The following is a 64,842-nucleotide window of genomic DNA, read 5'->3' as shown; positions in this document are numbered from 1 at the left end:
TAGCACTTTCTGGACTCATCTTGAACTCTAGGGCTCAGAGGAGGTCATATTCCCCCTACCAAATGGTTTGACAAACTGAGAAAGATGGTCAGCAGAGAAAAAATGATGAAATAGATGTGAAAGTGAAGCAGAGATGGCTCCTTTGCATTTTCATACTTAATTTCCTCTTTTAGCAATCGGACTCCTAACCAACAAACCCCCTCACAGCCTTGTTAGAATTAAATACGAGGAGGTCTTTAAGGAGCCAAGCCAGGAATAAAACCAGTGCTCACTAAATGTAGAAGTTGTTATGCCCTTTGCTCACATCTGCGGTGGGCTTCTATTCAGATACAGGTTTTGTTGACATTTTTCTGGTGACAAAGCAAACAACTTTTTTGACTTTATAGACCTATAAGGCTTACGTGTCTATTTAGCTCACAGCACCAAATAGCTGCACGCCAAGGCAAATCCAGGGAAGACTAAGGCCTCATTACCAAGACTCCGAAGGCCCTGCTCAGCTCTAAGGAATCTAGAGGGTAAGCTAAGCATGTACTTTCAGCACCAGCAAAACAAAGAACCCAAAATAAAATCAGAAAGAGAACACCTAAAAGGAAATGAATTTAATTTCAACAATACTTTTCAGCTTAGGGCAGTTTTTAAAATTTTTTGGCCTTTTTGAAAAATTGAAATTGCATATAGAGTGATATTCTTTTCACTGTTTAGCATCTCTAAAAGTTTTTTGGCTCTGAACTATCACAGAAGTTAGACAGCAACCAATCTTACCTTTGGGATAGGTAGGATTGAGTTCAGGTAATTTGCCAAATTGCTTGATGAATAATCCATAAATGTAGCCCTTAACCCACCTAGGGGTATTCACAATGAATGAGGTCAATGGTTTGCCCAAAGGACCTCTGACAGGTGTATTTCAAGAATTGTGACAAATGGAGCGTAACAGGGCAGATCGCTTCCTGTAGCTGCAGAATTAGGGACCAGGGCCCCTGGTGAAACGTCGAGCACTGCACTCTCTAAAGGGAAGTCAGCCATCTCGCCGAGGCCATACTAAGAGACTATAAACTGGTCCTACCATTAGCAACCAGTCCAGTCATCCTCATCTTACATTACAATAGCGATCACACGGGACACAGTATTGATGACCAAAATTCATACATGCCTCCCCTCCATTCCCACTAACACTGGGGAGGGAAGATGGCCCATTCCTCCAAAACCCAAGGGGAGTGTGTGTTTCAGATGAGGAGTGGGGAATGAAGTTCACTCCCTGGCTGACTGGTTACTGTAGCCCTCCCTCAGCCCAGTGCTTCATGATGAGAGACACTCTGGAAGAGTTGAACACATGTATTGGGAATCTGGGTTCTCAGAAATGAAGGTGGACAGGATGAGGTGGAATGCCATGCCAGGAAAACGACACTGATCATCCAGGCAAAGGCTGCCATACCATACCACCTTTACTTAGGTCCTCAGCAGAAGAGAGAAGCAGACCCCACCCAAAGGAGACTGGAGTCACCTCCTTGCCACCAGCAGCACCCCTGTGGCTGTGTTACCACTCCTCCCTGCCCTCAATTCCAGAGGCGCCAGGGCCCAGAGCAAGGCGGGGTGAAGAAGAGCAGGCTGTGGCTTCCCCAGCTAGCAACACACTCCTACTTTGTAATCACTGTCAGGACCTATTCCTCATGCCCAGCACCTGCCTGGCCCAGAGAAGACATCTGATACTTGTGTTCAAAAAGGAAGGAGTGAATGAAAGTTCCCCTATTTCAGTTCACCCCCTTTCTTAGTCACTCACTGCTTTCCTGGTTTAGGAGTCTTATGTGTCGGTCAGAGGAGGGTGTTTCCTTGGCTCAGAGACTTAGGTAATAACGTGACATTACCCAAGGTACACATGGGGTGTGTGTCACATTTCTCAGGAAATGTCAGCTTCTGGGCAGGGCTTAGACTCCCGCAGTTTCTAGTCCCACCCCCAGCCTCTCATTCCAGCTCAGAGCGTGAAAGAGAATAAATTTCTGCTCTTCTGAGCCTTGTTGCGTTTTTATCCGAAGACCTCCAGCAGCAGCATGAAGTTGGGAGGCTTCCTCCTGCTTGTGACCCTAGTCACCCTCAGCTCAGTGGTGCAGGAGCTTCAGGCTGCGGTGAGACCGTTTAGAGTTTTTGGTGAGTCCATGCAGAAGGCAGCCCTATCCTTTTTGCAATGAAGGAGCCAGAATGTAAACCAATGGGGGCCAGTGGGTACAGGGGAAGGAGGGGAAGAAAAGAGAGAGGGGAAGGTATTCCAGGCAAGCAGTCACTGCAGGGGCCCACCTTGACTGCAGGGTCTCTGTGCTTCTGCTTTTACTTTCTCCTCTCCTTTCCTCTGATCATCCCTCCATCTGGACTCTCCAAAAGTGAAGCCTTTTGCCCTCTCATTGGTCTCCGGCCATTTCCCCAGCCTCTCTCTCTCCACCGGTTTGTTTGTCTCTTGCTACAAATAAGTTGGATTGCTTACAGAAAATATTTTCTTAAATACGTGAAACATGATTCATATTTCCCTTTTACTGCCAACATTCTCAAAGGAGTAATCTTCATTCTCTGCCTTTTCTTCCCCATAACTCATCCCTTAATCCCCTGAAGGCTGACTGTAGTCTCTATTGCTGCCTCTACCACTCTCCCAGATTTTCTCCTTCTTCCCCCTTTTTTTTTTAATTTTTTTTTTTAAATTTACTTATTTGGGCTTCCCAGGTGGCGCTAGAGGTAAAGAACCTGCCTGCCAATGCAGAAAACGTAAGAGACTCAGGTTCGATCCCTGGGTTGGGAAGATCCCCTGGAGGAGGGCACAGCAACCCACTCCAGTATTCTTCCCTGGAGAATCCCACAGACAGAGGAGCCTGGTGGGCTACATACGGTCACAAAGAGTCAGACATGACTGACATGACTTAGCACACACGTTTACTTATTTACTTGGCTGTGCCAGGTCTTAGCTGCCGCACACAAGATCTTCCATCTTCGTTGCAACACGCAGCATCTTTAGTTGCACCATGTTAGATCTAGTTCCCTGACCAGGGATTGGACCCAGGCTCCCTGCAACGGGATTATACTGTCTTGGCCACTGGACCACAAGGGAAGTCCCTCTCCCAGATCTTCTTAACAAACCTCACAACTGTCTTGAGGAACCAGTTAAAGGTTAAAAGTCTTTAAGCTCTGCAGCATCTTTTTGCTTGCCAGTCCGTCCGTCAATTCTCCAGCTTTTTTCTCTCTTAGATTATCTTCACTGTATCTTCCTCTCCCTAAGTGTCATTGGAAACTCTTGCCCCTCTCTTCTTTGTTCTCCTTCCCTTACATTGGTTGCCAAATACCAGTCCTTCTTTGCAACTGGTTCTTACACGTGTTCCTTCCTTTCCAACCCTCATTGTCACACTGCCTTTTCAGCCCTGATTACTCCACGCCCGGCCCAGTAAGGTGGCTTCCTGACAGCTCTCCTTGCCCCTCTCTTTCTTCTGAAGGTTGCCTGCTTGGTGAATCCCGGTCCATGCTATACTCTCACACCATCACATCTCTCTCTTGACCTACCAAATGAAATCTCAGTCCTAGGTCCCTCTGTAACTTTGTCCTCTGCCTGCTGTGGGCTTGTCTAGAAGCTCAGACAGTAAAGAATCTGCCTACAATTCAGGAGACCTGGGTTCGATCCCTGGGTTGGGAAGATCCCCTGAAGAAGGAAATGACAACCCACTCCAGTATTCTTGCCTGGAGAATCCCATGAACAGAGGAGCCTGGCAGGCTGCAGTCCATGGGGTTGCAAAGAGTCAGACATCACTGAATGGTGGGGAAGGGAGGTGCTGCAAACCTGTCTGCCTTGACTTCCAACTATTCCCTAGTACTTATCCAGCCTTCCGTTTGCTACTCTTCCTGTATTCCTGGTATTTCAGGGTGAAGAGTGAGGAGATGAGGCACCTAGGGTGCACAATTGAAGGAGGTGCTCACTCTCAGAGTTGTTCAAAGGCCTCCTTAAATGCTGTGTCCTGGGTGCCTCATGCACTTTTCTCTAGTCCCGCCCTGTTGCATTCTCCTCTTGTGAAGTTTTCCTAGTAATTCTTTTCTCTTCTCCACCCTCCCTCTCAATTCTGCCTTTAAAAGATTCCCATACTTCAAGACTTACCCTTCCTGATTCATTGGAAGTGATGTCCTCTCTTTTGCAAGCCCCTTTAGTCCTTTGGATAAACCTCTCTCAGGACATGTGCCAAATACTGCTTTGCTTTTAGTACTTTAAACATAAACTTTATCGCCACTGTGAGGCTCTAAGCTGTTGGAAAGTAATAACCTAATCTTACATCTCCATGGGCTTCGCAGCTGGCTTAGTGGTAAATCTGCCTGCCAACACAGGAGACTCATATTCAATCCCTGGGTTGGGAAGATCCCCTGGAGAAGGAAATGGCAACCCACACCCGTATTCCTGCCTGGGAAATCCCCATGGACAGAGGAGCCTAGCAGGCTATAGTCTGTGAGGTTGCAAAGAGTTAGACATGACTTAGCGACTAAACAGACCAATTCAATCCACATATCCATACTTCCTGTATAACTTAACCTCTGTGCTTTGTACATAGTAAGAAATCAACAGGTATTAATGAGTGACCAAACTGCTATGAGTGGAGACAAGAATTCTCACATTCTCTCACCATAAATCAAAACAGCTAATAAAAGCATGGAGGGACTGTATTGATCTTCTCTGAGGTCAGCAAGTACATAGTAGACATCCCACCCCGCTCCCGTATTACATCATCAGACATTGCTAATCAGTTATAGCACTCTTTCTCTTTGAGCCTTGACAAGGCAATCCAGCCTTCTCCACACAGCATCAGAACAGTCACCTCCATTGACTGGAGCTGACACTGGAGAGTGAACTTCATCCAGCCCTCCTGGATCTAAGGACTTCATTTTACCTTTGAGAAAACAAAGGCCCAGAGAGGTTCAGAGAGAGAATCAGGTAGAGAATCTCCTGATCACAGCTGAGTCACCCACCCAAGCACAGCACATATTCATCCACAGCTCTGCACACATTTTGTTAGAAACGCTTGCAGGGTCTTAACCAGCTCCCTGGACCTATTTCATTGGTCCTCAAAGACTAACCTTGAGGCTCTGGGAGTGTGGGGAGCCTCCACTTGGGTCAGGAGTGACTCCTTGAAATCTGGAGATGGACTTTTCATGCCAGGGTCAGTTTCACCCTCTGGGATGGCAGAGGGAGGTTGGTCTAGGGGCCAGAGAGTCTGGGCTGGATCCGACTTCTGTACTGACTAGTGGGAAAGTCACCTCAGTGCACCCCAGCTGCCATGCCTGTAAAAAGGGGCCAGTCAGATTCATTGCCCAGAGTGACTACAGGGCACCCTTGATGACATTCAGCTAAGTGTAAGTCTTCCCATCTCTGCCCCTTTCCTTGCAGAGAGAAGAGAGGGCACTGAAGTGGGCTTCTCTGCACTTCCCCTCCACAGATGCAATTATCCTCCTTTTCAAAAAAATTTCTGAGTGTAGTTGATTTACAATGTTGTGTTAATTTCAAGTGTACAACAAAGTGAATTAATTATGCACGTACATATATTCACTCTGTTTTTTTAGATTCTTTTCCCATATAGGCCATTACAGAGTATTGAGTAGAGTTCCCCGTGCTATAGGGCAGGTTCTTATTATCTGTTTTGTACACAGCAGTGTGTATATGTGAATCCCAATCTCCCAATTTGTCCCTTCCCCCCTTATCCTCTGGTAACCATAAGTTTGTTTTCTACATCCACGACTATACTTCTGTTTTGTAAATGAGTTCATTGGTGCCCTTGTTTTTTAGGTTCCACATATAAGCGATGTCATATGGTATTTGTCTTGCTGTGTCTGACTTACTTCATTCAGTATGACAATCTCAGTCCATCCATGTTGCTGCAAATGGCGTTTTTATTCTGTTTTATTGCTGAGTAGTATTCCATTGTATATGCGTGCCATAGCTTTTTTACCCATTCCTCTGTTGATGGACAATGAGATGGCTTCCATGTCCTGGCTATGGTAAACAGTGTGGCAATGAACACTGGGGTGCATGTATCTTTTTGAATCACGGTTTTCTCTGGGTTGGAGAAGGAAATGGCCACCCACCCACTCCAGTGCCCTTGCCTGGAAAATCCCATGGACAGAGGAGCCTGGTAGGCTACAGGCCATGAAGTCACAAAGAGTCAGACACAACTGACAGACTTCACTTTTTTTCACTTTTCCTCTGGGTATATGCCAGGAGTAATTAATTATTCTGTTCTTTAAAGTAGATCTTGCTTTGTTGAGATTGTGTGAATGCCTTGCTTTTCACTGAAATACATAAGATGTTAATGAGTACTATTCTGTGATTAATCATTTATAAATTGTATTATGTATTGAACTTGAAGATGGAATTGGCTCCTTAATCATGGGCTGGCCTCCCTAACACCTGTGTCTAGAGCATGGCACTTTTCAGCTGGTCTGTTCTAATGCAGGCACCTGTGTTGACCTCTGCAATGGCGACTGGGACTGTGGTCCAGAAGAGCGCTGTGTCAGCAATGGCTGTGGCCACGTCTGTGTTTCAAACTAAGGTAAAAACGTCAGGTCCTTCCCTGCTTCCTCATTCCATGTTGGAGCCAGGCAGGCAGTACTCTTGGCCCTAGCGGAACTTCCCAGAAGTAGATGAGACAGAAGCCTATCGCTTATGACTTCTCCCTCTTCACTCACCCTTCCCAAGGAAAAAAAGCACCTATCCCAAGATGGTGGTTTCCAAATAATTTTATTTAAAATAATTTCATTACCTGATATATCCTAGAGAAAAATCAGACTATTCATTTAAGAGGAAAAAAAAAAGATAAAAATCACCCTCCCGCAAATGATGTTTGCTTAACACTTCAGTGCATATTTCAAACACACGACACACGTGTATAATATCTAAGTGAAAACAACATAATCATGTACCTATTTTGATTTCTTGATTACTTCACTTAGAGATAGCTAGTGAGAGAATTCCCTGACAGTCCAGTGGTTAAGATTCCATGGTTCCAATGCAGAGGACACAGGTTCGATCCCTGGTTGGGGAATTAAGATCCCACATGTGGTACATACAGCCATTTTAAAAAAAGAAGAAATAGCTAGTAAACAACTTTTAATATCAACACTGATGTTTCTATTCCATCATCTCTAATGCCCTTCATGTATGCTCATATACTTAGCAAGCTCCATAAGACACATTAAACACATTTCTTATTTTTAATATCATTAAAATGGCTGTAGTGAATACTGATTGGTGTACACACTGTTATTAATTTATTTGGAATAAATTCTAAGGTGTACAATTGATGACCAAGGAGTATGCTAATTTTAAGCCTTGGATGACATTGCCATAGTAAATGATAAGAGCCCCTTTCCTATAAAAATATTTCCCAGGCTTCACGTGATAAATCCTTTACTGTCAGTAGCTATTGACTGAAAACAATGCAAAATAAAAAAGCTACCAGGATTCAGTTTTGATTACAAATTGTGTTAAACACAACAGAATCAACACATACATTTAAGATACTCTGCTTGTGTTCAGAATGTATTGTTTGTCTTATCCACCCACAATGCCTAGGGCATTTATGGCCTTGTTGGTTCCTGGCAGGTTCTTATCGCGTCCCAGAACTGGAAAATCTTGTCTCTCAATTGTATTCTGTGGATCCAGGTCCCCAAATAGCAGTTCTCACGCATAATTGTTTTGTACATTTCACAAGATGAAGACTTACCCCAAGGGCCCCCTTTCTCTAGTAACTGTTCATTCCTTCCTAGAGTTCCTATTTCCAAAGATGTGATTATCCGAAGGTCCTTGCCCAGCAAGACAGATGAAGACAGGGACCTATGGATGGAGTGGACAAACGATGCGGATGGGAAGAGAAAATACTTGTTTCTTTTAATAAATCATCATCATTAAAAGCACCCACAGTACCTGATTTGTTTGGTGAGGGATGATAAAGAAGATGATGAGGCAATGGGGAATAGATGACATTTGTTGAGCACTTGCTATTCAACAAGGACTGTTAAACACCCCACAAGTATCATCTAATTTATCCTACAACCTTGTGACTATGCTTATTATCACTACCACTTTACATATAAGGACATTGAAGTCTGAAGAAATTAATTTGCTCAAAGTCATCAAACAGACAAGTGTCAGGGCTTTAAGTATATTTCCACATCAAACTTTAAGTCCTATACATTATGGCATAGTAGTTAGGATATCCAACTTGGAATTTCAAACCTAGGCCCACCATGCAACTGTGTGACCTTTAGCATATGTCCTAACCTTTCTGTACTTCAGTTTCCTCCACTATATAACAGTTTATACTTTATAGAGCTGCAAGGATAAAAGCAGTGAGTTTACATAAAGTGCACTGAATAGTGCCTGACACATGGGACACATCCAATAAATGTTAACTAAATGATCATTATTATTATCAAATTGATGAGCTGATGACTCTTAGTCCTAATTTTTTAAGACTCTAGAACAGAACCCAAGGCTAATTCTCCTTCCTGGTCTCTCTTGCTGCTGCTGCTGCTAAGTTGCTTCAGTCGTGTCCGACACTGTGCGACCCGAGACAGCAGCCCACCAGGCTCCCCCGTCCCTGGGATTCTCCAGGCAAGAACACTGGAGTGGGTGGCCATTTCCTTCTCCAATGCATGAGAGTGAAAAGTGAAAGTGAAGTTGCTCAGTTGTGTCTGACTCCTAGCGACCCCACGGATTGCAGCCTACCAGGCTCCTCTGTCCATGGGATTTGCCAGGCAAGAGTACTGGAGTGGGTTGCCATTGCCTTCTCCGCCTGGCCTCTCCTAGTTTATCTCAATATTAAAAACCAGCCCCCTCACCTCCTGTTTTCCCCATTACAAAATGTGGGAGGTTAAAATCGACTTAAAATATCTTATCTATGTTTTTCACAGTCACAGTGTTAAAATTCAACTGGTCCTGGGACATTCCTGGCTATCCAGTGGCTAAGACTCTGTGCTCCTGATGCAGGGGGCCTGGGTTCAGTCCTGGTAAGGGAATGAGATCCCTCACATCACAACAAAGACAGAAGATCCCATGTGTTACAACTAACCCAGCACAGCCACGTCAACAAATAAAGTTAATATGAAAAAAAAAAAAAAAGATTCAACTGGCCCAGGCTGTTTGTAGTCTGATGTTGACTTATTTACTGCCTTCATAGCCCCTGACAAACCATTTAAATTTTCTTTCAAACCACTTAAACTTTCTGTAGCTGTAAAAGGGAGAAATAATAATATCCACCTCATTTGAATCCTAAGGTGTATAGGACTTTACAGCATACAGAACATTTGATTTTCACATTAACCAAGAAATGGCAAATAGAGGCTCTGAATAAAATAGTGAATCCATTCATTCTGTCAACAGATATTTCGGGTTGCCTGTTACATCCCAGGTGCTACTCGAGCAATGAGGATACAGTAGTGAACCAGGCAGATGGTATCTGCGCTTTCATAAAGCTTACATTCTAGAGGAAGAAACAGGTAATAAACAAGTAAATAAAGAAGATAATTACACATTATGGTCAATGTTCTGAAGGAAGTAAGGATGTGAATTAGAAATGGGGAAAGGGGGTAAAATAAAGCCTACTTCCATTAGAATGATCCAGACCCTAATGAGGTGATAAAAATGAAATTTTAACAGGGTTCCAAAACGTGAAACAAGTGAAGGACTTCCTTGGTAGTTCAGTGGCTAAAACTTCACCTTCCAATGCAGGGTGCAGATTCCATCCCTGGTTGGGGAGCTATGATCCTACATGCCTCTGAGTCAAAAAATAAATAAATAAACAGAAGCAATATTGTAACAAATTCAATAAAGACTTTAAAAAATGGTCCACATCTGGATTTCCCTGGTGGTCCAGTTGTAAAGAATCTGCCTGCCAATACAGGGAACATGAGTTCACTCCCCAGTTGGGGGAGATTCCACATGCCTCAGAGCAAGTAAGCCCATGTGCCACAATTACTGAGCCTGCACTCTAAAGCCTGTGCTCTGCAATAAGAGAAGCCACTGCAATGAGAAGCCTGTGTACCATGAAAAAGCGTAGCGCCTGCTCACCACAACTAGAGAGAGCCTGAATGCAGCAGTGAAGACTCAGTGCAGCCAAAACTAAAAAGAAATACTTTTTTAAATGCTTTAAAAAAAAAAAAAGCTCTGCATAAAAAAAATCTTTAAATAAAAAGAAAAAGCTAAATTCCAGAATAAGGCTCCAGATCACTTTATGCAGAATTTATAAAAGGAAATGTCTGTGAACTTAGCACCCATTAAAGGCTCACAGTCACTGCAGGTTTATAAAAATATTGAGGGTGAGGACAGGTGAGGATGTGTGAGATTTTCTAGGGAGGGCTTTTATCAACCTGTGAGCACGATAGTTTGGAGGTTACTGTGTAAATACAAGCCAATTCCAGGGGGTTTCAAAGCCCTCCCTGAGAGTTTGATATGTTTCCTTCAGTTTGTAATCACCATGGAGTAGGAATGTTCATTTCCTTTGAGAAACCACACTGCCATCCACAAGGATATGTTCCATCAGAAATCAACAGACTGGTATGGTTTACAGTATTTGAGTTGTTCAGTCTTGAATAACACGAATTGTAGGTCATCCCCATGTCAACCTAACATGAGCCACATCAAACCTTGGTTCTTTCCATGGTTTCTTTCACTCCACCTTCACTATGGTGAAGACCAGGCCTCATCTCCTTCTAGCCCAGTGTGTTGGACATCTTTTATGCACTGCTTCAAATATTCTTGGCCCTTCAGTCTTATCCCAATTCTTGCTATGTGCTGTGCTTCGTCACTCAGTCATGCCTGACTCTTTGTGACTACATGGACTGTAGCCTGCCAGACTCCTCTGTCCATGGGGATCCTCCAGGAAAGAACACCAGAGTGGGTTGCCATGCCCTTCTCCAGGGGATCTTCCCAACCCAGGGATCACAATCAGCTTATCTGCTGCATCTACTTGTTCAGTTCAGTTGCTCAGTCGAGTCCAACTCTTTGCAACCCCATGAATCCCAGCATGCCAGGCCTCCCTGTCCATCACCAACTCCCGGAGTTCACTCAGATTCACATCGATCAAGTCAGTGATGCCATCCAGCCATCTCATCCTCTGTCATCCCCTTCTCCTCCTGCCCCCAATCCCTCCCAGCATCAGACTCTTTTACAATGAGTCAACTCTTTGCATGAGGTGGCCAAAGTATTGGAGTTTCAGCTTCAGCATCATTCCCTCCAAAGAAATCCCAGGGCTGATCTCCTTTAGAATGGACTGGTTGGATCTCCTTGCAGTCCAAGGGACTCTCGAGTCCTCTCCAACACCACAGTTCAAAAGCATCAATTCTTTGGCGCTCAGCTTTCCTCACAGTCCCACTCTCACATCCATACACAAGCTAAATTGTCAGACTTCTGACCCTACTGGCTCACACTTCTCACTTTTGCCTCAGGACTTCTTTGTCTATGCAAAGGCACACTCCTGCAGGAACTGCCACACACAGATGTATGCTCAACCCAGAAGCTCTGCAGAATTCATGTTTAGTGGGGAAACACTTGACCATAGAGGCCAAAGGCTGGCAAACATAAGCTCTCCACTTCCATTCCTCAGGACAGGGTTTCTGAGAGCATTCCATAAAGCTTTCCATAATATCCCAAAGATTCAGCAATCATTCACCCCTTGCAATAATCAGCTTCATAGCACATATATGTATAGATTCTCCTTTCGTTTTCATTCCTGAGTAAATCACTCACATATCAACCTCACTTGAGGCTCTGCTTTAGAATTCAAACTAAAACATCAGTGACTAGTTCTCGGCTCCTGATCTCTGAGCAGATGTTTGAATATCATATATAATATGTATGTATGATACGTATTATCACACACATACATAAGTATACGCACACCCCAAGAATAAACAGTAATAGACAAGCATAATGAAATCCAAATTCAAATGTAAAATAAGTATTTCTTCCCAAATAAACCCAGTCTTCAGATAACTAGCTTTTTAAAAATATATATTTATTCCTTTGGCTGTGCCAGGTCTTAGTTATAGCACTTGGGATCTTCAGTCTTCTTAGGGAGATGTAGGATTTTCTTCAGTTGTGGCATGTGGAAACTTTAGTTTCAACATGTGAGTATCTAGTTCCCTGACCAGGAATTGAACCCAGGCTCCAAGCATTAGGAGTATGGAGTCTTAGCCACTGGGCCACCAAGAAGTCCCACAACTACCCCTTCTAAAACACAGCCCCTATTTTCATTGCTAAACATACGTGTTTTATTAAAACATGCATATTTAGCCGACTTCGAGGGTTTCTCTAAGAGTCATGGGTGAGAATTTGTTTTATATTTGCATAACTCAAATCCCTCGAGTTGGTTTTCCCAGTCCGCCCAAATACAAATTTCAAGCCTCCACTTGTCCGGTGACTGAAAACTGTTAACCGCTTTTAAATGTTTATTTATTTTGTTCGCCTCTTTTTAAATGGCTATTTTCTTTTTCTTCCTTTCAAAGTTTCAGGAAATCTTGGGGCGTCCAATCTCAACCAGGTCACCCTTAGGCAAATTACATTTTACATGGTTCCGTTTGAACTCCCAGATTACTTTTGTGTGGTGAGGCTGCTTTAAGATCTACAGGATTCACGGTCAGCTGCAAAGAAGACTGGGGAACACAGTCTTAATTCAGAGTGCTTTTGTGTCTGGAGAAAAAAATTAGGGGCTCCAATACGATGTAAGAAGAGAAGAATGTCGAACTAGTAGTTTCCGCCACTCCTATCCACAGCGGCCCCTCTGCAATCCTAAGCCAAATCTGAAATGCTTAGTACTAACCGGGAATGTCAGCCCCACCCAATAACAAACCTTCCGGCGGGGCAGGGACACAAATAACAGTCCTCGCTTTTTAGCCAGGGTTCAAGAGGCGAGCGCCGAAACAGTCTCCCAGAGAATTTCCGATACGCTTTCACAAGGTACTAGCCCAAGGAAGGAGCCGGTAGTCTCAGAAACCCTCCCACCTCAGGTTCCGATCCGAAACAGGCATTTCCGGAACTGGCGCGTGAAGGCGGGGGGCTGCCCCGGAAGTGTTTGTCTGTTGGCCTACGTAGGAAATATGGCGGCGGCGCAAGTCGTGGGTTCCCTGCCAGGCGGGCCGCCGCCAGAGACGCCGGGGGAGCCACCCTTCGAGCAGGGGCGTGGGTTTCGCTGTTTGTCGGCCAGGCTCTGCGCCCTTCGCCCGGATGACAGCAGTTCCGGCCGCACGGAGATCCACTTGCTCTTCGACCAGCTCATCTCCGAGACCTACAGCGAGGGCAGCGGCGTGGCCCCTGAGGTAGGCCGGCTGGCCTGGGCCCCGCCTTTCAGGGAGCTCTGCCTGTGGCCTTTCCCCACCCTTGCTTCACGGTGCTTAGTCGCAGGCTTGTTTGCCCCCTTCGACCGTGGTACAGTCTCTAGCCTCCTCTTTCTGGATGACACTGCGGTGCCTGGTAAAGTCGCTTCTTTAAAATTCCAGCTTGCTGATTTGTGCTCTGATAACATCGCAGGTGTCATCTCTGGTGCCGCTTTCCCGTGCCTCCGCTCCCCGCGCCTCCGCTCCCCGCATCCGGAACTCTGTGTGTATAAAGTTCCCTACTACCACGGTCCTCACTTCAGCATGCACAGTTCCAGCGATTTGGGAACCTTGGATGTTACAGGGTCTATTTTATTGATAAACATACGGACGCTTACAAGGGTCCACTCAAAAGGCAGAACTAGAATGAGAACTAAGTCTCAGTTCTGGCCATTTTCTTTTCCTCCATGCTAGTTCCACCCTCTCTGCCTGTTTAGAAGTACTTTTCATATATATTATTCCCCTGCATCAGGCCTTGGATACGACTTACTTACTAAATTCTGTAAACCCAGTCATAAGCTGTCTTCTGGCGCTCACAGGCCTCTCAAACTTGACAGTTCTCAAAAATTGGTTCATTATCTCCATACACCCACTCCATCCCCAATCTGTCGCATGCCCTAACGCATACAAACATATAGAGTGCACCCAGTCACGTAAGACACAGGTGCAGACACTGGTTCTTCACCCTTCCTTCCAAATCCTTCCAACCTGGATTCTGCAGACTCTATCTAGGAAATATTTCTCAGTTCCATCCCCTCCTCTCTATTTACATTGCCAATGCCTTAGGCAAGATGACTCTCCTGGACTGTTAACCAGTCTCCTCTTATTGTTTGCAGCCCTTCTGCAAATCTTTGCTCTCCTGTGGGAGTGGTCTTTTCTTTAGTGGGAAAGCTATCTCAGTAAAACTCTGACCAGGGAAGATCTTCAGTGCATATTGGTAACTGGCCAAAGCAAAGTTACAGTATGAGACCAGTATAGGGTGGGGAAGGCTTGAAAATAAATATACATTTATAGATGCAAAAAGTTCAAAACAATGTATGGGAGAGTTTACAATGCAGTAATAGTTTGTGTCACCAGGGAGCGGAGTGGAATTGAGGGAGGAGTGGGAGACTTTTGCTTTGTTTGTATAATTTGTGCCTTTCCAGTCTTCTGTCACTCTTGCTTTTGTGCCTTGTGTGCAGTCATTTGAAACTTGCTGTTCCTCAGGCAGGTACCTGTTTGTTCCAGACCTGCCCATTCTATTCCCTTTGCTCAATTGTCTTTATGGCCTTGACTGGCAGTTGTACTCATCCTTCAGATCATTCTAGGTTCTTTTTAAAAATTGTCTCTACAGGACTTCCCTAGTTACTGTTTCCCCGTAGAATTTGCAGTTAATTCTTTCAGCACCCAATTCACTTTAATTATTTGTGAGCAGTATTTCTGTCTCTCTCTTTGAGGTTCAGGAATATGTTCACGTTTGAAGCCTAGAGACCTGGCACAAAGCAGGTGCTCAGAGCCTTTTAGTTCAGTAAACATCAAGAGATGAATGAATGGTGTGATTTCCAGATAGTTTCCTCTTTAAAAAAAAAAAAAAGATTTTCTAACCGTTAAATTCATGCAAGTGTCATTTCTGGTTTTCCCAGTGGCGTTGCAAATTTGGTTTGCTTACCTTTAGTATTTTTAATTTGGATGTGTGCTATTATATTCTGGAATCCTTTCTTAGGTTATTTATTTGTACTGTCTCTACATATGTAGAGACTCTGTGGAGTCCTTGACTGTATAAAAATCACTGATTCTTTTCCTTCTTTTTGAGTACCTGCTGTTTTTATGCTGTCATCCCACTCTCTGCCTCAAATTTCATCTTAACTCATTTTGACTGTGAATGTTCACTTTTAGTTCTCATTTGGCTGTTGGGGGCGGGTCTTCCTTTGACTAAATAGACTGTAGCACCTTTTCATTGTCTTTTGTTTGTTTGTTTTTTGTAGGATGTCAGTACTCTTCTTGTCCAAGCATGCCGACTCGTGCCTCTTAATCAGAATCATCTTGTCAGCAAACTGTCTCAGCTTATCCACCATTTACTTAACACGTTACAGGTAATCATGTAGGTAACTTTAGAATTCAGATCATGAATTTTGAGAATAACTAATTATCTTTGAGATACTAATCTGTGGTAGGAATGATAGGCTGGTCTTTTCAAAAGCTGTGCAAATATGAGAAACAATTGCCTTACTAAGAATTATATCAAAACAAATATAACTGACCAAAAAAAAAAAATTTCTGCCAGTTTGTCCATCAGAGGGATTCCTGTCTGTCTGTTTCAGGAAACGAATATCATTCAAGCCCCCAGACCTTACAATTTTTCAGGAAAAATGTATTAATATTTGACTAAAGGTATGTTTAAGAATAAATTGAAATATCCCCAGCCTCTTTCCTATCAATATTTTTTTCCCCTCTCCCACAGCTACCATTTTTGTCATCTAACCTAAGAAGTTGCTTAGCGGGGGTGGGGCCCTAGATGAAAAGATCCCTGGTATCTTTTTTAGGAACAGGTCAAAAATTGAGGCTGTTACTGTAAACTACTACATGAGTATCTGAATGTAGTTAGCACAAAACTTATCAACTAACATTATGTAATCTGAGGTGCTTCTGGTTGCAAGAAACAGAAGAGACAACCCAGAATAGCTAAATAATTTTTTTTTTAATTATCTTACATCACACGTCCCAAGGAATGCAGCTTTAAGGTCACTTAATAATTAAGACTGAAATTGAAAAAAGTAGGGAAAACCACTAGACCATTCAGGTATGACCTAAATCAAATCCCTTATGATTATACAGTGGAATTGAGAAATAGATTTAAGGGACTAGATCTGATAGATAGAGTGCCTGATGAACTATGGACGGAGGTTCCTGACATTGTACAGGAGACAGGGATCAAGACCATCCCCATGGAAAAGAAATGCAAAAAAGCAAAATGGCTGTCTCAGGAGGCCCTACAAATAGCTGTGAAAAGAAGAGAAGTGAAAAGCAAAGGAGAAAAGGAAAGATATAAGCATCTGAATGCAGAGTTCCAAAGAATAGCAAGAAGAGATAAGAAAGCCTTCCTCAGTGATCAGTGCAAAGAAATAGAGGAAAACTACAGAATGGGAAAGACTAGGGATCTCTTCAAGAAAATTAGAGACACCAAGGGAACATTTCATGCAAAGATGGGCTCGATAAAGGACAGAAATGGTATGGACCTAACAGAAGCAGAAGATATTAAGAAGAGGTGGCAAGAATACACAGAAGAACTATACAAAAAAGATCTTCACGACCCAGATAATCATGATGGTGTGATCACTCACCTAGAGCCAGACATCCTGGAATGTGAAGTCAAGTGGGCCTTAGAAAGCATCACTACGAACAAAGCTAGTGGAGGTGGTGGAATTCCAGTTGAGCTATTTCAAATCCTGAAAGATGATGCTGTGAAAGTGCTGCACTCAATATGCCAGCAAATGTGGAAAACTCAGCAGTGGCCACAGGACTGGAAAAGGTCAGTTTTCATTCCAATCCCAAAGAAAGGCAATGCCAAAGAATGCTCAAACTACCACACAGTTGCACTCATCTCACACTCTAGTAAAGTAATGCTCAAAATTCTCCAAGGCAGGCTTCAGCAATACGTGAACCGTGAACTCCCAGATGTTCAGTCTGGTTTTAGAAAAGGCAGAGGAACCAGAGATCAAATTGCCAACATCTGCTGGATCATGGAAAAAGCAAGAGAGTTCCGGAAAAACATCTATTTCTGCTTTATTGACTATGCCAAAGCCTTTGACTCTGTGGATCACAATAAACTGTGGAAAATTCTGAAAGAGATGGGAATACCAGATCACTTGACCGGCCTCTTGAGAAACCTGTATGCAGGTCAGGAAACAACAGTTAGAACTGGACATGGAACAACAGACTGGTTCCAAATAGGAAAAGTGGTACATCAAGGCTGTATATTGTCACCCTACTTATTTAACTTCTATGCAGAGTACATCATGAGAAACGCTGGGCTGGAAGAAGCACAAGCTAGAATCAAGATTGCCAGGAGAAATATCAGTAACCTCAGATATGCAGATGACACCACCCTTATGGCAAAAAGTGAAGAGGAACTAAAAAGCCTCCTGATGAAAATGAAAGTGGAGAGTAAAAAAGTTGGCTTAAAGCTCAACATTCAGAAACTAAAGATCATGGCATCTGGTCCCATCACTTCATGGGAAATAGATGGGGAAACAGTGGAAACAGAGTCAGACTTTATTTTGGGGGGCTCCAAAATCACTGCAGATGGTGACTGCAGCCATGAAATTAAAAGACGCTTACTCCTTGGAAGAAAAGTTATGACCAACCTAGATAGCATATTTAAAAGCAGAGACATTACTTTGCCAAGAAAGGTCCGTCTAGTCAAGGCTATGGTTTTTCCTGTGGTCATGTATGGATGTGAGAGTTGGACTGTGAAGAAAGCTGAGCACCAAAAATTGATGCTTTTGAACTGTGGTGTTGGAGAAGACTCTTGAGAGTCCCTTGGACTGCAAGGAGATCCAACCAGTCCATTCTGAAGGAGATCAGCCCTGGGATTTCTTTGGAGGGAATGATGGTAAAGCTGAAACTCCAGTACTTTGGCCACCTCATGGGAAGAGCTGACTCATTCGGAAAGACCCTGATGCTGGGAGGGATTGGGGGCAGGAGGAGAAGGGGACGACAGAGGATGAGATAGCTGGATGGCATCACTGACTCAATGGGCGTGAGTCTGAGTGAACTGCGGGAGTTGGTGATGGACAGGGAGGCCTGGCTTGCTGCGATCCATGGGGTCGCAAAGAGTCAGACACAACTGAGCGACTGAACTGAATTGAATAATAAGAAGCTTTCTGGCATCTTTCCATTCTGCCATGCTAGATGGGTTGTCCTGAGCTAACATCTCTCACAGTCATAAGATGCCTAAAATCCAGGAATCCCATGGAAAATAAGTAAACAACACCCAGCAGAAGCAAAATAACTATTTATTTTCTGTCTTTTTTATTTAAGAATGAGGACACTTACCCATCCCACACTCTCCAGATTTTTCCTGATACCAGGCTAGAGAGACCTAGGTGGTATTAGGACCCCTCTGTAGCAATCTAATCAGGGAATGGAATTACCGTGAATGGCTTAAACCAGGGATTTCAACCTTGACTGCTCATTAGTATCACCTGGAGGACTTCTGCTCCCTAAATTATTAACAGTATGCAGCTCAACCCTTCTATCAGGGTTTCTCATCTTCAGCACTGTTGATGTTTTGGATTGGATAAATCTGTTATGAGGGATTGTCCTATGCATTGGAAGATGTTTAGTGGTATCCTGGCCTCTACTCACCAGATGCCAGTAGCATCCCTCCAGCTGTGACAGTCAAAAGTGTCTACAGACATTGCCAGGTGTTCCCTGAGGGACAAAATCGCCACTGATGGAAAACCACTGTCTTAGCAGAATTGGGATTTACCTTCAGGTCTCATGTGGGAAAGGTGGACATCCAAATAAGATCAGTCCTCTGCCAGCGAGGAAAGAGGAGGTGGAATTCTGCAGGTGGCCAACTGTGTCTGCTACGTGCGACTTCCTAAATGAAATAAGATGGTTTAAGAATTTAGAATTTTTCAGACTAATGTGGTGGCATCTGAATGTTGGCTATCCTTAGCTATGTGTGCTAATAAGCCGCTTCAGTCGTGTCCGACTCTATGGACTGTGACCCTATGGATTATAGCCTGCCAGGCTTCTCTGTCTGTGGGATTCTCCAGACAAGAATTCTGGAGCGGCTTGCCATTTCCTTCTCCAGGGGATCTTCCCAACCCAGGGATCAGACCTGTATCTCTTGCATTGGCAGTTGGTTTCTTTACCACTAGCACCACCTGTTCTTGCCTGGAGAATCCCAGGGACAGGGGAACCTGGTAGGCTGCCATCTGTGGGGTCGCAGAGAGTCGGGCATGACTGAAGCGACTTAGCAGCAGCAGCAACACCATCTGGGAAGCCTACATTCTTAGCTATATCATCTTTTTAACACTAACAGTTAGAAAAGTTCCTGATCACGCATGGCACCCACAGCCCTGAACAGGTTTCTGGCATTTGAAGACAGTTTATTTCAGTTGTCCGTGAATTGATACTTGTATTAGTGTACTTTATCCAGTAAAATCATAAACTCCCTAAGGACAGGAATATGCCATTTCTTCCTGTTATATTCCCCATGTCATAGCAGAAACATAATAGCTATTTAGCAGGCATATTTGTCACAGTGTGTTTGTCAAGCATTTACCAGGTATAAAGAAACATAGTTAAAACCAATACAACATTGTAAAAATTTTTTAAAAATTAAACCAAATTAAAAAAAATTTCTTTTCAGTGGATCGGGACTTAACATCTGTGTAATTACAACTGCCACTGTCTGGTTCAAGAAAAAGTTGCAAGGACTTTGCCAGGTTCTATTTGGAGTGGAAGGAATAAAGGGGAATAAGGGAGCAGGCACTAGGGCAAGGAGAAGTTTCTCTCGATCAGACTTTCAAGGTCGCTAAAGCTGATCTTTTTCACAAAAAAGAAAATATGGACACAGGCATGCTCTCTCACACACAGCTTGATTCAGGTGAGCATTCATGTCTGAAAAGGAATGTTTTTTTAAAAGTTAGATCATACATATTTTTTCTCTCAATAGGTGATTGTTGACGAGCAGAACCTGGATTTTCTGTTGGCATATACTATTTCTGCTATTCAGCAGTGCAGTTCCTGGACACACATGCAGATTCTCCAAGCTCTGGCAGCCCTGGTTTACTGCAATGGCTCAAAGTGTCAAAAGGTAAACTGTGTTCTGTCTTTCCTTTGAAAGGTTGGGAGCATAGGCTCTAAACCCACAGGCATGTGTTCAGACTTCTCTCCTGCCATTACTTAAATGTGTAACCTTGAGTCAGTCACTCAAAGTAATGTGTAACCTTACTCAGTCACTCTGAGCCTTGTTTCCTCATGTATAAAATAGTTCCTCTGAGGGTGAAGTCTCACTTGTAAAGTGCTTTGGACTTGGTACATATCAATCGTTATTATCATTACCTTTCATCTATTCAGCCAAGCCAAGACGAGAGAGCTTCAGCAGCAGGCCTGGCTGAGAGTACCGATCCTTACTGATGTTACTTGTCATATTTTTATATGCCTATCTGAAGGGTTTACCTAGCAACTAGTCTTTTGGTACTTAAATTTCCTTTAGTTGAAAAAGAAAAAAGAAATCTGTTTAAAAAATAATATTTTTTTAGCAGCTTTCCTTCGACCAACATTGGCTGTGATTTTGTTTTAGTACCTTCCAGATTTGCTTGGCAAGAGTGGACTCTTGATGAAGTTGAGCGACTTGGCTCAGTCAGACCCTGAAGTTAGGAGAGCTGCAGTGCATTGTATGGCAAACTTATGTCTCAGGTATGTGGATTCAATCAGATTTCCCAAGCTGTGATAAGATAGGGCCTTTCGTGGGCCCTTTGTAGGTGGTTCAATCTGTCTGAAGCCAGAGCCAACTCAGAAAAATAATCTATGTTGCATTTCTCATACCCTTTGCTAATAAAATCATCTTATGTTGTTTATTTTTAATTTTAACATTGCTTGTAAAGAAAGCTCATAAAGAAGTAAAGGAAAAAATAGACTAGGGCCTTATTTCTAAAATATGGTGAAAGTGATAATATGTGCAGTGTGTTGAGGTTTTGTTTTTCTGTTGGTATAAATTGTAACCATATTAAGTCTTTTAGAAGGATATATTCATACACATTTAAGCTTTGGTGAGATGTATCTGTCATGGCAAATTTATTCAGAGAAAACAGAAGCAATACCAGCTGCCCAGTTCTGGATTCATGCAATAGAAAGTGAGCAACCCAAGCTTGAACTGACTTGTAATATCTTGTCTCCACATTGCCGTATTGGCCAGTGGCTCAGGAGGCAGGTCCAGCGGTGTGATTCTACCTGGACATCTGTATTATTTCCCTCTAAGAACCAAAAAGCAGAATAAAAAAGATTTCTTTTTCTGCGTACTTGTTGCCCTACCAGCTTCTGTAACGTTTCCCTATGGCAACCATTCTTCTTCCTGTTCCTTCCAGCCTTGTGCCTGTCCACAGCAGTAGTTAACCAAAGCTCATAATCTTCTGTGATACAGTTTGATTCAGGATATATCCCAATTCTGTTAGTCAGTGGTACTGTTACTGTTACTCTTTTACAAGCCCTATTTCAAAGGCAACTGTGTTTTGAGTTGGTTTCTCTGTGTGTGTTTTAGTGTGCCCGGACAGCCGTACTTGGAGGAGCGCTACCAAAATATCTGCTTCCAAGTTTTCTTGACCACTTTACAGTCTCCAAAATCATCTGACATGGATGACATCACGTACTGCATGGTGGGTGAGACTACCTCTAATCTTATGATGGTTACCGATGTGTCTAAAAGCAGCAGTGGAATGAAAGCTGCTATTAAGAGTTTAATTTGGTTGCTGTATTAGTTTTGTCTAAAGATCCATGCTTAAGGGGAATGTTTATAACCTAAAAAGACTGAAATCATCTTTCAGATTTAAATCACAAGAAATTGTTTTTGTTTGTTTTGTTTTGCCATTGTTTTTTGTTTTGCAAGTCTAAGTTCTTAAAACTACTTTTCCACTCCTGACTTTAAAAGCTGTACAGTATCAGACTAGTGACTATCTTTTAGATGGAAGGGAAAGGGATGGATTTCAACAAAATCTGCAGTATTTATTTTTAAAAAAATCTGATGCAAAGATGATAGTTTATTAATGTGATTTAAATTCAGTAACACTTTTCAAAAATTATAGATCAAAGATGGTGAAAATTTCTTATATAAAGTCTACTTAGATAAAACTACTGGGAGCAATTTGTTTTCCATGACCCCAGGTTTTTTTTTCTATATTGCTAAAAAATGGGCATATTTTAAATTTTTAAATGGGATCATATTTAGTGTGCGGTTTTACAACTCTCCTTTTTAAAGTTAATACATCTTGAACATCTTTTTAGTACCTGTTGATGTACCTCATGCTTTACAGCTGCTATGGCTGGGAGACCTTGGCAAGATCTTGAGCCTATGTGTTCTTCATCTCTGGAATGGGAGAAAGGTTATAACTACCTTGTAGAGGTCTTATGAGGTGTATATGATCTAAAAGCATTTAAAATGCTTGGGAAAGTGCTTGCTGCTATTGTTAAGTTTCATATGTAGCAGAGAATTAGCTTCTTAAATAATCATTGTCCTAACTGATGGAAATGAAAGTTTTTTTCAGCATTTTTAGTACTTTAAACAAGGCTACAGTTCATATCCTCTCCCTGTAGAGAGTTTTCCTTAAGTACAGAATCCTATAAATGAGATTACTGGCCAAAAAGTTAATCCTGATCAGAATTGCCCTCCAGAATCCTGTTCCCACATGCATTCCTTTGCTTTTAAAAGCTGCTGTAATTAAAAAAAAAAAAAAAAAAGATAGCTCCTGTGGTTACCACATGATGAAAGAGATTTCCTGTTTCTGATCTCTGCCGCCACATTTTTATTCCTATCATATTCTTCCCATTAAACATCTTTTTTTTGTTTTTCTTGCTCACCGTTAGTATATGCTGGCTTAGGAACATGTACAAAAAGACTACTCGTACTCAATAAAAGCACTCTGTTCTTCTAGAAAATAATTGGTAGTCGATCATCAGCTCTGTTTGCTGGATCCTCATCTTTGCTTTTCTCTCCCTGTCCCACATCTAAAGTTTGTGGGGTTTTTTTTAGTCACCTAAAGGCCTTTTCTTTTCCATCCTACAAAATGCTAGAAAGTTGATCCCTGAACAGACAAATTTCATTTACTTTTTAACTTTTTCTCTTCTCCCCCTAGTTGTTGCAAAATGCCTTAAAAGGTATACAGTCTCTCCTAAATGGTGGGAAGATGAAACTGACCCAGACTGATGAACTGGGAGCTCTCCTAGCTGTGCTGAAGGTAAAGCATTGCCTCTTTAAACCCCAGGTCCTCACTGTGGTTAGTGTCTTTCCTGTTTACACCTCAGGCATAAGGACTGCCTTACCTCTTTACTCCGAGGCTAGCTTTAGAATATCATATTTTAAGAGAGAAGAATAAAATGTTCATTTTCAAACATATTTAAAACTAAGAACTGAAAAGAGTAAATCTTGCTTTAGTAGAGTTATCAAAATTCTAAAATTTTATCAGGACTAGTTAATGAGGTATGATCTGAGGTTATTTTAGATTATCTTGAATCTGTTTGGACTTGGAAGAAGAACCAGATATTCTCCGTGCCTTTAGCTCCCATGTAGTAGGCAGGCCAGTCAAGATGTGTATCATTAGGGGGACTTCCCTGGCAGTAGAGCGGTTAAGACCCCACATTTCCAATGGAGGGGCCCAAATCCCATTCCTGGCTGGGAAGCTTAGGATTCTGCATGCGATGAGGTGCTGCCCAAAAAAACGACATGTATATTAGGCTGTCATCCTTGGGCTTCTGAGCCTGCCAGTCAGTGGGAAAGTCAGGTCAGCCTCTCTGAGGATCCAGCTGTCTTCGTTTCAGCTGGGAAATAGTAAGAACTTTGTGGTGGTCTTAGACCAAAGCCACGTATGATAACTTAGCTTTATCATGACTGAAATTTTGATTTTTTTCCTGTGCCATCTTCCCTGCTTCCAAATACATAGAGAGCTAGATTTGGATATGGGTACGAGAGATGAGTTTTAAAAAAAATCACAGATAAAATAATTAGGTAAAGCTTATTGGATAAATTTTTTAAATTAATAAGCAAAAGTAATAAGTAAATAAAGTTAAACCTAGCCAAACCAGATCTCTGTGGACTAGATGAGATTAAACTCCTCTTTAAGCTCTAAACCTTCAGGGTATCTATTTTCTATCCCATTTTAGATTTCTTTGTAAAGCTTTTAACCGTCAGTCTGTTCATCTGTGTGGTTCAGAATATGGTGAATAACCTTATTTCATGACTCACTGTGTGTGTGTGTCTCCTTGATCTTTGTTAGAAATCCATGTTCCATGGACTCCCTGGACTGAACATCGAGATGCCCACTGTGTTGTACCCCACTCCGCTTCCTCAGTACGATGGACGGCCGCCCATCCAGCCACAGCAGTCAGAGTCCAGCGCTTCTCGCCCAGCTGTGGTACACTTAACGTCTGTTTAGGTTTAAGCTATGGACTGTGTTCAATTGCTTGCTCTATGTGTTTTCTATGATTTGCATCACTGCTGTGCCAAGGCTCACCTTGAATTTTATTTCAGCTTAGGATTTTTAGCAAAGTAAGTTTAAATTCATCAGGTGGCTAAAAATACCAGTTAGAGCATCTTAATACTTCTAAGTGGTTCAGGCAGTATAACAGCTATAAAAATGGGCATTCACTTGATACCCATCATCGTCACCCCTCAAATGCTCCAGACCACAGCTCAGCAGACGTTTTCTCTAAAAAAGGCTGGCTGCAAAATATTATAGGCCCCTGTTGCCACTGTCAGATTTCTCGGTCTTTCCAGACAGCTGCCATTTCCCTCATGTTTCTGTTGGAGAACCGTACAGATACACGGCCTAGGTGTTGCACGTGAAAGTATATTACCTGAGAAATGCTTATATTTAGACATTATTTCACTCACTGACTTACTCAACATTTACTGAGCACCTGTTCCATCCCAGACATTGTGCTAAGCATTAGGAACATTGACTCTGGTTTTAGGAATTTGAGGGAGAAGGTGAAGGTGGATAAATAAACAACCATATTGCGGTCTTATGATTTCTTTGATCAGAATATCCACAGGGTATTCTAGGGGCACATTCAGGGCAACCAACAGACGAGTAAGGAGTGCTTTTTTAAAAGATACAGTGGCTCACCTGAGCCTCAGGAACAAGTACAGAGAAGGAAGGCGAGTGTTTTTTCCCAAGAGAGCAATGGGTAACCACCATGGGGAGTGTGGATGCATGCAGCCTATTTATTAACCAGTGGGCTAGAGTGTCAGGTGTGCAGAGGGGAAGGTGGGGCAGATATGTAGCGGAGGCCAAATCGTAAGGGTCTTCAACTGTGTGCTAAGGAGGTTGGGTTTTTATCTTAGAGGTGGTGGAAATGAGGAATCTTATGTAGAGAAGTGATATGATCAGATTTGCATCTAGAAAGTAAAAGGATAAGAAGTCTGGAGCTACAGTAATAATCCAAGGTAGAAGTGATGAGGTTAGGGACCTTGGGCATGCAGAGGAGGGCACAGATTCCAAAGATCTTGGAATGTCTGAGAGAAGGAAGTAGAAGAAAGAAAGAAATTGGAGTTTACATTGTATTTACACAGTCCCAGTAGACTAAAACATGGATTGTATGTAATGGAGTCACGTTTCTCCTAGGCATCTAGAGTGGTACTAGCTATGTATCCTGTTTGGGAGAACTGAGAAGACAATCACCAAGGTCATTTTCTGTAGACCTCAATCTCTTGCAGAACCTCTGTTGAGAAGCCTGAATGCTTTCACAGCCGTGCAAGGCAGGTGGCATTAGCCCGTACTTAAACAGATGAGGACGGGTAAGCTCAGCGAGGCTAGATGCTTTCCCCGGCTCACAGCAATAGTATTTAAGCCCAGGTGACACGTTTTGCTCTGTATTTCATACCTTGTTTCTTATAGTCTAGTAAGCACTTAGCGTCATACCTGACGCAAAGAGTGTTGAGTAAGTGCCCCTTTTTTCTCTTCTCCTCTTCTTTGTCCATACTACATGTTGGGGACATACTAAGTAATTATCAAATGAGAAGTTACCAGTAGCTATCATGTATATGTTTTCGTTTGCTCCTAAAATCAGAATAAAAAGAAAAAATCAAAAGTAAAAGCGAAGAAAATCCATCAAGGAGAGAAGGAGGAGGAGGAGTCCAGTGGTGAAAGAGAAGTGGCCCCAGTCACTGGCGCAGGCAGACTGAACCTGCACAGAGGGGACACTCAGTGCCCCTCCCCCCCGGGCGCTCAGAGTTTGCCGTTAGCTGCAAGTGGAGCTGCAGGAAAAGACCGAGTCTCTTCACCCTTCAGCTCTTCCAGTTGGAAGAGGGTCAGCAGTAGTGAGTCAGACTATTCTGATGCTGAAGGAGGCATGCAGAGTAAAGTGAGGTAGTAGTATTTTGTTATATTTTTATGCTTTATATTCTAAGTTGAGTGTATAAGCTTATAACCTTACTTTAACGTCTGTCGCATGTGATGTAACTTGAAGATTCTCATTTATGTGGGATTTTGCATTACTCTGCAGTATGCATTGTTCTCTCCTCTGCCTTTGTCCATGTGGTTCCTCTGCCTGGGTTTATTCTTTCTTTTACTAGTTTTGCCTCTTGCCTTATTAACCACTACTTATCTTCTATGTGAGCTCGACAGTCACGCTCTGAGAAACCTTTTCTGACTCCCTGTTCCAGTCACTCCCTTATGTGACTCATCTCTGTTTACTGTGCTATAGTCTCTTTAACTCTCTGTCTTTGCCATAATAAGCTTGTCAAGGGCAGGAGCTTTGTTTATGTCTGCCAGCCTCAGCACAGTGCCTGGCACATACTTAGGTATTCTCAGTACCTGTCTGTTAGATGAATGGGTACTCTGGAGTATCTCATATTGTATACTTATTTCCTGATATCAAAATGTTGCCCTCCTATTCGCTAGCTAGTAGGTTTTTTTTTTTAATTATCCACCGTATTAACTTATTATGTAAACAGATTGCTTTAACATGTTTTGACCACATTTTGAAATAATTTAAAAAATATGTTGGCATCTTTCAGGCTTATGTGGAATGCTGAATTTCTCACTGTGTCATTGAGTTGCCTGTGAAAAATAGCGTTTCATGCTCATGTTTTTAAAAGCAATTAAAAGACTTTTTTCTTCCTTCTTTTGGGTGTTAAAGGTCTTACCAAGCCAAAGTTCGCCAAGGAGCATTAGCCTGTTTTCTTTCTACTATAAAATCAATAGAAAAAAAAGTTCTATATGGCTACTGGTCGGCCTTTGTTCCTGATACACCAGAGCTTGGAAGCCCACAGTCTGTGTCCCTGATGACTCTTACGCTAAAAGATCCTTCTCCAAAGGTAAGAGCATTTAAATTCTAAGGACGATTTCACAAGTCTTTGTTGTTCCCTCTGCCCCATCCGATCATATCAGAGCAAAGCTCTTACTAATACTGACCCAAGTCCTGACTTGAGAACCACTGGTTGGGCAGGGGGATAGGAGGATAGGGCTTACGTGGCTGTCAGGTTGAGGGAGACCACGCTGCAGTCTCCTGCCCCAGGGCTGGCTTGAAGCGTGAGCACACTGAGTTGCTGCTTCAGTGTCCTCTCTGAACTGCACTGAAGCAGCTGTGTATCCGTTTCTTTTATGAAAGTGTTGCCATGGTGTTTACAATAGAAAAAAATTCAAAATGGCTTAAATACTCACTGGAATATCGTGATATATAGTGGTTATGAAAGATATGTAAGGCTGGGGATTGTGGATGATGTTTTATGAAAGTATTGGATAGAGAATTTTATGATCCCAAGTGGTTTTTTTCTTCCAACTTTTCCGTATATTTCAAATCATAGTAATAAATAGTAATACATAGTTTAATGAGAAAAACTTTTTTTAAAAAAAGAAGAAAAAATAACTTGGCAGCCATGGATAACTACAGCAAGGTAGCTGTGGCTGATCAGATATTTCCCTCTTCTTGGATATGTTAACTCTTCTCCTGAAGTTAGCTTTTTACCCAAATAAGGAAAGTAGTCTGCTGTTTAGATTCCCCTTACGATAATGAACATTAAAAAGTCATGCTGAATGGTATCTCATGTCCTCCAGGTAACCAACCTACTTTCTCAGAGTAGATAGTTTTAATGAGGTCAATAGAAGCTATTTCTTTTCTGTTTTTAGAATTTCTCCCTTGAAAGCAAGGAAGAGGGCTAGCAATCCATAATACATTGGAACTCCCTTTGATCATCTCCTAATTACTATATAAGAAAACTTCTAAATGACCCTTCAACATTTTTTATAGGATGAAGAAAAACTAACCTCAGTTATGAGCACAAAAAATGTTTTATAGGGTAATTTCAAGTACTCTATATACTAAATAGTTAAACTGCTAAAAATGTTTCTGACTGACTGAATCATTAACAAATGAGAACCTGGGCGGAAAATGGAAAATGATGGTGGCAAATAAATCACTAATGAGGCCATTCTAGTAATTAGAAGGAAAATTGCTTTAAAAATTGAAAAAATATATATGTATTTATATTTTTGAAGACCCTCCAGCTGAAGGGAACTGCAGTAAATAGCTGAGAATATGGAGAAGTAGGTTGACATAATTTTCATGATATTTATATCCTTTTTATTTTCGAAATGTTTAATGATAGTAAGAAGTGTTTTATTGGTGAGAGAGGCTTTTTGGAGACTGCTAGAAAGTTATGTGTGAAAATTAAAAGTACTAGTTCTTGTCTTTGGAATGGAATAGCATTCAGGATTGATCAGAGCTAGGTTTAAAGGTGCAGCCATGTGTCAAAGCTGAGTGGTCATTTTCTCGGCTGCTTGTTGAGTGTGGAGTTGGCGAGCATAGACTGCAGTTTCCCCTAGCCAGGGTGAAGCATGACAGGACAGCAGTGTCGTGCCTTCTCCTGAGGTGCGCTCTGATGATGGTGTGGAGCTCATGGCAGCTCTGGTATAAACCTGTGGTGGATTCAGTTGGAAGCACAGTCGTCACTGACGTACTGAGAAATTTTTTATGTATAATTTTCTTTATTTACTTCGGCTGTGCTGGGTCTTCTTTGCTTTGTGGGCTCTTCTCTGCTGCGGCGAGCGGGGGCTCTTCTCTAGTTGCGGTGCGCAGCTGGCGTCTCTTGCTGCGGAGCATGGGCTCTGGGGTGCAGGCTCGACAGTGTGGTGCACAGGCTTAGTTGCTCTGCACAGGCCTGTGGGGCCGTACGGGGCCAGGATGTGGACCAGACTGTGTCTCCTGCATTGGCAGGTGAGTTCTTTACCACTGAGCCACCAGGGAAACCCTCATTGACATTCTTCTGTTTTCATCTGTGATGGTTAAGCTTTTTCCCACTTAGGAAGCAAAGTTAATTGAGCTGAAAACTTTTTATTTTGAGTATTAGTTTCTTTTTACAGGCTGGCTTTTAATTTTGTTTGGTTGGCGAGCTCTTGAAATTGTAGATTTTACATTTTACAGAAATGGCAGTTTCTTTAGCACAACATCTACCTTTTTCAGTTAAGACCAGCCAGTCGTCTAATCAGCGGGTTGGCAGACTATGGCCAGTGGGCTGAATCTGGCACAATACCAGATTTTATATAATCTATGAGTTAAGTGGTTTTTAATGCTTTAATTTTTTTTTAATAAAAAAAATATTTTGTGACATGCAAAAATTATATGAAATTTAGATTTCATTATCTAAAAGAAAAATTTTATTTGAAAACGGCAACATTTATTTATTTATACAGTGTCTGTGCTGCCATAGCAGAGTTGAGTGGTTGCAACAAAGACTCTGTGGTGTGCAAAATCTAGAATATAAAATTTGTACTACTTGCCCTTTACAGAAAAGTTTTGGTAGCCCCTTATCTAAGTTCTTGGATCAGCTGACTTGTGCTTGAGATCTCCCTCCCCCTCTCTCTCTCTCCCCCCTACACACACACACACCACTGTCCTCATACATTGTCAACTTCCTAGCTTTCTTAAGTGATCTATGCTTAATTCGAAAGACTCATACTGCTGTACTATAAATTTGTTCTCACAAAAACTTTGGTTTTTTTTGTTAATGATTCTACTCTATAAAAGGCATGTAGAAATGATTTGTTTCGACTTAACTCCTGAACAACAGCAGCAATTTGGAGATAACATAGTTGAAGATTTTCTGGAAAACCTTTTTCACACCAAACTCCAATGTGTTTCTTACTGAGTAAATATTTAGATTAGATCCTAAAGTTATAATGTTGATTCCTTGCTTTTAAAAGTCTTTTCAGTTGGCATTTTGGGGTGAGCTGGCCAAAGAGGGTACAGTACTGTTTCATTAGTAGTCCTGCATTTATCGCCTGCATTCTATTTTGGTTAAATTTGGCTTTCTTTCCATTTATTTTTTCCTTTCTGATTTTTAATACCGCAGAATTGTCAGCGTACCAATTAAAAGTAATTAACCTTATAAAGAAAATCTTGATGCAAAGGCACTATTCCTGACAGATAACAGCAGTCCACTGACAGAGGTGCACGTATTTTCCTTTCCATCCATAAGGTTATATTTAATAGTATTTCTTTGAGTATCAAAGGTTTTTATTGCAGCTAGTGTTATTTTCTGTACCTAAGAATATTTTTAAAAGTTGGTCACTAATGGTGTCTGCCAAGCTGAGTATGCATGGAGTTCCAAATATCCTATTTAATTAACACTGAGCACTCATGGATGCTTTAGGGTAAAATGTAAGGCAGAACGTCCTCAGGAACTTTGGTGTGAAACAGATTGTAGATGGGTCTATCTTTTTCCACCCCACAGGCTGTTGACTTGTCTCTTGTCCGTTGGCTTTATCCTTGACTAAACTAGGCTTCTCGTCCTTAAGTTACTTTCATGCTCGTGATTTTAGGTTTTTATACTCTGGCATAGCTTAGACTTATTCCCTATAGTAAGAAAACCTAACAGCAATGTGATTTAAAGTTCTTTTTTTTTTTTTTAAAGTGAGGGTAGGGAATGACGGTACAGGTGCCTTAGTCCACAGCTACTTTTAGGACCTGATAGAAATTGCATTGCCTTTATTCGTCTAATTAAAATGATCTAAGTACTTTGAAAATGAAAAGTATATATAGGAAGAAGGGGATTTGACTCCTGATTTTTAACTCACTGAAGTGAATCCTTCTGAAATTTCAGACACGTGCTTGTGCCCTGCAAGTTTTATCTGCCATCTTGGAAGGCTCAAAGCAGTTTCTTTCCGTTGCTGAAGATATCAGTGACCACAAAAGGGCTTTCACTCCCTTTTCCGTAATGATCGCTTCCAGCATTAAAGAGTTGCACAGATGTCTTTTGTTAGCTTTGGTGGCGGAATCATCCTCACAGACCCTCACTCAGATAATTAAGGTAAATGTGCCAAGATATCAGTGAATTGGCAGAGGCAGTTTCTCTATTTCAGTTTTGTGTAATGTTTATATTGCCCACAAATGAATTGACTTAAGAATATAAGTAACTTTATTAAAGATAACCTGATTGGAAGTCTGTTCTTCCTACTTGTCTGATCACAGCTATATGTGATCTTTGTATATGTGATCTCTTTGTATGTCCAAATAAATGATTTACTATGACAGTTCCTTTTAAGTTGTACCAAGTGCCCTTTTCCCTTTAAAAAAAGGAAAAGAAAAAAAAAGACTGATTTTCAAATGAATGTAAAGACTTTTGTTTTTTAATTAAATGCTTTAAATTTTGTCTCTGTGCTGTGGCTTAACCAGGCCCATTAATGAGCTACTCTTTGTGTTTTGTAGTGTCTTGCAAACTTGGTATCAAATTCACCTTATAACCGTCTGAAACTCAGCCTGCTGACCAAAGTCTGGAACCAGATAAAACCTTATATCCGCCACAAAGGTTGGTGGTAGTTTGAAATTGATTGCTTCTTTATATCAATAAAATCTAGATTACTAGTTTAAAATATTCAGAACATTTTTAATACACTAAGATAATTCTGTTTATTATCCTCAAACTTTGAGGGGAACCAGCTATCACCAGAACCCTACTTTTGATCCCTGAAGGCCCCGTAGGCACCACTGGAAAGAAATAACTTGGAGAATCAGCTGTACAGTTCAGTGCCTTTTCAGTGCATCAGCGCAGTGACTGGAGTGTCCCTTTAGAGTTAAGGCCGAGCAGATCCCAGGGGCTCTGCGCTAGTGGGGCTTCCCTGGTGGCTCAGCTGATGAAGAATCCGCCCACAACACGGGAGACCTGGGCTCGATCCCTGGGTTGGGAAGATCCCACGGAGAAGGGAAAGGCACCCCATTCCAGTATTCTGGCCTGGACAATCCCATGGACTGTATAGTCCGTGGGGGTCGCAAAGAGTTGGACACAACTGAGCAACTTTGAGTTCACTTCTTCATTTCTGCTCTGGTATATAATAATTCATAGTCTTTAGATATAAGTAGAAAATGGATAGACAGATAGACATCTTCCTCTTTTTGGAAAGAAGTGGAATATAAAACCTAGTTTTGCTATCAGGGTGATGTTGGCCTGATAGAGTGAATGTGGAAGCATTTCTTCCTCTTCAGTTTTTTAGAATAGTTTGAGGAGGATTAGTATTAAGTCTTCTTTAGATGTTTGGTAGATTTACCTCACCCTTGAAACCATCTGGTCCTGGGCTTTTGTTTTGGGTGGAATTTTTTGATCAGTGATTTGATTTCATTACTAGTAATTGGTCATTGAATGTTTTTAGAAATTTATCCGTTTCTTCTTGGTTGTCCAATTTGTTGGCATATAACTGTTAATAGTGATCTCTTATAATCCTTTGTGGTGTTGGTTGTATCTTTTCTTTCATTTCTAATTTGACTGATTTTGGTTTAGTTCAGTCGCTCAGTCATGTCTGACTCTGCAATTTGGGCCCTTTTATTCAGTCTTTTTATTGATTTGGGCTCTCTATTTTTCTTGATGAGTCTGGCTAAAGGTTTTTCAATTTTGTTTATCTTTTTGGGAACCAGTTTTTGGTTTCATTGATCTTTTCTATTGTTTTGTGTGTGTGTGTCATTTTATTTATTTCTACTCTGATCTTTATTTTCCCTTTGAGTTTGTTTTTCTTTTTTTAGTTCCTTTAGGTATAAGGTTAAACGGTTTGTTTGAGATTTTTCTTACTTTCTGAGGTAGGCCTGTATTGCTGTGGATTTCTCTTTTAGAACAGCCTTTGCTTTACGCAGTAGGTTTTGAAACACTGTGTTTCATTTTCACTTGTCTCAAGGTTTTCCTTTTTGACTTTTTTCAGTGACCTATTGGTTGGTTGGTGGCATGTTGTCTAGACTCCACTTGTTTGTGTTTTCTCTAGTAGTTGATTTCTTGTCTCAAAGGGTTTTAGTCTGAAAAGATGCTTGATATGATTTCAGTCTTATTAACTTTATTGAGGCCTGTCTTATTTTGCCTAATCCTCTGTTTGTTTGTATGTATCAGGTAGATCAGCTGCATCTCCTGTTCTTGGTAGAGTGGCTAAGTGTAGAAGGTGAACTCAGAGGCCCGGTAGTATGGTTCCCCCAGGTCACCAGAGCCCAGGGCTCCAGGAGTGTCCCCTGTGTGAGTGGCGACCGCCCTTCCGTCATTCCTGGGCCGCACTTTCTGCAGGTGTGTTAGTGTATGGGGTTGGCTCCCAGCGCAGCTGGCTGTAAGTGGGAACTGAATTGGATGAGCATGTGATGGGTGGGATCCACAGATGCATGCTAGTAAATCAGATGGCGAGAGTCAGAACAGGTACCTGCCGGTGCCTAGCTAACTAAGTAGAGAGAGAGACGAAAAAAAAAAATTTTTTTTGAAAGTGGCACTCGATAGCTTCTCAGAAACCCTCAGGCGCATGCTTCATTATTAGTCAGTGAATCTCCCTCTTTGATCAGCTTCTTTTCAAACTGCTGTCTGTGTGCCATAACCTGGAGCCAGTGAGTTTTTGTGCATAGCCTTTTGGAGTGGATTCACAATTCTCTACAGCCCTCCGACTCTCCCTCAGGTGTAACCCCCACTGGTTTATGGGGGAATCATCTTCCTGGTGCAGGTCCCCTGGGCTGGGGAGCCCAACATTGGGTTCAGAACCCTCACTCCTCAGGAGGACGTCTAAGGCTGTGAAATCCCTCCTGCCTATGGTTTATAGCACTCAAGGGGTGTAGGTCCCTCCCAGACCATGTCTCTGCCCCTCCTACTTGTCTCAATATGGCTTAAAAAAAAAGTTTAGTTGTGGAAAATTTTTTCTGCTGGTCATCAGGTTGTTCTCCGATATGGTAGCTCTACATGACTGCAATTTTCCTCTCTATGAGAAGAGAGCCTAGCGTCTTCCTACTGTGCCATCTTGTCCTGTCCCTTCACTTTAGCCTTTTGGACTCTACAGTGGCCTACCGCTCTTTTTCTTTCTTTCATGATTGATTTTGGAAGGGTCTAAGCCAGTTGTCTTTTTTTTTTTTTTTTGGCTGCACTGGGTCTTCTTTGTGGTGTGCGGGGGCATCTCCCTAGTTGCTCGGGTCACATGGGATCTTAGTTCCCCAACCAGGGGTCTAACCCGTGTCCTACATTGGAAGGTGGATTCTTAGCCACTGGAACACCAGGAAGTCCTACCAGTTGTCTTTATAGTATGTCTCACCCTCAATTTGTAGGATATTTTCCTTATGATGTTGTTTAACTTATACATGTGTTTCCTGTAAACTGGTAGTTCTGTCTGGAGGTTTAATTAGATTCAGGTTAAACAAGAAAGTCATAATTCTTAATTGCCTGCAGGGATAATTATGATCTCTATGGTCACCGTTCCCATGGTGACAGGTTCTTACTGTTCCCTTTGACAGACGTTAATGTTCGTGTGTCAAGTCTCACACTGTTGGGAGCCATAGTGTCCACTCACGCACCTTTACCTGAAGTCCAGCTACTTCTACAACAGCCCTGTTCATCTGGACTCAGCAGCAGCAGCTCAGCCACTCCTCACCTCAGTCCTCCTGAATGGTGGAAGAAGGCCCCTTCAGGACCCTTTGTAGAAGAAGGAGCTGTTAGCTCACCAAAGTTGTCTTCAGAGCCCTGCTGGCTCATTCGACTTTGCATTTCCATTGTTGTTCTGCCCAGGGAGGATTCCTGTTCAGGTAGCGATGCTGGTTCTCCAGGAGGAAGCATCTATGAGCCGTTCCCCATGCGGTTGGAGGCCTTGCAGGTAGGAGGTTTCATTTCCTCTTCTCTGAAGTGGAAGTAATCATTCATTCTTCACGGGGCTTACCTGGTGGCTCAGCAGTAAAGAATCTGCCTGCAATGCAGGAGTCACAGGAGACACAGGTTTGATCCCTGGGTTGGCAAGATTACCTGCAGGAAGGCATGGCAACCCACTCTAGTATTCTCACCTGGAGAATCCTTGGACAGAGTAGCCGGTCACAAAGAGTCAGACACAACTGAAGTGACCTAGCGTGCACGCACGCACGCACGCACACACGCACACACACACACACACCCACATTCTTTCTTCACAGGGTGATTACTTCATGAGGAGTAAGTCTGAAAATAATGTAAAACCAAGCCATGTGTCATTGGTATTAGTGGGAATTGTGCATGAATTCACGTTTTAGGTGTGAATGCTTTGTTGCTTTGTTTTAGGGGGGTAGGTGGAGGGGCTTGGTTGTAAAATGTCTGATTCATCCAGTTTTGTTGCAAGCCGTTTTAGTCATCTCAGTTATTATATGGCCAATAGGTGTTATAGATTATATAATAATTCTGAAAGAAATTATAGTTAATCTTTGATATCTGCATCTGAAAATTAAAATAAATGTTTACTTTACTTCTCTTTGGTCATATATCTGCTTCAGTTCAGTCCAGTCACTCAGCTGTGTCCGACTCTTTGCGACCCCATAAATTGCAGCACGCCAGGCCTCCCTGTCCATCACAGACTCCTAGAGTTCACTCAAACTCACGTCCATTGAGTCAAGTGATGCCATTCAGCCATCTCATCCTCTGTCTTCCCCTTCTCCTCCTGCCTCCATTCCGTCCCAGCATCAGAGTCTTTTCCAATGAGTCAGCTGTCGCATGAGGTAGCCAGAGTACTGGAGTTTTAGCTTTAGCATCATTCCTTCCAAAGAACACCCAGGACTGATCTCTCTTAGAATGGACTGGTTGGATCTCCTTGCAGTCCAAGGGACTCTCAAGAGTCTTCTCCAACACCACAGTTCAAAAGCATCAATTCTTCGGCGCTCAGCTTTCTTCACAGTCCAACTCTCACATCCATACATGACTACTGGAAAACTATAGCCTTGACTAGATAGACCTTTGTTGGCAAACCTGTGTCTTAGGTCCTACCTGAATACAGAAAAAACAAATACTTTAATCTAGGGTGGTTCTCTTCCTTTGAAGGAATAAATATTTTGTTATATCTGCTTAGAGACCTCTTTAACCTCTTAGGGCTTGCCTTGGTGGTTCAGTTAGTAAAGAATCTGCCTGCAGTGCAGGAGACCCAGGTTCGATCTCTGGGTCAGGAAGATCCCCTGGAAAAGGGAATGGCAACCACTCCAGTATTCTTGCCTGGAGAATTCCATGGACAGGGGAGTCTGGTGGGCTACAGTCCACGGGGTCACAGAGTTGGACACAGCTGAGCAACTAATGCACAACACTTTAACCTCTTAAACTTTTTCAGTCATAGTTTCTTCAGCTAGAATATTTAGTTAATACCGCCTTTGAAAAATTGTTCCCGGGCTTAAGTGAGACAATAATGATAATCTTAAACACATTTTGTAGATTATAAAGCACCATAAAATTATATGATAGCACTTAGTTGAGTTCAGTCATAAAATAAAGATTATGGTTGTTTTTCGTTTTATTCAGCTTCAGGGTTAAGCCCCTTGTTGAGTGTGAGTGATTTCTGAAATACTGGAACACTTCTGGATCTTGCGGTCCTGCATTCCGTTCTCAGGGCTAATCCCGTTTCCTTTGCAGGTGTTGGCTCATCTGGCAAGGGGCTACTTTTCGATGACGCAGGTCTACTTAATGGAGCTTGGAGAGGTGATTTGCAAGTGCTTGGGGGAGGCAGATCCGTCTGTCCAGCTTCATGGGGCAAAGGTAATTTTCGTGAAAAGCCATGTGCTTGTTTCTTTTCCTGCTCTTAGGTTCTTTCCTCTGCCGCATGTCCATGGTTCTGAGTTTCTTTAGGACGTTTCAGGTAGGGAAGTGATACGTTCTTCTATTTTAAGCCCTACATATAAACCAAAAAAATTAATTTGGTAATAAATTAATGAGATATACCTGGTGATTTTGCTCCTGTTGAGAATGGCTCTGAGATAGGAGTTGCTAAAGAAAGAAAGAAAAGCAACTGGAAATTATTTTTCCCCTTGAGTTGAAGCAATCTGTAAATTGAAGTTGCTTTTTACCTCCATGGTTCTAATATTCATCTCTGATAATCTGTTTCTTTTATCTTGGCAGCTTCTGGAAGAACTGGGTACCAGCTTAATACACCAGTATAAACCAGATTCTTCCGTAGCACCTGATCAGAGAGTTCCAGTCCCCTTGGTAAGTAAATGTGTGTTCATGGTTTTCTCTTTTCTTAGTGCTTCAGTCAGTTTTATTTTGAGGTTCAGCGATGGTTTCTTTCAATATCAGAAAGTATCAGAGAGTTTGGTTTCTTTCAGTATCGAAAATTATGGTTTATAATTTAGGATGAGTAGGTTTTATTTGCATTTCATTTTATTTGCAGTTCAATATGTGGTAATGTGTAACATAGAGCCAGCAATGGAAGAACCAGTTTTGTTACACAAAACCTAATTCTATTACTCAGTATGCCCAAGAGACAGACTAGAATGCTGGGAAGAGCCCAGGATTTGGAATACAAAGTCATGAGATTAAACCACTTAATGAATATTATGAAAAATATTATAATTTCCTTGTTATAAAGAGGAATAAAAATCCTTGACTCATGGGACTTTTGGAAGATTAAATGAGGTGTGAACACTAGCAAATAGATGTTCAATGAATCTTAATTTCCTTAACCCCTTCACTGCCAGCCCCCTCTCCCCATTATTTCCATTAGATTTTGTGATCTTAGATTCTCTGTGTTGCCCCCACGCTGTGCCAGTTATTCTCTGGAGGAGGAACATGTGAGCCCACCAAAGAAACCTACGTAGTGCCAAAAGCAAAGTCAGCTCAACATGAGTGAGGTTTTCTCCCTCTGCACTCTTCAGCCTGCCCGTTCCTTTTCTCTTCACAGTTTCTGTCATCCTTGCAGGGAATTAAGAATGTCTAGCCCTAGTCCTTCCCTAGACAGTCACTAAAACTGAAGTGTCACCATTTGCAGGGAGTTGTGTTGAGCTTCACCATCAGACAGACCTGGGTTTAATCCAGACTTGTTCTCTTGCTCCATGTGATTTTGGGCAAGACTCTTAACTGCTCGCACTTTAGTATTATTTCATACGTCAAAAAAGGAATATACTTTCTGTATTACTGATATACTGTTGACTGATAAATTATACTGATAAACACTTAGCAGCTTAAAGCCATATCCTACATTTATTCTCTCACATAGTTTCTGTGGGCCAGGAATTGGGAGCGGCTTACCTGATGGTTCTGGCTGAGGTCTCATGAGACTACAGCCAGGATACTGGCAGGGGCTGCAGTCAGCCAAATTTGACGAAGGTGGGTGGCGCCTCTTCTGCGGTGTCTCACTCAACCACATACCTTGCAGGTCAGCGCTGCCTGCTGGCAGATCTCATTTGCTCCCTCCACTTGAGGACCTCCCCAGAGAGCTGCTGGAGTCTTCTCTGTACAAGGCAGCTGGCCACCCTTGCTCAGTTGCTAAGTCGTGTCTCACTTTTTGTGACCCTAAGGACTGTAGCCCTCCAGGCTCCTCTGTCCATGGGATTTCCCAGGCAAGAATACTGGAGTGGGTTGCCATTTCCTACTCCAGGGTATCTTCCTGACCCAGGGGTTGAACCCACGTTTCCTGCATCTCCCACAGTGGGTTCTTTACCACCGAGCCACAGGGAACGTCCTGGCCACCATTACAGCAGTTTAATTAAGAGAGAGCAAGATAGAGCTATAGGATTTTTATGAATCAGCCCAAGTCAGTGTGGAAGGGGATGGCCTCCTAAACATTAGGAGGTGGGGATCCCTGGAGGCCGGCTTGAAGGCTGGCAACCACACCTGGCTGTCATCTTCTGGTTTGGGGCAAGAGGGCCCAGACTGGGGGTCTTGGTGATAGGGTTGTGGAGGTGAGAGAACTGGCACATGGGTGCATGGCAAAATTTATCACTAAGTCCATGGGGAGGAAATGGAGACACCAGAACCCCAGACAGATTTGCATCTGGGGCGTGATTCTTCAGGGTTTTTAAAAACATGAGAAGGAAACTGTTCAAGCACTTGCACATGCCTCCCTTGAGGGGCACTGAGGTGAGAGAATTCTTCACATGCCCAAAACAGAGCTTATTGTTCGGTTGGAGACTCTCCACTGTGTGCCCGGCGCTGTGCTAGAGACTTTACACACGATCTTACATTTTATTATCACACAAACTGCCAAGTAGATGTCTTTGCCCTGCTTTACTGACGAGGAACCAAAACTTGGGTTCAGCGACCACCCGAGGCTGCAGAGACTGGAAGCAGCAGCTGGAGGCCTCAGCCCCAGTCTGCCTTTCTGGATCCAGCATACAGCCTCTGGGCCACCCTGGAACTCCGACCCTGTGCCCACCGAGGGGCAGGTTGAAAGAGCGCCTGGCTGGGGGTCAGTTGGTCTGATTCTAGTCCAGCCCTGCTGCCCACCAGCAGGTTACCTCTTTGTGCCTCAGTTTCCTTGTATGAAAATGGAGATAATGGTATATTCTTCATTTAGTTGGGCTGAAATTAAAAAGAGTTGATGGGGGGACATCCCTGGTGGTCCATTGGCTAAGACTCCATGCTCCCAATGGGGGGCCTGGGTTTGATGCCTGGTCAGGGCACTAGATTCCACACGCCACAACTAAGAGTTCACATGCCACGAGCAGGAGAAGATCCCAGGCGCCTCAGCTAAGACTCAGTACAGCCTAAATAAATAAATGTTTCTTAAACATGCAGGGCGTTGATCCGTGGCAAGCACGTGCAGCAGCACCTGGCGTTGGGAAGCTCTGGAGAGTATAAGCTGATGCTGTCCTCTTCTCGTCCCCATTGCTGCTGTCACTGTTGCTGCCTCGCTGAACCAGACTGTGGAAGCACTTAACTAGTTGCTTTCTAAAGTTCCTTTCAGTGCTGCTTGGGAAGCACTAGTGAAAGCGTTCACAGCGAGCGACCGCTTTATGGAAAGCGCGCCATCACTTTGGTCCCGGGCGGTAGTGTGAGCAGCGGGCTGGCTCCTCTGTCGTCTCTCGGCTGCACTTACAGCTGTGCCCCTTCCAGGTGGTGACCTTCTGGACCGCGATGCTCAACGGCCCTTTACCCAGAGCCTTGCAGAACGCAGAACATCCGACGCTGCAGGCCAGTGCCTGTGACGCCCTGTCTTCCATCTTGCCGGAAGCCTTCAGCAGTCTGCCGGTAACCTTCAGGGTGTTTTCTCATCTTTGATGCGTGATGCTAAGCATGAGAGCTTGAGTTTGATTTTGACTCTTTTGAACCAGTATTCAACATCATCTCTGAGGAAAAGGTGCATGTTCTACCTGAGTGTAGGGTGAGGGCAGAGGAGAACAGCACTGAAATCTTAATGTCTCCGGAGCTTTTCCTCCCTGTGCTTAGAAGGCAGGATTGGCGGGGGAAGGGAGAGTAGCAGAGGCTTTGAAGTCACGTTTTAGCATTTCAGATCTGTAAGTTAGAAAATCCTAGCTCTTTGGATTTGAATCCTAGCTGGTTTAAATCCTAGCAGCTCTTCTGCCTTCTAGCTCTTAGATTATCTAACTTCTATAAAGTTTAGTTTTATCACTGGTAAGATGGAAATGATGTGCGTGGTGATGTGAAGCCTGTAAAAATGCCTACTCTGGTGCCCAATACATGGTGTGCCTAGACCACTGCTTCCTTTAGCCCTCAATGGCGTTTGTATCCCTTCTTATTTATATAAGTTAGTTTTTATAAGGAAGGCAGCCTGATTAAAGGAGGAGAACAAAATGACCTGATCCCCATGGTGGTAGAGGTTACATGTAGTCACGAGGCTGTGAGCCCTGTCTCGAGTGGGTCCTCTGATGTTTACTGGATCTGAGCTGAACCTTTGTTCTCTGCCAAGTTAGCCTCAAAGACTCAGTTGTGTTCACCTCCCTGACGTGTCACAGTCACTTGTCGAAGGCAGTGGCTCATAACTATTTCACTCACGCTTTTGCGTGGCCTCCCTTTCTCACCACAGAGCGACAGGCAGATCCTGTGCATCACGATGCTGCTGGGGCTGAACGACAGCAAGAACCGTTTAGTGAAAGCTGCCACCTCACGAGCCCTCGGGGTCTATGTGCTTTTTCCTTGTCTCAGACAGGTCAGTGAGCCCACATAGCTCCACCATGCCACTTTATAGTCATTTTATTACTCTTTGTGATGATATAGAGCTCCTGAAGTAGACAGTAAAGGCAATTAAATTGGTTTGTAATCTGGTTTCCTTAACTGCTACTAAAATATGCTAATTTCTGTAAGAGTTGACTCATTGGAAAAGACTCTGATGCTGGGAGGGATTGGGGGCAGGAGGAGAAGGGGACGACCCAGGATGAGATGGCTGGATGGCATCACCAACTCGATGGACGTGAGTCTGAGTGAACTCCGAGAGCTGGTGATGGACAGGGAGGCCTGGCGTGCTGCAGTTCATGGGGTTGCAAAGAATCAGACACGACTGAGCAACTGAACTGAACTGAACTGATAGTTCACTTAACTGTTTTGCACACTGCCCAGGACCCTAGGCCAGTGAATGTTTAAAGTAATATACGGTGAACAAAAGAAGTGAAATGGGACATTACCATACAATAGTAATAATTTAGAAAGTTAATAAAATTTTAATACAAAGAAACAAATTTCTCCTTCACTCTTATTTGTGACCTTTATCTCACTGAGAAGTGTGTAAGTGAACAGGATGTGCTTACAAGCGTGTTTCATTGTCCACATCTTTTCCCAAGGTGGACATCAAGCCAAGCTCAGGATTCAGAGATAATTGTCACAGGCCAGGTTATAAGATGTTTGCAAGAGCAAAATCTGTAGCCTCCTTGAGTGTGTATGGCCTGTATCAGAATCATGGGAGACCTTGCCCTGGAATTTTAATGAGTGTCTAAATTGTCATATAAGAAAACAGTAAATTGATTAAATGAATTTTGATTTACAAATACAAGTTTGTGGTAAAGGCTTATATAGCTTTATCTGAAAACAAATTTGAGAACTTTGAAGGTAGCAGTGTGAACTCTTAAGGTAACTACAGTGTTTTTTGTTTACCTTACAGGATGTCATATTTGTTGCAGACACAGCCAATGCAATATTGATGTCACTTCAGGACAAGTCTCTTAATGTCCGGGCCAAAGCAGCCTGGTCCCTCGGCAACCTGACCGACACTCTGATTGTTAACATGTAGGTGACTCAGCTCACTGTCTCTGGTTGACTTCCAAGGCCAAGGTCCCAAGAGGACATCTTTGATCCTACTAGAAAGCAATTAGCAGTAATTCCTTTACATTATGTAGTCAGTCTTGCTGCTTTGTTTTGTTTTATATTCTGTATTTATATTTATATTTGTTTTATATACTATTAGTAACCTGTTTTTAATATATATATATAAAATACTGTATGCTGATGCAAGTAATATATCCACATTATAGAAAATGTGAGAACTATTAAAGTAGAAAATCAAAACCTTGATAATAGTTGCCTATTTTTCAATATTGTATTTGTATATTTTTAAGTGATGTATTCACAGCTTTATCCTCTAATTTCCCTCTCCAGAGGCCACTGCTCTTACGCATACACAAGTATCTTGCTTTTTGTTCCTTCACTCTGGACGTGTAACATGTATAAGCATTCTGCTGGCTTCTGTAGACTTTTTATAAATTGTTATTTGTTATTACACACTCATCTCTGTGCTCATTATTTTGCCGTTCCCCTGTAACTGAACATTCGTGTTAGTGTAGGCTTTTATATGCTTTGAACATTTTTGTGCATGAAATCTCCATTGTGAGATACCCTTTTTGGTTATATCCCTAGATGTAGACCTACAGAATCAAAAGGTGTAAACCCTAAATAAGTTCTCAGTATAATCTGAACAGATTTGTGGAACTGTTTGTATAATTACACTGAGTGAGTAAATTTGTACATGTTTAGGTGGGTTTTACAGTTAACATGTTTCGCTTGCTTTGGGTGGGACAGGGAAACACCAGACCCAAGTTTCCAGGAAGAGTTCTCAGGCCTCCTGCTCTTGAAGATGCTGCAGTCAGCTATAGATGCTTCCAAGGATAAAGACAAGGTACACGGACAGCACAACCTCATGTTTCTCAGTGAGACACGTAGTGCATTACAGTTCTGTCTCGCCAAACGTGTCCCTGTTCAGAGGAGATCGAGAGTGTGCTCAGGGCGTATAGTGCACACTCCACACTTGACGCTCCCCTTCCTATCTCGTGAGAAATGCCAGTGCCATTTGTACGACTGTCCCATACCCGTTCTTCCAAAAATCTCTTAGTAGAATTGACAAGTCAGGAAGATGAGCAGCTTGGCTCTGAATATTCCCTGTTACACTGTTAAGTTTTAAAAGTGTAGACATGCACGTTAGGGTCAGCAGATATCAGCCACATTCAAATACTGGCTTGCCCTTTAGTAGCTGAATGACCTTTGGTGCATTATTAACTTCTCTGAAGGTGAGTTTCCTCATCTGTGACCTGAAAATCATTCCATATACCTCACTGGACTCCAAGGTGCCTTTTATTACAGCACCTAGCATAGCACCAGGCCCAAACCAAGTGCTTGACTTAGTCAGTGCTTCTGAAGACCCGGGAAGCCCTACCATAGGTTAATTCAATCAGAATTGGTTTTGTTTTCTTAAAAAAAAAAAAAGCTCCCCAGATGATTCTAGTATGCTGCAAAGTTTGTGACTTATGAAACCTAGGTTTTCCAAGCTTTGCTGCAACTCAGCCGTGTCCTTTTGCCTCTGGGCCTCACACACCATCTCTGTAAAACAAGGAAGATAGACCTCTCTGAAGTCTCATCTGACATTTAAAAACTCAGGGCAAGGAACTATAGAACCTCATCTCTCTGATGACACAGAATGTTGACCCCACAAGACCTTGCAGAGTTCTAAGAACTTGCACCTTTACAAGCTACATTTTTCATTATCTCATTGCTTTAAGATGTTTTGGGCCTCCTGTTTGGTGTTTTGTTTTTTTTTTTTATTAAAATTATACTTTCTGACACACATCTTTGGCAAAACAGATTTCTAATGCTTTTACATCTTACTCCAGGTAAAAAGCAATGCAGTCCGAGCCCTTGGAAATTTGCTTCATTTTCTGCAACCTTCTCATATAGAAAAACCCAGATTTGCTGAAATCATTGAGGAGGCTATCCAGGCCCTGATTTCTACTGTTCTGATTGAGGCTGCCATGAAAGTCCGGTGGAATGCCTGTTATGCGATGGGAAATGTATTTAAAAATCCTGCTCTTCACCTCGGTAAGAACGTCTCCTTCTCTCTGATGGAGGGTTTCTTTGGACAATACACACCAGTCTCCATTATTAATAAAACCACGCTGTTATTCATGGTATTTTACTGAACACCCCAGTTTAAGGGAAAGGTGAGGTAAATCATGGTCTATATATTTAAAGGGGTATTGTGTTGCCACTTAAAATTACATTTACAGAAAGTTCTTGATAATCTGGAAAGATAGTTCTGATGTTAAGCAAATGAAAATGAGATATGGGAATTGTTTCTACAGTATGATCTCAATAAATGGGTAGAAAAAAGACTGAAAGGAAATTAACCTAAATATTGACTGATTGTCTTTCGATGGGATGATAAGTAGGATTCTTTTCTGCTTTTATTTTTCAAAATTTTCTGCAGTGAGCATACATTGTTTTAGCAATCAGGAAAAAAGTTAAAAGGGAAACAGACATGAGAGAAAGAGGGTTTAACTGGAAATCCCACAGGAGATGTTGGCTCCGGGGTGGAATGCTGCAGGCAGGGAGAGATCTGCCTCTGAGGATGACAGGCCCTGCACCTCGGTACATCAGCAGCAGCTGATAGCTGTTCTGGGGTCTGGATCACAGCCTCCAGATCCCACTCACTTGAATTGCCAGCATTTCTGAAACACGAGGGTGTCTGCCTGGAGAGGTGACTTTCCTCTGGACCAGCAGAACCAACATTGCCTTAGGGAGGTCTGTCTCCACTCCTTGTACTCCCAGAAGCGTCCAGGCGGACCAGTCAGCCAGGAGCCTCATGGCTTCATCCACTGAGGAAGCAGCCTGCAGTGGCCTTTGGCATTGGTGTTCTTTGAACTGGGTATCTGCCTCCTGTCTTCAGAGGCAGCAGAGGAGTCGGGAAGGGCTGGGAGCGTTAAGGAAGCTGCATTTTACTCTGCTGCCCATCTTGAGGAATAAGAACTCCCAAAACGGAGCGGGTAGTGGTAGCTCTGACAAGGAATAAAGCTGGCTGACTTTCTGGGGCCAACAGGAAGGGAGCAAAGACAGAACTCTGGGCATCATCTTCTCAGTATTAGGAATTTGAGCCTCCAGTTAATCTGAGTACTTTGTCCCCCAGTCACTACCTAAACAGTATTTTCTTTTCCTTTGTAATAAAATGCAGGACCCACTTTTTAAGTGAGAATTAAGTGAAAACATGGAAGGACTAACTTGAGCACTAATGTATGTGCTTCCTGCAGGCCCCTTCTCTCCCCGCACCCAACTTACTTTTAAACTTTCATTTGCTCTAATGACTATGGATTCTTTCTAGAAACAGCCCCATGGACCTCCCAGGCCTACGACGCCCTGACATCAGTTGTGACGTCATGCAAGAACTTCAAAGTGCGCATCAGATCGGCCGCCGCCCTGGCCGTCCCCCGCAGGAGGGAGCACTATGGGTCGGTCGAGCAGTACGCTCAGATCTGGGATGCCCTGGTCACCGCCTTGCAGAAGAGCGAAGACACCACAGACTTTCTGGAGTTCAAGTACTGTGCCAGCCTGCGGACCCAAATCTGCCAGGCGCTGATTCACCTCCTGAGCTTGGCCAGCCCCTCCGACCTGTCCTGCATCAGGAAAACCCTCGAACTGCACGGGGATATGGTCCAGTCCTATATCCTACAGTTTTTAAAATCAGGAACAGAGAGAGATGACACCGGAGCACCCCACCACCCGCAGGAAAGAGACCAGATGGTCAGAGCGGCCCTGGGGCACATAAACAGTGTCCAGGCACTGGCTGGCGACCCAGCCAAACGGGCCATCGTGGCCTTTTTAGAAGATACCCTGACCATTTATTTTGACTCATCTGGCTCTCAAGTAGCACTCTTAGGATTAACCCATCAGTGAATGGTCTACCATACTTTCCAGGGGTCAAGTGGAAACAGGAAGACCTGAGCTTGAGCATCAGATGTGTGGGGTTTAGTCTTAGGGGCAGAAACAGTCTTTTTACTATTTATTTAGAACGGGTTAGCAGCTATTGAAATTTTTCTCAGCGGGTTCATCCATGTTGCAGAGTGGTTTCACTGCCTTAGCTGTGGCTGTGGCTGCTGGACCCTGTGACTTGTGCTCTGGGAGCCAAGGAGTTGGGTTGTCCTGTGGATTGAGTAGGCTTGGGTTTTGAAGAGCGGTCTCAGAAGAGTATTTAAAAAAGGAAAAAGCAAAAGGATTTAGGAGTTAGAATGTTGTATATTGTGTCTCTGGGAATTGTTTTTCTTTTGTAATAAACTCATGTAAAGCAGTGTGCCCATAGTCTACCATTTTTGTCAAGTTGCATTTATAGAAAGCTGTAAGTAGAGCTGCTGTTCAGCCAATTTGTGCTGGTTCAGCTGCATCGGTTGCTTTCAGGTTGATAAATAGCTGTTGCACTGAGCTCCCCGAGCGGCACCCCTGGAAGCCCCCTCCATGTCTTCCCACAGCCCTGTAAAGATGAACTTGCATTCAGGGCCCTCTGGCCGAGGCCCATGTCCATTTCAGCCTGGCTGTAACATCGGCTTCTATTTGAATTTCCTAACGTCCTTTAGGAGAATGTGGTCCCCTATGCTGAATTTTTGATGATTTTGCCACCTTTGGATTTGTGCCTTAAAAAAGATTATTTGTTTAATTTACATGATTACAAGGAGAGGTTTTTAGATTATATTTTGATAATGCCCAAGCAGTTATAAAAGTCGTTTCTCACTGAAACATTATGTTTAAACTTTGCATGTGTCTTGACCACCAACTTTATTGTAAGTGATTTCAGTCAGGAATTTAGAGATATATAATAAAAGATCCCATACTCCCACTTGACATGGATAATTAAGAATCAGGGTACATAGAGTGAGTTTTGGCAGTATATTACAACTCAGACGGTAAAGAATCCGCCTGCAGTCCTGGAGACCAGATTTGATCCCTGCGTTGGGAAGATCCCCTGAAGGAGAGAATGGCTACCCACACCAGTATTATTGCCTGGAGAATTCTAGTGACAGAAGAGCCTGGTGGGCTACAGTCCCTGGAGTCACAAAGACATTACTGAGTGACTAACAATAGTTGGCAGTATATTATTTAACTGCAGTTACTTAACTTAAAATACATACTTCACAGCATCCATGTGTCATTTTTTTCTCCTTTATCCTTAAGTTACTGTTTCCCTTCTATGTTGCTGTTTGTTCAAAAAATATATTTAGGCAGAGACTAGGGAGCAGAGTATTCAGATAGCTGAAGTCTCACTTTTTTTTGTTGGTAGAATACCAGTTTCCAAAGCATGAGACTACCAGCACAGTAAAAACTGCCATATGAAACATTCTCTAGACTTGCTTTTCTTTGGAGGATTCTGGGCAAGAATTGTTATAGAGCCCATGGAACTGAGTTGAACTTGTACCAACCCTGTCTTGAATCTTAGAACTTCCTTTTCTTGAAGGAGTATATTCTTAGTAGCAGCTTGTTTACTTGCTATTTTCATAAAAGTAAAAATATATATAACTCATTCCTGGTTCTTTGAGCTTTCACTGGTGGGTTTCTTGATAAAATATCTCTGAAATGATTTTGAATTGTTTCCCTTGCTGATTCACTCTTAACCATTTGCTTACTTTGAATAAAATTTTTTTCTTTCTAAATCTTTCAGTGCCTTTGAGGTTTCCAGGTTTCTGAAAACCGATGTTAATGTTCATATGCAGGAGGAAACCAAGGCTAATAAGCACTTCCAGAAATCCATTAAGTTTAGACTGAGGACTTCTGTCTGGGTTGGATGCTACTTCTCTTTGCCCTGTGACTTTGTGGCTGTACACCCAGGCTGAAGGCTCAGGAGAGCCCATCATAGAAGGAAGCCACTCAGAGAATAAAGGGCCAGGATTTATTTGCTGCGGAAAGTGTAGGAAGTCTGGCTCTGACTCAGAATGCCAAATTCTGAACTTTCTTTTGATACATGATACTGATGTTTCTCTTGATATTTAAAAGAAAATTTGGAAGAGGAGTCAGCTTGGCACAGAAGTCTAGAGCAAACTCATTGAATCAAGAGCATTAGGAAACATCACTTACCTTCCAACCTTTCCTGTGAAACTCACTGATAATAAGCCCACTTCCAGAGCCCAAGGAAGATGCACACTGTAGCCTCTTGCAGATTTAGTTCATGGTAGAGTCGGTGCCCTAAGGAGATGAGAAGGTAGACAGAAACCTCGTCGAGGAAACCAGAGCGACAACTTCCCTGATTTTGATATTTGTGCGTGGATCCAGACAGGAGCAGAACCTCACCACCAGCTTAAGTGAGCTCTACTCTGGTTTGTTCGGCCTTCATTCCATTAACAGGGTGCAGTGGTTGAGAGCCTGGTCTTGAATCCTGGCTCTGCTCTCCATCTATGAACGTCACTTCACCTCTCACGCCTGGTTTTCTCATCTGTGAAATGGGGATGATGGTGCCTGCCTCATAAGGATGTTACAGCAGTGAAATTTGTTAATACATGGAAAGTTCTTAACTTTCGGTACTCAATAAAATCAGATGTTTGTTTTCCTTGAATTTTCAGAGCATTGGGTAGAAACGGTATCAACACACCATGCGCTTCTATGATGCTGGTTGGACAGCTGGAGTCCCCTGACTGCACTTCCAAGTAGTGAACCTGGATCCAGCAGGGTGGGATGGGCACTGCCCCCAGGACCTCTGTGGCCAGCCAGAAGCAGCCCGCTGTGGGTCCCCACAGATCCCTAATGGGCAAAGGCAGGGACTGCAAGTGAGTTCTGCCTCGTGACCCATCCCTGAGTCTTCAGAAATTACATACCCAGTTTACACAAACTTCGGAATTACACCCGTTTAACAACTCTTCTTAGTAATTATGTCCTTGGGCAAGTTTCTAGACCTCTAATCGTGGTAAAAAGGGGAAAACTACCTCATAGAGTTTCAGGAGTCTGTCTCATAATACGTGTAAAGCATTGTCTTGGAGCCGGCACAAAGCAGCCACTGGCCCTCGTTAGCCTTTCCTTTAACTTCCTCCCTGGGCTTGACTGTCTCCTCATTAGGGTGAGATCTCTGGAGTGGGATCTTGGGGAAGGAGCTTCTAATCTAGTACAGTCCTTGAGTCCTCAGGTCTAAACTAAAGCTCAGCTCTAGTGGATGAGGATGTTATATTCAGTCAGTTCAGTTCAGTTGTTCAGTCGTATCCGACTCTCTTCGACCCCATGGACTGCAGCACACCAGGCCTCCCTGTCCATCACCAACTCCCAAAGTTTACTCAAACTCACGTCCATTGAGTCAGTGATGCCATCCAACCATCTCATCCTCTATCATTCCCTTCTGCCTTCAATCTTTCCCAGCATCGGGGTCTTTTCCAGTGAGTCAGTTCTTCGCAGAAGGTGGCCAAAGTATATTAGGATTGGGCCAAATTCTCAGCAAACCAGCTTTCATTTGCCATTAATGCCCAACACTCCCAAGGACCCTCCTGCTGCCGCTAATAACAGTAACTAGGGGGAAGGTGGTGATGGTATGGCCTCTCCAGGGACATAATTCAAAGAAAAGCACCTGTGTTGGGGCAAAGCCCTTCCCTTGAGAATTAATTGCTCTGCAATCTATTCTGTGACCTATTAGGAGTGACTATAGGAACACAGGTGCTTTTTTTTTTAATTTAGAACTTCTATTAAAATATTACCGCATTAATAGGTCAAGTAAGAAAATGCAAATGGTCATGTTATGGATACTGAAAGACTATTTGATAAAACTCAGTGTCCTTTTCTGATCAAAATTCCTTTAAAAAAGAATTTTAAAAGATATTTCATCAACATCATGAAATATTTCTATCTTGAAGAGTGACTTTGCTAAGATCACAACCAAGACAAGTCTATCATCACCACTGTTACCTAACATTGGGTAAGATTTCATGGTCAATATGATCAAATAAAAGCAGATTTTTTCAGAAGTTTTTTCAAAGATTCCAAATTAGCATTATTTGTAAAACACCAGTCTGAGAGACTGAATTCACGAATCATTATTTGTAGAAAATCAAGAAAATCAACTCCAAAAATAACAAAAGTTTTGCAAGGTAGCTGGTTACGAATTAGGCCAAAATCAATAGCTCTTCTATATATCAACTATAACCAATAAGATTTTATGTTTAAAAGATCTCATCGCAGTAGTGACAAAATATCAGGAGTAATCTAACCTAATTCTAACAACACAAGGATTTTGTGGAAACAAAATTTTTAATTGAAATTTTTTAAAATGTCATTGAAGAAGACATTTTTTAAAAATGAGAAGATATACCATATTCCTAGATAGAAGGACCCAAAATTATAAAAAGACTATGTCTCTCTGAATCCAGAAATTTGGCTAAATTCCTATCAAGATAAAAAAAAATACTTTTAATGGCAAAATGATTCTAAAGTTCATCTGGAAACATGGATGTAAAAATTCAAACCAAGGAATTTGAGTTTTAGCCACCACACCGTGCTTGGGCAGACCAAGGTGGGGGGTCAGAGGGGAGGGTGTGCAGGCAGAGAATTTTTCCTCAGGGTGCCCTAAGGGTGCATCGCGTTTTCAGCCTTTGTAAGTCCTCGGCTCTGTGATCTCACTCCAGTGCTAGTCCACCCTCTCCCTCCCACTGAACACAGCTAGAGTGCTGGGACTCAAGGCATGCAGCTGCTATCTCGAAAAGGAAAGCATAACAGGCAGACCAGGGACGGAAAGGGGAACTCAGCACACCCAGCTGACAGCAAGTTCGCTGTTATTGCCCCCTGGTGTCTCCTGGCCTGGACCCCAGGCGGGCAGAGTCCTGGACCCGCACACCACGCTCCCAGAGAAGGCCTCTGTTTCTGGCCCTGGGATGGGGCACGAGGGACTGTGTGGGTCAGGGAGAGAGGGCAACACCCTGTTTGTTGCTTCTCTCCCCTCCCACCCCTGCCCCGTGGCAATCCCAATGCAGCCGTGGCCGTCACAGCCAGGCAGGTGCCTAAAGCTTCAGGGAGGGGAGCCCTTCTCTGACCAGAGGAAGTGTGGTCCCAACAGCAAGAGAGTGACGCCCATTGCTTTCTCTTGCTCTCTGCGTTTCTCACTTGACCTCTTGATGTGGGAACATTTTGTGGATAAAGCTATGACACCAGAGGGGAATTTGAAACTTTGGGAATGAAGGAAGAGCAATAGATGTGGGAAATATGTGGGTAAATAGACTGTTTTTCTTGTCTTAAGCTTTTCATAACATGTACACACTTCTAATATTCCCTGATAGAATCTTCAGTGAATATAGGTGTGTGTGTGTGTGTGTGTGTGTGTGTGTGTGTGCTCAGTCGGGTCTGACTATGCGTGACTGCCTTGGACTGAAGCCCACCAGGCTTTTCTGTCCATGGAATTTTCCAGGCAAGAATACTGGAGTGGGTTGCCATTTCCTATTCCAGGGGATCTTCCCAACCCAGGGATCGAACTCTCATCTCTTATGTCTCCTGTGTTGGCAGGCAGATTATTTACCACTGTGCCACCTGGGAAACCCCAATTATTCACGTAAAAATTACCATCTAAAGAGGAAGGGTAAAGAGATCTATATGGTAGTAAGATTTCTATATTTCACTTGAACAATAAAATGTTAATTCTAAACATCCTATGAAAGTTATTTTGTAGTCGCTAGAGAAACCATATGCACACACACAGATTACACAAAAGATATATTCAAAAACTCATTCGGTGATTAAGGTGGAGTATTGAAAATTATTCAAATAATCCAGAAGAAGACAGGAATGGAAAACATAGGGGACAAATAGAAAACCCCAAATAGTAGATCCAAGCATATCAACAATTACATCAGGTTTAAACGGTCTAAACAGACTGATTAAAAGAGACTGTCAGAATGTAAAAATACCCAAGATTTGTGCTAAGGCTAAGTGATTCAGTCGTGTCTGACTCTGTGCGATCCTGTGGGCTGTAGCCTGCCAGGCTCCTCTGTGCATGGTTTTCCAGGCAAGAATACTGAAGCGGGTTGCCATTTCCTTCTCTAGGGGATCTTCCTGACCCAGGAATAGAACCCACATCTCTTACGTCTCCTGCACCAACAAGCAGGTTCCTTACTACTACTGCCACCTGGGAAGCCCATCCAAGATCCGACTATATGCTATTTATAAGAAACCCATTTAAAATTAGTCACGTTTGAAAGGAGAAAAAGAAAACCAGGCAAATATGAGTACTAATAAAAAAAATTTTGGAGTAGCTATATGCTATCAGACACAATAGACTTTGGAGCAAGAAAACTTATCGGGAATAAACAGGGAAATGGCATAAAGATAACAGTGTCAAGTCACAAACAAGGCCTAACAATCCTAAACAGCTGTGAACCTAACAACATAACTTCAAAACACATGAAACAAAGACCGATAGAACTGAAAGGAGAAACGACGACTCAGCAATCGCCGGTGCAGACTTCAGCACTCACTCCTTTCTCAGTAACCAACAGAACAGCTAGGCCATATTCTGCATCATGAAACAAATCTGGACAGATTTGAAAGAGTCGAAATCATGCCAACTCTGATCTCTGACCATATGGAATTAAGCCAGAAATCAATCACCAGGAAATCTCTTAAGTACTTGAAATTAAATAATATGCTTCTAATTAATCCATTAATTAGATGGATTAATTATTCCATAGGTCAAAGTGGGACGTCTCAAAGCAAATAAGAAAATACTTGAAACTTAACAAAAATGAAAATATATCAAAATGTATGGTACAGTTAAAGCAAGGCTTTGATGGAAATTTATAACACTCAGTTGTGTCTGATTCTTTCGACCCCAAGGACTGTAGCCCTCCCAGGCCCCCGTCCATGGGATTCTCCAGGCAAGGATACTGGAGTGGGTTGCTATGCCCTCCTCCAGGGGATATTTCCAACTCAGGGATCAAAACTGCATCTCCTGAATTGCAGGTGGATTCTTTACCCCATTGGTTGCTTTTTATTTGGCAAGCACAGAAAAGATCCTAGATGCATTACATTACTTCTTTTTTTTAACACTTAAATCATCCTATTATAAATAATAAAATATTTTGCAGCTATTTCTGTTACTTAAAAGTTTTAACTATTTTTGGTTCTCTGATTTCTTTCAGTAAATACTCTTTTTTAAAAGTTGAGATATTTTTTATATATAACATTATATATTATATGATAATATCAGTTCAGTTCAGTTCAGTCGCTCAGTCGTGTCTGACTCTTTGCGACCCCATGAATTGCAGCACGCCAGGGCTCCATGTCTATCACCAACTCCCGGAGTTCACTCAGACTCACATCCATAGAGTCAGTGATGCCATCCAGCCATCTCATCCTTGGTCGTCCCCTTCTCCTCCCGCCCCCAATCCCTCCCAGCATCAGAATCTTTTCCAATGAGTCAACTCTTCGATGAGGTGGCCAAAGTACTGATGTTTCAGCTTCAGCATCATTTCCTCCAAAGAAATCCCAGGGCTGATCTCCTTCAGAATGGACTGGTTGGATCTCCTTGCAGTCCAAGGGACTCTCAAGAGTCTTCTCCAACACCACAGCTCAAAAGCATCAATTCTTCAGCGCTCAGCTTTCTTCACAGTCCAACTCTCACATCCATACATGACCACAGGAAAAACCATAGCCTTGACTAGACGGACCTTAGTTGGCAAAGTAATGTCTCTGCTTTTGGATATGCTATCTAGGTTGATCATAACTTTTCTTCCAAGGAGTAAGCGTCTTTTAATTTCATGGCTGCAGTCACCATCTGCAGTGATTTTGGAGCCCAAAAACACAAAGTCTGACACTGTTTCCACTGTTTCCCCATCTATTTCCCATGAAGTGATGGGACCAGATGCCATGATCTTCGTTTTCTGAATGTTGAGCTTTAAGCCAACTTTTTCACTCTCCTCTTTCACTTTCATCAAGAGGCTTTTGAGTTCCTCTTCACTTTCTGCCATAAGGGTGGTGTCATCTGCATATCTGAGCTTATTGATATTTCTCCCGGCAATCTTGATTCCAGCTTGTGCTTCTTCCAGCCCAGCGTTTCTCATGATGTACACTGCATGTAAGTTAAATAAGCAGGGTGACAATATACCACCTTGACATACTCCTTTTCCTATTTGGAACCAGTCTGTTGTTCAATGTCCAGTTCTAAGTGTTGTTTCCTGACCTGCATATAGGTTTCTCAAGAGGCAGGTCAGGTGGTCTGTATTCCCATCTCTTTCAGAATTTTCCACAGTTTATTGTGATCCACACAGTCAAAGGCTTTGGCATAGTCAATAAAGCAGAAATAGATGTTTTTCTGGAACTCTCTTGCTTTTTCCATGATCCAGCGGATGTTGGCAATTTGATCTCTGGTTCCTCTGTCTTTTCTAAAACCAGCTTGAACATCTGGGAGTTCACGGTTCACGTATTGCTGAAGCCTGGCTTGGAGAATTTTGAGCATTACTTTACTAGCGTGTGAGATGAGTGCAATTGTGCGGTAGTTTGAGCATTCTTTGGCATTGCCTTTCTTTGGGATTGGAATGAAAACTGGCCTTTTCCAGTCCTGTGGCCACTGGTGAGTTTTCCACATTTGCTGGCATATTGAGTGCAGCACTTTCACAGCATCATCTTTCAGAATTTGAAATAGCTCAACTGGAATTCCATCACCTCCACTAGCTTTGTTCATAGTGATGCTTTCTAAGGCCCACTTGACTTCACATTCCAGGATGTCTGGCTCTAGATGAGTGATCACACCATCGTGATTATCTGGGTCATGAAGATCTTTTTGTACAGTTCTTCTGTGAATTCTTGCCATCTCTTCTTAATATCTTCTGCTTCTGTTAGGTCCCTACCATTTCTGTCCTTTATTGAGCCCATCTTTGCATGAAATGTTCCCTTGGTGTCTCTAATTTTCTTGAAGAGATCACTAGTCTTTCCCATTCTGTTGTTTTCCTCTATTTCTTTGCATTGATCGCTGAGGAAGGCTTTCTTTTATCTTCTTGCTATTCTTTGAAACTCTGCATTCAGATGCCTGTATCTTTCCTTTTCTCCTTTGCTTTTCACTTCTCTTCTTTTCACAGCCATCTGTAAGGCCTCCTGAGACAGCCATTTTGCTTTTTTGCATTTCTTTTCCATGGGGATGGTCTTGATCCCTGTCTCCTGTACAATGTCATGAACCTCCATCCATAGTTCATCAGGCACTCTATCTATCAGATCTAGGCCCTTAAATCTATTTCTCACTTCCACTGTATAATCATAAGGGATTTGATTTAGGTCATACCTGAATGGTCTAGTGGTTTTCCCTACTTTCTTCAATTTAAGTCTGAATTTGGCATATAATATATATGATAATATGTATAAACATAAAAATATATAATACATATATATGTTATATATATATAAATAAACTTATATAATAAGTTTCAGGTATACAACATAGTGGCTCACAATCTTTAAAGGTTATACTGCATTTATAGTTGCTATAAAATATTGGCTATATACCCTGAGCTATATACAGTATATTCTTGTGGCTTATCTTATACATAGTAGTTTGTGCCTCTTAATCTCCTACTTCTATTTTGCCACTCCCATCACTTTCCCGATTGATAGCCACTAGTTTGTTCTCTGTATCTGTGAAACTGCTTCCTTTTTTTGTTATATTCACTAGTTGACCAACATTCTTAAAAGTAAAAACAGCAGCGTGTCTTGGAAACTCAAACTGTAAACTATAGCAATGCAGCAGAATGGCCAAGAGATGGAGACAGAGGACACAAAATGATTCAGACACAGGCTTTTCCCCAAAGCTGCGTTTCTCAGGCTCAGGAGCTACAGCACCTGAATCTCAGGTTGCTTTCATTAGAATGATGGTTCTCAAACTGGACTGCACATTGGAATTACTTGGGGGACTTAAAAAAATACCAATTCCGAGTTTAGTGGTCTGTTGTTGTCAGTTGCTAAGCTGTGTCCAGCTCTTTGTGACCCCATGGACTGCAGCACGCCAGGCTTCCCTGTCCTTCACTGTCTCCCAGAGTTTGCTCAAACTCGTGTTCATTGAGTCAATGATGCCACCCAACCATCTCATTCTCTGTCTCCCTCTTCTCCTCCTGCCCTTGATCTTTCCCACCATCAGCGTCTTTTCTAATGAGTTGGCTCTTCACATCAGATGGCCAAAGTACTGGAGCTTCAGCTTCAGCATCCATCCTTCCAATAAATATTCAAGGTTAATTTCCTTTAGGATAGACTGGTTTGATCTCCTTGCAGTCCAAGGGACTCTCAGGAGTCTTCTCCAGCACCACAGTTTGAAAGCATCAATTCTTTGGCACTCAGTCTTCTCTATGGTCCGCCTCTCACATCCATACATGACTACTGGAAAAACCATAGCTTTGATTATACAGACATTGCTTTTTAATATGCTGTCAAGATTTTTCGTAGCTTTTCTTCCAAGAAGCAAACGTCTTTTAATTTCATGGCTGTGGTCACCATCCAGAGGAATTTTGGAGCCCAAGAAAATAAAATCTGCCACTGTTTCCATTTTTTTCTCCATTTTCTGGGGTGCACTTTTGCCATGGGGAGGTTTAAAATCGCACAAATGATTCTAATTATAGCAAACCGTGAGGCCCACTACTTTAGGCCACACCAACAGGAGGTCTCAAGCTGGTATGTTTCAGAATCACGTAGAGGAACTTGTGAAAAACAGACACCCAGGCTATTGTAATCTTCATTCTTTCAAGAAGCAGTGCATACTGAAATGTTGATGTATCAACTTAGTGTGAAAGTGAAAGTTGCTCAGTCATGTCCAACTCTTGGTAACTCTTTATAGTCCATGGGTTTCTCCAGGCCAGAATACTGGAGTGGGTAGCCTATCCCCTCTCCAGGGGATCTTCCAGACCCAGAGATCAAACTGGGAACTCCTGCCTTGCAGGCAGATTCTTTACCTGCTGAGCTGCCAGGGAAGCCCACCAAATTAAGACAGTTGGATATATAATCAAGAATAAATCTCGGATTACCCTGGTGGTCCAGTGGTTAAGAATCTATCTTCCAGTGCAGATTCAGTCCCTGGTTGGAGGACTAAGATCCCACATGCTGCAGGGCAGCTAAGCCTGCGAGCCCTCACCTAGAGAAGCCTGCACACCGTAACTACTGAGCCCGCCTGCTTCAGAGCTGGCGCTCCACAACAAACGAAGCCCAGACACCGCAGCTAGAGAAGGCACCACACCGCAGTGAAGGGCCTGCGCTTTGCAGTGAAGACCCAGTGCAGCTGAAAAAAAAAAGGACTAAATCTGGCACAGTCTCAAAACTGGATGCTAATATATCAGAGCAACATCAGGCATCAAATGTTTAAGAACATTTTATGGAGAAAATTTTTAATTGAGAAAATGCTAACCATGAACTTAATTCCCCCCCTGGAAACGGAGAGATGGGCACCCCTCGACTGTCTGGTGTCACACAAGAGCAGGTTCCTAGACTGGGCCAGCAAGTTCCCTCAGCAGAGAAGCACAGCCTACACACGGTGTCAGGTTCCAGAAGTTTACAGCCGTGTTTGGTCATTCCGCCGCAGGACATCAGGAAGAAGTAGAGCTGCTCCGGCAACTGCAGCCCAGCCTTCAAGAGGGAGGCTCCCCCAGCTTGCTTCTACTCCCCTCCACCAAAGGGTTTAAATCATTTTAATATTAGGTTTATTTTCTAAATAACATTTATCGATTTTTCATATTATACAAGTGACGAATCTTCATTGTGGAAGTTTAAGAAAAGAAAAACAGTAAGTCTATGTAAGTACGCTTGAAGGCAGAAGGAGAAGGGGGTGACAGAGGATGAGAAGGCTGGATGGCACCACTGATTCAGTGGACATGAACTTGGGCAGACTCTGGGAGATGATGAGGGGCAGGGAGGCCTGGCGTGCTACTGTCCATGGGGTCGCAAAGAGTTAGACACGCCTGGGTAACTGAACAACAAGAGCAAATATGTAAGTAAAAATGTCTTGAGATTAGCACTATTATCAGGACTTCCCTGGAGGTCCAGTGGTTAAGACTTCGCCCTCCAGTACAGGGCTCGATCCCTGCTCCATGGGCTAAGACCCCACATACCTTGCAGCCAAAAAAAAAAAACAAACAGTGTAACAAGTTCAATAAAGATGTGAAAAAAACTGTCTAAACAAATCACTGCCATTTTTACAGGTTTCATGGCATAGGGTACATGTCTGTGTATGATATACACTGTATATATGGATCACATACACTTAATGTGTGTATGCACGTAAACACTCTTCCATGTTTATGGACGTAAACACTCTTCCAGATATATTGTGGGAGAACAATCAACAAAATTGTGGTTATAACGTGTATACTTTCTTGTAGCCTGTCATTGTGCCTAATAATATACCATGAGCACTAAATATTCTTCTAAAACCTGACTTCAACGATTTGATAATAGTTCATGGCATCAGTATCTCATAACATATCCAGTTCTCTATTGGACATTGTTTTTCCAGTTGTTTGTTGATTTACATGCACTTGTTCATAGATGTTAGAGTTTTGGGGGGGAAGTGTGGGGTGGGGCAGAGAGATAACTCCATGCCTTCCCAAGCAGGTAGCCGGGTGCTGAACCACCGATGTATAGTAATAGAAACAGTGATCACGCCATCCTTCCCCCCGGGTCTGCCATGCCTCCTTGCCCAATTACCACACTCATCTTCCCATGGGACTGTGTGTGCTCCCTGGTCTTCATCCCACTGCTCCTCTATCCTCATGCCAGTCCCAACCCTCTTTAACTCTTGGACTTTGTAGTAGGAAGTTCAGTAGCCAGATGACCCACCAGACAAGTCTGGTTCTGCCCTCGCTTTCATGACTAGACAGGGCTTTTGACTCCACCTTTTGCTTGGGAATCTCAGATGCAGCTAATCATTATTGAACATTTAGTATTGACTTTTAAACACCTTGTATTTTAAAGGAAATGAATATAAGCTGCAAGAGGAAGAAAAGGAGTTTTTTATTTTTCCGTTTAACAAATGTCCATAAAGTTCTTTTTCTGTAAGGTCTGGCCTCCTGCCATCTTTGTTCTGTGGAATCCTTGCCAGGCCAGGAAGGCTTGGTCCTTCTCCACCTCTGGGTCCTTCCCCACGTGTTGACAGCTGAGATGGCAGGTGGGCCAGTGGTCATTCTGGCAATGAACCTGACTCTGGAACCTGGGCTCCAGCTTTCCAGGAGCCCACCTGGTGCATGACCCCATGGGCCTTGACCACCCTCTGCCCCCATGACGCCCAGTCACCTGCTTAGGCCATCAGTTCCCTCTGCCCTCCAGCCCTCAGCTCAGGTCCTCACTTCTTTCTGAAAACTATGACAACATTCTCCAAGAGGGCCCTCAGTCACTGGCAGGTCTGTGGGGCTCCAGGCTCCTTTCTCAGCCTGCTCAACCTATTCTCCAAGCCACAGGCCACCAAGCTGGTTCCCTGGGGCCTCCTCATGCCTTCACATGGCTCACAAGAGCCCTCGTGGCTGCTCCCCCACCTCCCTGTCATCACCAGCCCCCCAACCCACCCAGCCCTATGTGGACTCCAGCTGTATGGGCTTGTGGGCCCAGGCCTTGGTTCACCCTTCAGACTGCGCATTACAAGCTCCTGCACACCCCGCAGGTCTCGACAGACACACGCACCCTTTCCTCTAGGGCACCTTTCCTGAGCACCTGTGAAAGGAGGATGTTTGTGGTGTCAGCTCGGAGGGTGGATACAGGACTGACTGCAACAAGCAAGCCCCAGCAGAGAGCCCAGTGTGGAGAAGCCCTAGCTGAATGCCAGCTCTTGCCGTTCTTTTTACTAATTCATGCATCTCTATCATGGACCACAATCGTTTATGTAGCTGTCTCCTGGCTCGACCTGGAGTTCCTTGCGAGTTTGCATCGCATCTCACCCACCTTCTATCTCCTCCCCCACCTGGGGCTAGGCCACGCCTACAGGAGACTCTCAGCGTGTGTCTCTTGAATGACAGGTAGAGATATGAATATCCCCATTTTCCAATCAGAAGACTGAGGCCTACAGAGGGGAGAGTGACCGGCCCCAGAAGGTGCTACCTGTCAGAGCAGGAGCGGAACTCAGGTCTGGGAGACACTTCCTCCAGCGCTGATCTCCCCCGGTGTGTGCAGAGGCCAGATGCAGAACAAATGAAAATACAAAGAGGAGTTACTTTCAAGTTGGCTATTTTTTTGCTGTGTTTGGCTCAGATCTTCCCAACTATAGTTTTCCTAACAACTCAGGCCCTAAGAGGAAGACCTCACACAGCTTTGCGCTCAGGTGAGATGAACTGTGACACTGGAGTTGACAGCAGCCTTCAGGGTCACCTGGCCCACCCCACCCCTGAACCACGAACCCGAGAGGGGAAGGGAGTCGCCCACAGTCACGTGGCTGACAGCAGAGCCAGACACCCTTTCCAGTGCTCCTCTTAGTCACGGCAAGTGAAGCAACGTCCGCGTAGACGGGGCCGCAGAAAGGAGTCCAGGATTTACAGGGCGCAAACTCCCCGGGGCCCTCCAGCACCAGCAGTCAAGGCCTGCAGCCTCCAACAGGTCCCCCCAGAGACAGTGCAGCCCACCCCGGGAGGGGAGGCCCAGAATGTTGAACAGGTGGGGCGCCTGCAGCCCGGGCCGCGCACGGGGCCGCGCCCGGGGGGTCGGTCCAGCCTGTGTTCTCTGCCGACCGTTGATGAGCCCTGCTCTTTATAGCTTCTCCAGCAGAGAGCAATTAACTTCTTGAGCTTGGAGGTTTATGGCCAAAGATGGGAGAGGGGACGTTCCACCCCACTGGGGCCCTTTGAAAGTAGAAGCATCTGATTTATCTCTGGGCTGGGGTACTTGGCCTTTAGCTGCAGAAGGGCTGTCCCACCCGGCCCCCTCCCCCTTTCCTGCTGGCCACGCCCTGGGGCGGGAGTCGCAGCTGGATGAGGATGCATGGTGGAAGGCACAGGGACTCACGGGTCCAGGCAGGGAGGCCGCTGAGCAGCCTGCTGGCTGCCCCAGGGCTCCTGCTGGGACTCGGGAGTGGACCACTGGGCAGGTGCCCCCGTGGGTCAACAGGCTTTTACCTCTTCACCCTTCCCACCAACCCAGACAGACAAACGCCACCTGGGTGTCAGCAGGCGGAGCGTGCAGAGCTAGATGACATACCAGCCCTGGCCCTGACGGACGCGAGGCCAGTGAACATGAAAGCGTGGGAGGGAAGGCTGCCCAAGGGGAGACTCACTCAGCCTGAGCCAGGTCCCCAGGGAAGCAGTCAGGCATGACTTGCTGGAGGAGGCTGGAAAGATGGAAAAGGCTCTGGAGAAGGGGCACACGGAAGAAAGCGTGTGGGGCTCAGCATGGCCGGCTGTGCCTCCGCCCTGAATCAGGAAGGGGAAGGAGGAAAGACCGGGAGGTGGGCAGATGGAGGTCACAGAAACCTGTGCACCTCCCGGGGTGTTCAGATTTTATTGTGGGGGAGCCAAAGAGGGGTTTCGAAAAGCGTGTGGGTGATACGATCAGATTTAGTTTAGAAAACGCGTTCAGGTGGCAGGGTGATGACCGATTAGAGGGAAGGAGGCGCTGTGGTTCTCCCATGAGGCTGTCCATCGACGCCACCTGGGGAGCATCAGAAAGGCTGATGCCCGGGCCAGCCTCCAGAAAGGGTGCAGGAAGTGCTCTCTGGGGTCCCTGTTTCTCCGGGGGTCCCCACTAGGGGGCGCTGTGGCCGTCCAGGTGAGAAGTCTGGAGACGGAGGAAGATACGCCTTCAGGCGGAAGAACCGCAGCCTGCAGTGGTTGGCCAGGTGTGTATCCTTAGAGAAAAGGGAGGAGAACGCAGCCAGGCAACTGCTCAAAAGGTTACACATAGAGTTCCCGGATCACCCAACCACGTAGATGCACACCCAAGAGAAATGAAAACATGTTCGCAAAAAAAAAACAAAAAACAAAAACCTTGTATACGAATGTTCATGCAGCCCTCTTCACGATAGCCCGAAAGTAGCAACAACCCAAATGTCCATCCACTATTGGAGGGATAAATAAGATGCGGCAACTCATTACCATAGAGTGTTTTTCCTTGAAAAGAAGACTGACTCCCTGATACATGTTACGGCATGAGTGGACCTTGAAGACTTGACGCTGAGTGAGAGAGGTCGGTAACAAAGGAACCGTACGCAAACGTACTCTATGATTCCACTTATATGAAACGTCTAGAATAGGCAACTCTGTAGAGACGGAAAGTAGGCCAGTGCTTGCCTAGGACGTGCGGGGAAGGCGAGACCGGGAACTGATGGCTTAGGGGGTGTGGGTGGGTTTTCTTGGGAGGAATAAACAGAGTATTCCAAAATCCACGGTGAAGTCTTCCCTGGTGGCTCAGTGGTAAAGAATCTGCCTGCCAATGCAGGAGACATGGGTTCGATCCCCCATTTGGGAAGATCCCACATGCCGGGGAGCAACTACTGAGCCTGTGCTGTAGCGCTCGGGAGCTGCGGCTACTGAGCCCGCGAGCCACCACGACGGAAGCCCGGGCACCTAGAGGGCGCGCTCTGCAACGAGAGAAGCCACTGCCCGGAGGAGCCCGCGCCCCGCGACTGGCGGGGAGCCGCGCGCACCGCAACCACAGAAAAGCCCTCTCAGCAACGAAAACCCAGCACGGCCAAAACTAAATGAGCAGACTCTTTAAAAATAAATACACCAGTAGAACATGAACTCCATGGTGGCGATGGAAACGACTGATTCCTAAAAGCCCCTGGATTTTACACGTTAGAAGGAGGGGTTCTGCGCGGATCATAATCTCAACAAAGCTGTTAGAGAAAGGGGAGGTGTGAGGACTGCGGATTTTACCCCGGGAAGATGGGGCCCTTGAGAGGGCTGTGAGCAGAGGGGCGCCTCGGTCTGACTGCCTTACACAAGCTTCCCTCTCGTTCTGGTTGCCCAGCCTCAGTGCTGTCGAGCCTTGGGGCAGGATAATTCCTCGTCTGGCGACTGTCCTGGGGACGTGGGATGTTTCGCAGCATCCCTGATCTCTACTGGTGCCAGGAGGAGCCCCCTCCACTCTTGCGTGACTACCCAAAACACCTCCAGCCACTGCCAAACATCCCCTGGGGAGCAAAAGCACCCTGGTTGAGAACTGCTGCTCCAGACTGTAGCCGGGAGTGTGCACAGGAAGCGGGGGCTGCTTAGGAGGCCTTTATGTGGAGACGTCCCTTGAGCAGATTGGTGGGGCCAGAACACCCCCCAAAAATCGCGCAGCTTCACTGACTTCAGACTCAGAGGCTGTTGGAATGAATGTCACAGAAAAAAAGAGAGCAAAACCCGAAGAGTTGGTTCAATTTACTTTTACTTTTTGAGCACAAATATTATGCTAAAGGCCTCAGGGCAGATACCAAGGTGAGTAAAATAAGCTTCCAATCCCACCTCACAAACACTGAAATCTCTCCGTCAGGGCAGGAGTGAGGTACAGAATGCTCTGAAACTGCAAATTCCATCAATAGTCGAAATAGTTCTGGACTGTCCCCTCCATACCAGGCAGTTTCACTCATGTTGTCTCATTTAATCTTTAAAACTGTGAAGTACATATCTCCCTCTCTTATTTTTTTTTTTTTAACAGATCAGGAAACTGAGGCTCAGAAAGATTGAGTAACATATTTACAGCTGCCCTGTCTGGGACAGAACTGGAGTTTGAACACAGGCTGTTTAATGCCAAAGCCCAATGCTGGCTTCCAGAAGCTTCTAGGAGGTGGGACTTGAGCTCAGCATTGCAGAGATTGTCAGGCAATGTAGGGGTGAAATGGGACAGTGACACAGAGCAGGCAGAGGTGACTGCCTGGGCAAAGCTTGGAAGGGATAAGACAGACAGGAATTTGGGGACAGGACGTTTTCTTAGAACACAGAGCTCATTTTAGTGGAAAAGTGTTCCAGAACAGAGCACAGGGAAGCTAGGACACAGCCAGGTGAAAAGGAGAGGGCTCTGTTAACGGTGGTGAGTGGTTTTGCATTTTATTCTGTTGGCACAGAGGAGGAAGATAATGAGAACTTCGACCTACGAAAGAAGGTTAAAGACCAACATATCCCAAATGTATCTCATTCTTAGGTTTGAAGGCTGCTGTGCCCCGTCTTACCTACGAGGCACAAAAACACCTCTCCACATCAGGCGCAGAGACTCCCAAGAAGGGTAACCTGGTGTCGATAGATGAACTCCCAGAGGTGACCGACGATACAGTAACATCTGGACATTACCTGCAAAATAAACATATTGGACTACTTTCTCACACCATGCACAAAAATAAGCTCAAAACAGATTAATGACAAATGTAAGACCTGAAACCATGAAACTCTTAGAAGAAAACAAAGGCAGTTTTTTTTTTTTAAAGATATGTCTCCTCAACCAATGGAAAAAAGAGCAAAAGTAAG

At 43.6% G+C, this 64,842-nt stretch overlaps 1 protein-coding gene across 2 annotated transcripts; it reads left to right on the top strand.

The window, feature by feature from the left end:
- The first annotated feature begins 13,078 nt into the window (after positions 1-13,078).
- On the top strand, positions 13,079-46,796 carry HEATR6 (HEAT repeat containing 6). Of its 2 annotated transcripts, XM_012185299.5 has the most exons (20): positions 13,079-13,320; positions 15,342-15,449; positions 20,045-20,185; positions 20,675-20,790; positions 21,632-21,746; positions 23,220-23,321; positions 24,357-24,494; positions 26,152-26,450; positions 27,223-27,400; positions 31,184-31,390; positions 31,789-31,888; positions 34,816-35,171; positions 36,935-37,057; positions 37,418-37,504; positions 40,352-40,486; positions 41,283-41,405; positions 42,351-42,475; positions 43,265-43,361; positions 44,350-44,554; positions 45,831-46,796. In XM_012185299.5, exons 1-20 carry the CDS (start codon positions 13,102-13,104, stop codon positions 46,400-46,402), a joined length of 3,546 nt encoding a protein of 1,181 aa, XP_012040689.4. In that variant the 5' UTR covers positions 13,079-13,101; the 3' UTR covers positions 46,403-46,796. The 2 variants fall into 2 exon arrangements, with proteins under 2 accessions (XP_012040689.4, XP_042111332.1); XM_042255398.2 differs by lacking the exon at positions 13,079-13,320 and having other exon boundaries at positions 15,345-15,457.
- Positions 46,797-64,842: the final 18,046 nt, after the last annotated feature.

This window comes from Ovis aries, chromosome 11 (genome assembly GCF_016772045.2).
Source record: "Ovis aries strain OAR_USU_Benz2616 breed Rambouillet chromosome 11, ARS-UI_Ramb_v3.0, whole genome shotgun sequence".
NCBI classification, from domain to species: Eukaryota; Metazoa; Chordata; class Mammalia; order Artiodactyla; family Bovidae; genus Ovis; species Ovis aries.
The sequence above is the reverse complement of the archived record's forward strand: the minus strand, read 5'-3'. Positions and strand labels throughout refer to the sequence as shown.

What these genes read in the sequence shown, in the direction of transcription:
- HEATR6 (XM_012185299.5), top strand. Translation starts at nt 13,102, where the DNA reads ATGGCGGCGGCGCAAGTCGTGGGTTCCCTGCCAGGCGGGCCGCCGCCA. An exon ending in ATTTACTTAACACGTTACAG is followed by an intron (nt 15,450 to 20,044) that starts GTAATCATGTAG and finishes TTCTCTCAATAG; the next exon opens with GTGATTGTTGACGAGCAGAA. An exon ending in GGCATGCAGAGTAAAGTGAG is followed by an intron (nt 26,451 to 27,222) that starts GTAGTAGTATTT and finishes TGGGTGTTAAAG; the next exon opens with GTCTTACCAAGCCAAAGTTC.